General features: G+C 47.3%; 1 protein-coding gene across 2 annotated transcripts; it reads left to right on the forward strand.

Annotated features, from left to right (window-relative positions):
• The first annotated feature begins 24,376 nt into the window (after window positions 1-24,376).
• On the forward strand, window positions 24,377-46,151 carry LOC136366106 (histone deacetylase 11-like). 2 transcript variants are annotated; one of them, XM_066326979.1, is made up of 10 exons: window positions 24,377-24,431; window positions 26,123-26,271; window positions 28,317-28,417; window positions 32,162-32,278; window positions 34,274-34,316; window positions 34,462-34,538; window positions 35,767-35,829; window positions 37,726-37,822; window positions 40,491-40,669; window positions 44,247-46,151. In XM_066326979.1, coding segments are annotated over exons 1-10 (1,071 nt in total). In that variant the 5' UTR covers window positions 24,377-24,429; the 3' UTR covers window positions 44,490-46,151. The 2 variants fall into 2 exon arrangements, with proteins under 2 accessions (XP_066183076.1, XP_066183077.1); XM_066326980.1 differs by having other exon boundaries at window positions 28,352-28,417.
• The last annotated feature ends 24,947 nt before the right edge of the window (window positions 46,152-71,098 follow it).

Raw genomic sequence — 71,098 nt, forward strand, 5'->3', positions numbered from 1 at the left:
CCCACCTGGGACGTGCTGTGTGGGGCTGGGGTCAGCACAACTCTGCCCCCAAAGCCAGAAATCCACCTGGGATGTGCTGCGTGGGGCTGGGGTCAGCACACGGGCACAGCTCTGCCCCCCAAAGCCACCCCAGAAACCCACCTGGCGTGGTCAGCAGGTGGCTTTGGGGAGAGCTGGATGGCAGCAGCTCCTCGAGGACCCCCACGGTAAGCGTGGGCTGAGGATGGGGAACGCCCAAGCTAGAGGAGAGGCAGGCAAGCTCAGCATTCTCTCCACCACGGAATCAAACATTTCCCCCACGGAGCAGGCCAGGGCATTACTGAGTGGAGCCCAGCTCTCCCTTCCACTGTGCTAAAAACATCAAGATAAAGCAACAACAAAACCTGCAGAGTTAGTAAAAACTCAGCTTGCTGAAAGTCCACCTGAGCTAGCAGCAATCCACCTGTGAGAGGTGTACACACACACATCACTCACCGCAGAGGCAGGGAAATGCTCCAGCAGCCAAAGCCCGGCAGAGCACCCCGGGCTGTGCCGCTCCCAGCTGCTCCTCCGGAGCCAGCAGGGACAGACAGAGGCACCCCCAAATACCCCCTGTGCCCGGGACCCGCTCACACGGGCCCTTTGAAGGATTCAAACAATGACAGCAGGCACCGATGGGTGACAAAGCTGCTCCTCTGGGGGATGAGGGCAGTGCTGATGAAAACGCTGCTGCTGTCTGGAACATGCAACCTAAACCGGGCACTGGAGCCCTCCTGGAAAGATGGGGAAGCTGGATGGGTCTGGATTGCTTTTCTGGAGGATGTACAAAAATGCCTACCTGGGATGTGTGGGGAAAATTCTCTAAGCCAGCAAGGAGCAGGATGGGAGCTCCAAACAAACAGCAATGTCATTGAGCCCTGAATCCCCGGGTTTTACCTCCTTCTCTTGCTGCCACAACCAACAAATTCACACCAGCGAAAAACTAAATTTCTCCTTAAAACTGTATCTACTGAAAAATAAATAACACATCATACTCAATTATCAGAGAGTTAACAGAGGCAGCCAAGGTGAACACAGACCTCTCTGCTTGTAGCCACCGCGATAAAATTCCAAATCCCGTTTCTATCCTTAAGCTCCCCAACAGTATTTTGCTTACATAAGGAATAGTTTTAGAGGATTTTGAAACAACAGTACCAACTGCTGACCCAGAATTTCAAAGTATTTTATCTGATCAAGGAAAAAAAAAACAGCCCACAGCAGTAAGCAATGGGCAATTTAAACACCAATTAGAAGCTTAAACCTGAAAATTGTTTGTTTATATCTATTCTACATACCTAAACAGTGTACACAAATATGTACAACTTTTTTATAGTAGGGTTTACACTGTTTCTAAAATAAAATGATTTTCTGTATTAGTAGCACACTTGGCTTTACTCTCAAAATTAAAAGATTTTTAAGAGATTAAAGCAAGTAATTAGTTCTTTTCCTGTTGTTCTCAGGCAACTATCAAACAGTTTTCCAACATTTAGCAAGTTTCTTTAAACAACATTAGCATTCACAACAAGTAAGGCTTTTCCTGGACTTGGCTGGTTAGCTTTTGAAGCTGAGCATGTGCATTTGACTTAGTCTGCATGTAGGTATTTTGAAATAAGTATTATATGTAGGAAATCGACTTTTATTTAGCTCTTTACACTGCTTAATATTCTCTGCCATTAGATTTTTTTTGTTATTAATTTGAGGGTTTTGCATTCTTGCAGTCTGGAATTGATTGTGTTTACAACACAACAGGGGTTTCACTGTGGTTTGTATTTGCTCTTTTAATATCTGCCTATGAATTGTAATACAAAACCACTGTGGTTAGCACTAATAGCAGTGTTGTAAAACTGAATCTAATTACAGGATACTTTTCAGACTAGAAAAAGGGGGGAACAAAGATCAACAAAAACCAAATTTTAACTGTAAACTTACATACACTCCACAATTTTGAAGGGACTTTCAAGCTTTTACAGCTAAAAGCCAGTCACTGCAGCAGAGAAACGCAGATTAGACACTATCTGGCTTCTAGCAATGGTTTAAGAGGTAGAATATCAGCTGAATGTCTTCTTTTAATACCAGTTTTACTCAAGTGGGCCTTTCTGAGGCTTGGCTTCCCATGGATTTATATTTAAAACAATCTGCATGAGTAGTGCTGTTTCAAGCAAAACATATGAAGTATTTGATGACCCCTCTATCATTCAGCAATATCAAAAGTACATTTTCTTCACAGCTACCTGGAGGCAGGGCCAAGGACAGAGAGGCAAAGGCATTGATCAGCCAGGCTGGAGATTACAGCAGCACTACTCTGGGATCACTACTGCGTCCTGGATGGGCAAGGAAAAGAAACTTCAGCCTGAAGCGACAAAAACTGCGATTTACATCCTTTGCCAACTCCAGCAGCTCTTCAGCAGTGTGTGACATTGAGAGCTGGGCTGGTCACGGGGCAAAATTAGATCCTGAGAAGGCAGCAATGGGAAGCATTTCTGGCACCAGCTCTGGATCCCACGCCAGCCCCTGTAAGGAACAGCAAGGCAGGGAGGAAGCTCTTGAAAGGAGAGTGAGGAGGGCAGGGAAAAAAAGCTCAATAAAGTCCCCAATTCCTACTTCCCTCAGAGTGAAATCCTACTTGCTGAGAAACGAATGGCACTGGCAAAGAGGCTGCCAGTCCTCTTGTCCATTTCTGTTTCATTCACCATTTCCATCCCTCTGCACAGCCCAGAGCCATGTGCCAAGATTGTATCCACACATCTACCCAAAGGCAGGCCTGCCTTCCTTATTGACTGCTCTGTACCACCACACATCAATACCCCACTAGATTACACTTCATTTATTTCTCAGTTGGTTCAAAGATCAGGCACCTATTCTTGCTTCTCTCCCTGGCAATCATCTGTTGATTCTTATCGCTCCAATGTTTTATACTCTTCTGCCAGCTGCTCAAACTAAACTCAGCTGACTGAGTCAGCAAAAGTCCACCTCTGTGGAGCTGCACCACGACTGGCAGTTGATCAGATCTTTCAGAATTTTATCTGATCTTTTAGAATTTTATTCTAAAAGTATTCTATTTTTAGAATTTTACCTGCATTTGGGCTGATATGTAGTCACAGAGAAACTGGGTAGTAAAAGTTTCCAAGAGTTCGGGAAGACTGGACTGACCAATACACCAGGGACATTATATAGTCACTCTTGGGAATACAAAATGAGCAAAAGTCTTAAAACATTTATTTCATGGGTGCTCAGCAATGAAATATTGCCCCAAATCAACAAGTCCCTAATCCTCCTGTCTGCCTTAGCAGGTAGGTGATGCTCAGACTGAGAAAATGCTTTTTTCAACGGTGAACTTGCACTGACATTGACACATCAGCTAAGAGAAACAAACATTATTTCTGTGCCTTTGCCACAACACCTCTGCTACACACTCACACCCCAGCCGTGGTTCTGAGCCAGCACTCTCAGGTAACACACACACACCTGAGCCACAGCAGCACAGCCCCTCTCACTTTTCCAGCAGGGACACCCCAGGCCAGCCCTGAGCTCCTGCTGGCACTGGCAGCCGGGCTGGGAAAGCACAGACAGGGGGGTCACACCCTGCTGCCCACCGCAATGCCTGACAAGGGGGAAAGGCAGAGCAGCTGAGCACCAGCGAGGGGGTAACAAACACTCCTTAAGATGTCACTTCAGAATGTGGAAGTTTAGAGCACCTCACACAAAACATTTTTCAGTGAGAGTCAGACAGGTTTTTTTTTAGACCGGTGGTAAAACAGGTGATCCAGTAAACAACACAACTCCCAGATTACCAGGGATGAGACTACTGCTCTTAGAGCAAAGCAGCAGCTCTCAATGAACAACACTGCTGATATGGATCGTTAAAAGCACACACATAACCACATTTATCCTGTGGAGAAGTGACGGATTTCAACTGATGGAGATCCATTTACAACAAAAACGTGACAAGGTAAGGAGCTACAAAATGAGCTTTGCCAGCCAATTACTGCAACAGCAGCACTGTGCAGTGTTTTGGGCTCTCTGGAAGTCCCTGTGCATCCCACAGCTCCAACACCACTGGGCCACTGCATCTCTCTTTAGCACCAGCTCCTCTCCCATGGCAATCACCTCGATACAACCTCCTCAGTCAGGGCTTCATAGCACACACAACCTTTCATCAAGGTGGCAATAAACTCTTCATTTCCACCAGCTCTCACCATGTATCTCAATTCTACACTCCACGAAATAATGAAATACGTGAACATATTTTACACTGCAGATAATTTCTGCTACAAATACATGGTGTGTACCTTGGGGGGAAATGGTTTTTGTGTGTGTGCTCCCCTCCTCCCCCTGAAAATGTTATTATGGTATGGCAGGTTTCAAGGAGAAAATTCTGCTTATGAATGCTTTCTTTCTTTCAGGCGTAATTTCTGGATTAAGGTAATTAGAAGACAAATATAGATGCAATATAAGTGCTAAATATACCTGCACAAACTGTGTTTCATGCCAGAAGATAGCACCACGCACAATATTTACAGAAGGAAACACTGTGTGTTTTGAAAACAAAGCTTTTCCCAAAAAATAACTTTAGCATAAAGGCAACCCAAACTCCAGAAGGCATGAGCATCTTGAAAATCACAAAACACTTCAGAGCCATGCTTATAACTCTACCACTGCTCCCAATCTGCTGGGATGATGATAGAACTTGATCTTTTCCCTCTGAATCGGTGGAATTCTCAAACACCACTACAATCACTTTGAAAGTATCCTACTTTCAGAGGTCAACTTGAAGGCTGAAATGGAAACTGAGGGGGGAAAAGGGCCACTACATCCCTGATCTTTCAGGAAATTGGACACTTGTTTTGAATTCTCAATGTCTGAGATGAGTAATGCAGGCCTTCAAAGGGTGTCATTTGCTCTTAGATGCTGCTGTACAACCAGAACAGCTCTCATAGTCCACCTCTAACCCCACAATCTCCCACATTACAACCCCCAGTCTCCCCTCTAGACACAGAGGGCTGGAATCTGACCATTCCCATTGAAATCCCTCCTTTCATGCACGCAAACACACCCATCATTTCTCCACTGTGAGGAGGAGTCGCTCCTTCTCAAGCCACTGCATTTGCTATTTCCCAACTTGTCCAGTCCAACAGCTCCTTCTGCCAGGAAGCACAGGAAACCTGTCAGCCAGGGGCTGTGGTGCTGCTGCTCCAGATACACTTCTTTTTAAACCCCCAAAAGCTCCAGGCCTGCGGGGATAGGGATGCACAGGGACAGAGCCCCAGATGCAACTGCTCAGTCACTCACACACACACACAGAGCTGCTGCTTCCTCCGGAGGGTTTGCTGAGCACATGTTGGGTTCTGTAACCCACATCCTGCCAGGCCTCGCAAAGCAGAAGTGAATAAACGCCCATTTACAATCCTGCCGCAGAAAATGACGGCACGCACAAGGTCAAGTAGGTGTAGTTTCCTCAATTCGCAACCAAAATTCGTCTCTGCAGGGCAGAGGGAGAGGATGCAAAAGGATGTTGAAGCCAGTCTGCATGAGGGATATGAGTCATTGCATACCGGCAAAAAGCACCCACAGAACGTGCTCTGAAGTGCACAAAAACCACCTCCATGAGAGATATGAATGTGGATCCAATCTGGCATTTCCCTGGAGAACAGTCTTATATCTTTTCATTTCTAGACTTCAGTGAGATTGGCAAAGATCTCCATGCTTCTGACAGATGGACAGCACCCGGCATGTACAGGAATGGCTGCAGCCAGCCCAGCATCACCTAACGGCTCACTGGCAGACCAAAGCCTTTCAAAGACTCAGTAGCCTTCAAAACTTAGAGTAAGGAAAGAGAAAAAACCCACACTTGTCCAATTTTCACTAAAGCGGCCCATTAAAAATTAAATTACGTGACCACAAGCAACTCATCTAGTAACTGTCAATTAGTTATTTCTGGATAAAATTAATTACCGCTCTTCTGCCTAAGCACCCTCAAATATGTAAACTGTCACAGATCAAAGTCTGTACCCAGCCCGGAGATGAGAAATGTACAGCAACCAAGCAAAGGAACTGACAAAGAATTAAAACATAGCCCTTTAGGATGGATTTCAGTAAGTGCCAGATGCAAAAGTGAAAACTGCTACAGACATCCATCTGGCACACACATAAGTATCACCCTGAACACACCTCAACTGCCGCTTCTTCTTCAGGTGGGCACCTCCTGCTCCTTACTGATTAAGTTACCATTCCGCAGCGCCACAGAAAGGACAAGGAGCTGGCAACATTTGACTACTGTGAGCTTCCCAAATTTGCACATGCTGCGGGATTTGCCTCCAGCCCCTGTGCGAGGCAGGAAGGCGGAGCCGAAGTTCCTGGAGTACATCCCACCTGCTCATCACTGAAAAAACCGGGAAAGCTTTCACTTTCGAAACTCGACTTCACTGTGCCTAGATGAAGTATGAAAGATGCTGTTACCTACACTTAGAGCAGCAGTGAGAGGCTCCCGACTTGGCCAGGACTCCTTTATGCCCGTACCCTGAGCTCAGAGCTGTCAGGAGCTTCATTCCTGACTGCAGCAAGGGAAGGGGCATTTCCCCAGCAGGAGTCGTGGGCGCTGTCCCCGCACACGGGGGACCGTGGGGTGGCACTGCGGGGCACCAGGGTGGGCACACGGCAGGCACGGCAGATGGAGACGCAGCTGCAGCATGTGTGTGTGGGGGGTACAAGGAGAAGCAGGTGGAGCATGTGTGTGTGGGGTACAAGGAGAAGCAGGTGGAGCACGTGTGGGTGGGCGCACACGCGGTGTGATGCACATGTCGGGCACGGTGCCAGGGCGGGAAGCTTCTTTCACAAGCCGGGACCTTCTGCTCAGGGCCCGGCCTGCCGGCACTGCCCGTCTCCAGCGGGTTCAACCCCCGCTGCACGGCATAAAGCACCTTTCCCCGCAGGGATTACTGCACGTCTGCTCCCAAACCCACCCGCAGCGAGGTGAAGGCGGCGGGACGGGCCCGGCCGGCCCCGGAGCCGCCGGGCAGGCCGCGGGCCCGGGAGCAGGTGCCGGCGGCGGGGACACACGGACAAAGGGCGGCGGCACCCGCACTCACCATCGGTAGCAACCCTCGCTGGCCTCGAGCGTGAAGTTGACGCGGGTGCCGCGGGTGAAAGGGAGCAGCACCTTGGGGGTGTTGAGCTTGGAGGAGGCGGCGAGGTGCAGCAGCAGGAGGAGCGGCAGCGCCCCGGGCGCGGGGGGAGCCATGCTGCCAGCGGGCGGCACCGTGGGGGCCGCCAAAGTGCGGCCGGGGGGCCGGGCCCGGGGCGGGCTGGCCGGGGAGGGCCGGGGGCCGGGCGGGGAGAGCCGGGGGACGGGCACAGCGGCCCGGGGGGCGGGCGGGGAGAGCCGGGGGCAGGGCAGGGAGAGCCGGGGGCAGGGCACAGCGGCCCGGGGGCAGGGCACGGCCCAGGCACGGCCTCCCCCCGCCCTCCGCCCTGCCCTGCCCCCGGGCCGCCCGCGGGGAACTGCTGCGGCCCTGACCGCCAGGCGCTGGCGGCCTGAGAAAGCTCGTTTTGTCCGCGCCGTAACACCAAGCATCTCATAGGAGCCGTGCTCCAGAGCCTTCCCCGGACAGGCTGCTGCGGCATCTCAGTGTCTGCTGTGCCGCGGGGCAGCCGAGCTGAAGGCAGGATTGGAAGCGTGGCTTCCCCCGAGCGCAGCAGAGGGGACGGTCGCTGCGCTGGTCCTGCTGGAACAAGCCGGGTGCCATTGACCTTCCTGGCCCCCTTCGTGTTCCCCGGGTAAGCTGGTGCCCGCAGCCGAGCTGAGCTACAGTTCATTCGTTATCACAGCATCTCAGAATGCTTTGGGCTGGAAGAGATCTTCAATCACCGACTCCCTGCCCTGGGCAGGGACACCTCCCACTGTCCCAGGCTGCTCCCAGCCCCAGTGTCCAGCCTGGCCTGGGACATTTCCAGGGATCCAGGGGCAGCCCCAGCTGCTCTGGGCACCCTGTGCCAGGGCCTGCCCACCCTGCCAGGGAGGAATTCTCAACATCTAATCTCCAACACCTCTCTTTCAGTTTGAAGCCATTCTCTGCCTTCCTATCACCCCAGGCCCTTGTAAATAGCCTGTTACCATCTTTTTTGTTAGCCCCTTAAGGTACTGGAAAGGCCACAATTAAGTCACCCCAAAGCTTTCCCAGGATGAACAATCCCAGTTGTCCCAGCCTTTCCTTGGATGAGAGATGCTCCATGTGTGGAGGATCTGCCTGTCCTTACCTATGACAGAGGGATAGTACATGCATGCATCAATCCTGAACGGATTTCAGGGAGGATGCAGACATCTTGGAGGATCATTAAATCCTGCCCAGAAGATCAGCTGCTGTCCAGGGACACCACCTAAGAGTTTACCCATATCTAATTTAGGTGGTATTACAGAGGTTAACCAATTCTCATTTATTCTAAGCAAGTAAACTTATACAGGACATTTTCTTTATGCAGAAGCACTTTTTGCACTATTTATTCAGCTCGTGTTTTATTTATCAGTACCCTCAGCAACGCTGTTCCACTTTCTATCCCAGAGGAATGTGTGCTGCTGGACAGCTCTCTTCCCCCTGCAGCTTCTGTGTGTGTATTACTCATTTTCTGATTGCACATCATGAAACTGCGTGGTCTGATTTAGAGAAGAGCTGAACTTTGCAGCTGCAATTTAAGCCAGTAGGAGCTGGGCCTAGAAAGGTGTGTGGTGTTAAAGGTGTTGGCAAATCAAGCCCTTGCACTTTAAATTGCTTCCCAAAACACTGAGAATTGTTTATTTTCTTTACTCTTTCTCTCCATCAAGCTGGAACCTTCCTTTGTAGGCGTTTTAGGAAGATAAGTTCAGTAAAGACTGGGATATTAGGGAGGAATGTGATAGAATCGCCTATGACTAAACAGCACGATGTGTTTACAGCTTATACAATTACAACTGAGTGTAGAATAAGTGGTAGTGAGTATCTTGCATCCTGTGTTGTGAGTGAGGTGAGGAAATGTCTGTATGCCCGTACTTCCTAGCTTTAAACACAGGGTGTGCAATCTCAGCACTTATTTCCTTTCTCTCATCAGCAGTGGTGGTGATGTGTATTCAATGTGAGAACAATCATTTTCCAGTACAAATACTTGTTAGAGTTATTTTCATAAAGACCAGCAAGGTGCAGTTAGGACCTTAAAGCTTATGGATGAAACGTGACAGTGAAGTACTGCAAGTAAACATCCAACGCATCCTTCAGAGCAAACTGAGCGATTTTAAGAGCAGAGTAAGGCAGGGGACACGGACGAGCAAACCTGCAGTTCCCATTTGAGAATGACACAGTGAATTTTGTGCTCACTTGAATTGGAAGCCAGCACTGTGCTGGCATTTCTTTTGGCAAACACCTCCTCTCAGGGTTACCCAGTGTGCTGGAGAACTGGAACAGAGCACACACACCAGGAATTGAGGGAATTTTACACACATATCAATGTATACCCGAGTGAGTAGATAAAGAACAAATGGAAATGTCTTGGTCACCAAGTATGCGATTACAGAGCGATAGAGGGAGTGCTTTAATGAGCTGCTTGAGGAGGGAGATAGGCAAACAATAAATGCTTGTTCCTTAAGAAGCTGAGCCTTTGTGGAAGAATTTCAAGAGATTTTAGAGGCAATCAAAATACATGCAATAAATAACAAAACACCAGGTGCTGATAATGTTTCTGCTGGAATATGAAACTAAAAGGGAGAGAATTACTAAAGATTTTACAAACTCACTCGGTCTGAAGACCTGAAAACACTGCCAAGGAACCAAAGAGACACATACTCAGATCAAATATTTTAAGTCTATCAATTTCTGAGGGGAATATATTTTTCATAAAGCTAGATAAAACATCAATATATTATGAGGTGATCTGTTGGCAGTGAAATACTTTTATTTCCTTGTTCAAGAAAAGAAAGTATTTAAATGGCACAGTGATGAAGGACCATCAGGACACGAAACACCTGGTCTCATTTTCAGGCATTTCATATTTTTAAATGTCTGAGTAATTGAAAATATTTTAAAGACTTGTCTTCAAAACAAAAGAACCCCCTCCCGCCAAGACAACCCAAAACCAAACAACAAAACCAACTCTGAATAAATGCAACTTAGAAGGTGAAATTTCAGCAAAATGCTAAGGCAGTGAGGTGTGGAGGGTTATTTTAAAGTAAATTTTACTGGGTGAGGCTGACTCAAAGCAGCTCCAATCCCAACCCCTGCAGGTATCTCTGCACTTGTGTGTTAACAGTGTAGGGCCAGCTCTGTGCAGCTTCAGCAGCTGAGTGCATTATGGACAATTTACTTGTAAGAACGGTTTCATTAAGCTGAAAGAATCAGGGCTCACCCAGTAGAATGATGAAAAACATTCTTCATTATCACAGTCCCCAACCTCTCAAATAAAATAATATTTGATTTAAAGGCTGAAGAACGACTGACAAGCGCTAGCGATACATTTAATGAAATGCCTGTTCCTGTAGGGATATAGCTCTGGTTGGGAAGAGGATGGGGAGTTGCCCACACCATGCTGAGGAGGAGATGAAAAGGGCAGGTCAATAGACTTGACAAAGAAGGTGGTCTGGGAATAGTAACTTTAGAGCAGAATAACAGTGATGGGCCTCTTTTTTTGACTGATGCTGTCTGTGTTTATGCTGCAGAGCAGAACAGAATCCTGCAAAAATCCCTGGGAAAGATGGTCAGCTGCCTTCCTCCCTGTCAGGCTGCTGGTCCACTTGTCTGTCTTACCCATCACTGAGCTCAAAGTACACGTATTTCCCGACTGATCAGCACAATGGCTTTTACTGCTGGGCCTTTTTCTGCTTAATTCCCTTCCTGGTCCCACCCCTGTAGCTACAGAGCCTTGCAAAGTATCTCCACCAAAGGAACTTCGATCAAAGGAGTAAGTAAAGTATCCAATATATTAAAAGGTACCTAAAAACCAACAACAGAGGAACATCATTTCAGCTGGTGTTCCTGAGCACCAGCAAAAGACTCAGAGAATCCCACAATGGTTTGAGTTGGGAGGGGCCCTCAAGACCATCCCATCCCACCCTATCCCATCCCATTCCATCCCATCCTATCCCCATCTCACCCCTCCCACTATGCCAGGCTGCCCAAGGCCCATCCAACCTGGCGTCTGTGGGTTGGATATTTCTGGGTCTGAGAGATTTTTAACCTGCTAGCAGCTGCTGACTTTTTCCCAAGGAAAAAATTATCAGGAAAGCTTCTTCTCCAAGTAATCTTGGCAAACAACTCTCCTTTCTCAAAACAATCTTTCTCCAGGTGGTGTTTTGCTATTTCTCCAGTCAATGGGATTAGAGAGGTGTCGTTCCTTCACCAGCCATGTTAAGTCTGTACCAGAACACCTCATAAAAGGAAGTACGAATTAGACAATAAAAAGCCTTTTCTCTATGCTCTTTGCCTTCTGAAATATTTGGAGTCTTTCACCTTTCTTTTGTGTCCTGCTGTGACAGGCCACCAGGATCCTGCCACCAGGAGAAGATGGAGAGGTTCTGCCTCAGGGTCTCCTCTCTGCTCAGCTGCTTCTGCTGCCCACAGAAACTGAGCTGTAAGAGGAGGGATTACCCTGTATTACTTCCCCATGGGTACTGGGGACTTACAGAGTACAGAAACAGCCCTTTCCCAGTTATTTCTTGTAGCCCAGGTTCTGTGCCTCAGATGTTTTGGTTTTCTGAAATCCTTTTCCCAGGGAATTTTCTGTAAACAGGAGAAATGTTTTTTAACTTGTACCTTTGTTATTCATTCCTTTCCTAAGAGGGACTTCTTCTTGATGTCTCTCTGGTGCGACCAGTGTGATTGAAGAGGCTTGCCTTTGTTTCACCAATCAAATTGGTCTGTGTAAAATAGTATATAAGGGAGACACTTCCCAAAAATAAAGGAGTCATTTTCAGCCTTCTGAATCTCAGAGTCTGTGTCATTGTGGTGTAAAACAGCATCAATTTCTTTCTCACTTTCTCCACCAGTCATCACGTTCAATTTACTGTATTAAGACTTTTCTATCTTCATACACCTATGGAAGGTTTTATGAGAACATCCTCTCAGCCTTACTGCTGCTTTCCACAGGGGTAATGATGGGCTGGCAGCAACCATAAACCTGAACATTTTGGTAATCCTGCCAGGATTTTCCTTCCACAGTGTTAGGCCAAAGGAAGGCATAAATTCAGAAAATGCCCAAAATTAAGGCAAGCAGTTACTGGTGTCAAGGAAGGAATGTCTAAAATTGATCAAGGTTGAGTTCCTTCAGGTTACTGAGACAAGAGCACTTGTGTTTAGGAAGTGGGTGAAGTAAGAGCCAATCCTGCCTTTCTCTGCACAGCCTCATCTGCCAGGGACGCTGCCGGGAGTTTTCCAATGTGTCCCAGGTCCAAATGAGTCCCCACAGAGAAACGCGGCTCTTTAGATCCCTGCTCCTGTCGGATAAATCCATTCGACATGCAAGACTTTCCCAGATGGTATAAAACCCCAAAACCAGCTAATTTATGCAGCATGAGTCTGATAACATTGAGATTCCGAAATAGCAGCATCAGATAAAAATAAACGGTTTTCACTTCAGAGTTTATCTACCTTTCTAATGTAAATTTATGGTTATTAAAAGAGGTTATTTATAGGTGTCTTTTCAAGCTGTTACATAACAGTGCTTCTGCCCTGTGCCTTTGTACACAGATAGAAATCACATTAATGAGCTATTCACCCAACAACTCAATGAATGCAGGAGTGAGGAGAATTCACAAGATGAGACAAGTAACAAACAAAAAATCCCAACCTTTGTTTCTACTTTAAATACATCAGGGAAATTTAGCAGAACACAGAAGTCTTAAATCCTGAAAATAATGAATACAATTTATGAGCAGGCATGTGAATATGTTTAATGACTTAGTTAATAGTACTAACAAAAGTGAATTTGGTCTTTTCAAGGTTACTTGGTTGCAAATTATGCTATGTACACCTCACAAATCTTAAGTAGGCAGTCAAGCACAATAATTCTGAGTCTGTTTTAAACATTAACACTCTTCTGAATTGGTTTGCTATTTTTTATGCATTAAACATCAACATGGCACAGCACATAAAATCCCATCATCTTCTCTATTTTTCCCATTCTCTTCATGTAGAAGTCTTCTGATCTCATTTATCCCAGCGCTGGCAGTGATCTAGAGGGTTCTGTACCTAAACAACAAGGATCTCTGACTTCTTCATCTAGAGAGACACTACAAAGTGTGCATTTCAACTGGAAAATTGAATTTCTTAATTTAATTTTTTTTTCATTCTAATAGATACAGAAATACTAAAAATTCAACTCCTCCTGCCAACCTTGAAGAAACCTAAATTCTGTTATGTGAACACAGTGAGTCTTTCAAAGGAGGCATCACTTCCTGTAGAATGGCAGTGGAAAAGCAGGAGGTGCTGCAGTACACCACAGGATACAACAGATCATATACACACTGCACTTAGGTGCCCTGATTTCTATTTTGTCACTAAATCCTTTCAGGGTCACTTTTCCAGGTAAACCACCTACCAAGCAAGTTACTGTGGGGAATGGAATATTCAACATTGAAAAATTAGATTAGTTTATGGAGCAAAAATGTTGTCTTTGCTGTGAACTTGCAACTGCAGATTTGTAACAAATAAAAAGGTTAAATACAATGTCCCTGAGACAAATTCATTGCAGATAGTGAGGCACAGGATGGTGATTTTAGAGGTCAGGCATTTTAGAAACTCTTCTAACCTGAGTAAAGAAATCTGCTTTGATTGAACTTATTGAAAATGTTAGTAAAACAGGGCAGATTTCCCAAAGAACTTTATGGTTTCCCATGGAAAAGGCCTCTTAGTTTATTTACACAGGTTTCGTTTAATAAATTTTTAATTAAATGCATTATTACACCTGCACACTTTCTGTGAAGGTTTGTGCTAAGAAAATTTGGTCTCTCAAAACATTCATGCATGGAGGAGGGTCTCTTCAAGAGCATGTGAATATTCATTAACATTTTTTGTATTCTTCTACCTCTTCTTTGGGACAAAGTTCAAACATGATGATTTGTACTTGGAAGACACTAATTAGAGTTTTTAAAGCTGCTGCATAAATGACACACCTTTTAGATGCTGAAGTATTGTAGTTCCAGGAATAACTCTAGACTATCTGCTGAAGTTTAAAACACATCTAAGTTTTAATATATTAGTTGTTATAACAGTGGCAGAACACTAAGAAACTGCCCTTTTTTTACGTGGCTTGGTGATATTTGTTCAAAATGTATTTTTTGCTTTGAGAAATGTCCACTGCTGATACTAGACCAAAGCATCAGAGAAATGTGGGACTTTTTCTGATATCCAGAAAAAATCTAAATGACTTTGACAAGGCAGTGTGTCCTGCCAGCATGATTATAGCTCCAGTAGTCATCAGTTTGGTTCATCTTGTTCATCTTTGACTTCAGGCTTGATTAGCCATAAATGCTTACCTTGTCCCCTCTGGATCAAAAACCTAAACAAGCTTTGATGTTCCAAGGATATTCTGGCCAAAGCACTTTCAGCAGTTTCGTGGGGGGAAAAGGCTTCAGGTACTGTTTTATAGTTCAGTGATTCCATAAACAGCAAGGGAAACAGGAATACAGAGGTGGTTTCCCCTCCTTTTTTTATTAGATTTGGTTTTTCCTCAACATAGCCTGTTTTTTCCCCAAGACCCATAATTAAATTCAGTAAAAATCACAGATACTTGCTCTTGCAAAGTTTTGGGAGGGGTTTTGTTGTTTTTTTTTTTCTTCAGTTTAGGAATAAATCACAAGTCATCCTGATTTTCCCTGTCAACACTGTTGTTCTCATGCAAAGAGTTTTAATTCATTAGGCTGTCAGTTTTCAATTCAGTAGGAGGTTAATATTAGTATGTCCCAAGGATCTGGACTGTAGTTAGCATTTAATACACTCATTCATTATCCAGAAAGGCAGAAATGAGGTGTAGAACAGAAAAATGAGGTCAGCAGGATTTGCAGATGACAAAATTATTTATCTCCCTAAGAGAAGGCTGTGATGAACTTCATAGGAACAGAGCTGGACAAATTGGCAGCAAAATGGTTGGTGAAACTCAGACATTGACAAATGCAGGGGAGAGCATGGGAGACTGGAAAATCTGAACTGCCTGTACCCAGGGCCCTGTTCTAACTTCTCTCTAACTGCTCAGGGAAAAAGAACACCCAGCACAATTACAGACTCCTCTCAGTGCCCAGCAGCACTCAAAAGCTAAACAAGGTGGTGGAATACAAAAAGAAATAGCCTAGAAAAGACCCAAAATACAGAGGGAAAACATTGGTTCCTGTTTTCCTCTGAACTTCACCATAAGCTGGGGTCATTCCCACTCATGTGAGATCTGTCATAGGAGAGGACCATGTCTCCAACAATTCTGAAATCCATTGGCAGGAGTATTTTGTTGCTGAGGCAGGAAGCTGGAAGAACTCTTGGTCAGAACTCTTGCTGGCATGTGTGGAACCTGTGAAGGTCCTTTGCCCCCCTTTGCTTTCCATTCTGGAGATCAGTGCAGAGCTGTTGGGGTGACTGCTCTCACCCAGACCAGAGCTGCTCCCCACAAGGTGTCATCAGTCGGCTTTTATTTATTCCTGTGTGACCTCCCTGTCACATCCACATCCATCTGCCATTTCATTTCTCCTCAGCAGCCCACAGCTTGGCCACACCAGTTTATGTCATTGAGAAATGTTTCCTCTTGGGATCCTGGGAACATATTTGTGTGCTTTCCTTTCTCCTCCGTTTGCCTTTCCCCTTGGTTGTGGGTCCTTCTGAGTAAGTTCTCACCCTCTCAGACCAGTTCCCTGCACAGCACTGCCAAGGAGGTGATGAAGAGACAGGAGGATCTCCTCAGGAGTTCATGAGCACTCCCATGCTGTGCCTGGAGCCAGGCCCAGTCACACTGGAAGCACAGGAATCCTACAGGACTCAAGGTTTTTGTCAGACAAACTCTGCTCCAGCAGAAAACCCCAATTTTAACTTTTCCTCCGGTGGAAGTGCCAAACAGTTCTTTCCAGTTCTGGTAGAAACCCAGACCCATAACCACCGTGTTTGTCAACAGATTTTCATGCCATTTGTAATTTTTTTTTTTTGCTCATTTTAGTTTGCTTTTAGTTTAGAATGTTAAGTTTTTTTCTCATGTTAGAGGTTTGCGAAGAGTTGTGTGAAATACACACACACACACACACACACACACACAAAAAAAAAAAAAAAAAAAAAAAAAAAAAGAAAAAAAAAAAAAAAAAGAGATGATTCTCTATATAGCCCAACATTGGCTAATTTTACCATCAGAGGTCTACTTAAAATTTGTAAATCTTTCAAGCACCTCAGACTGTAAGAGCCCCCAAAGTGCCATTCTGATTTATGTAACTACATAGCTGATATAATTCATAGAAGAGGAAAAAAAGCTTTAAAACAACTCTGCACCATGCTGTTTCTCTCTGTGAATTATTCTCCCCATTTTTTATGTAATAGTGTAAATTAATTACAAGGATGCCAATTTTAGCTCTGTGTTCATCAAATAAAATTACAAAGAGATTCCCAGGAGTATACTGTATGAAAGCTAACATTTTTAGAAATATTTCAGTTGTAGAGAAATTAATTTTTCCTTATTAGTTCTCATTTCACAAACAGAAACTTCTTTGTTCCTAGCTAGCTGCTATAACAGCTTTGAGCCTTTAATTATTACTAATTATTGACTAAAGATTTATTATTATTTGAAAGTCGCAGCCTTTTGCCTCTAACTAATGAATAGGATGGGGCAAAGAAAAAAGGTTCTGAATTATTCACTAACATTTGGTTTAATTACAACCAAGTGACCCTTTCTAAAGTGGAAGGCACTTGGTGAAAAGCAAAAGGCAAATGAGATTTTTTTTCTGTATAAATAATGAATAGCCCTGTTTTTTAAATTTAAACACCAAATTAAAACCAAGGAAGCAAACAAAGAGAGAAACCCACCCTAGGCTCTCCATTCCAGAGCTTTGCAGTAAGATATTATAGTAGTTTCTTGTGAGCTGTTTGACCTTTCTGGAGTTCTCTTTCAGATCTGATGTTGCACCTGCTTGGCTTTAGGTACTGTAATTCTATTCCACAAAAAAAAAAAATTATGCTGAAAACTCCATGAAGGGTTTTTCCTTCCAGCTTATGCCTGATTTTCCTCATGCAGTGAAGAAAACAGATGAGTTACACTGCAGGACTGTGTGCAAGAACAATATTTGTAAGAAACAGTGTTTGCTTCAGATTTCAAATGGAAGCAGCATCTCAGTCACTTAACTATGCTCTTTTTTTAACCCTAGATCTTCTATAAAGGACATATTTTAATTAAAAAAAGCGATTTGGTAAAGCGTAAGATATTCTTTCAGTGCAAAGATCAGCTGTAAGGATTAAACATTTTATTAACTTTCTAAATTCTTTTAAAAAATGCCGTCTTTCCAATTACAGGTGCTCCTCAGCGCATTTATGCATGTCCTTATCCTTGGGCACTGCATGCCCTCCAAATGCCCATAATGAAATTGCATCTTTTGCTGTAAATTCATCCAGATTTGTAAGAGGAGAGTGTCTGAAGTAGATGCATGGCCTGGAGTTCACATAAGCCTGCCTCAGCTTGCATTTAAACAGTAAAGTGTTGGAATTTTGGATATGCTGTCCTGATCCTGCCTCTGGAGAGGGTCGAATTAGTGTGTGTGCTGCCAGGGCCAGCCAGTGCAATCCCTGCCTGCAGCACTGGCAGCAGCCACCTCGTGCCCAGCACTCCAGAAGAGGCAAAGAGGCAAGTGAAAAGCAAAGTGTATTGCACTGCCAGGAGACAGCACCAGTCTCTGGGAAATGTTCCCTTGCAGCTGCTTTCAAACCCAGCCAGGGCAACTCCCAAGCCTCCATTTCTGGGGCCAGGTATTTGCTGGGGGGTTTGTTCCTGATGGTCTGTACCTTCAGGTGTCTGTTAGCTCATCTCAAACCTAAAGCATGCAGGGAGATTTTGTGGGACTCTCTGGAGGACATTGGCATCACACCAAATGAGCAGAACATTTACAGTGGAATAAAAGTAATCTGTGATGACTGATTGTCGCGCCTCTGGCCTTCAGCTGAAACACATTTGAAACTGTGAAGAAGGTGCCTCCCCAAAGGCTTGGTTGTCTTGGTAATTCAGACAAATGAAGCATACTGCAAGTGTTCAGATGGGATTATGTGAAGGTGGCTTCCAATTTGGGTTAATTTGGCACTGTGAACAGGGAAATACTGGATTTTATCTCCTTATAAATCCATTCAGAAGAAAAAAACAAACCCACCAGAACAATATTTGTTTTCTTTTTCACCAAATGCCACTGTTCAGTTCGTGCAAATATTCAAATAAAGCAGTAACAGCTTGCCAGAGGATAGGCTGCTAGAAAACACACAGTTTGTTTTCTCCTCAAATTCCAGAGTGTGCCCTGAAACATTACCTACTGCATGTAATTCAAGCCATAGCCTGTTGAAGAATAATTAACTTCTTTCTCTGTCAGATCCACCCATCCAAGACCCCTCCCTCAGTGAACAGATCTCAACATTTCTGCAAGCCAGAGAAGTTGTACTGGTCGTGGTTGTAGGAGCAATGTTAATACTGCTAAATGTACCAGTGGACAATGGAGCATGTGCTGAATTTAGACTCAGTGTGGAGGGAAAGGCCATTTAAGCCACCTCCTTTCAACAGTGGAGGAAAAAATACTGAGATCATGCACTCCCTGCTCTGCCTGCAACTGCTGGCACTTTGACATTAATCTCTTCATGAGAAAAAAAGAATAAACTGGAGAGAGCAACAAATAGTCTCCTGAATTTTACTGATTGGAATGAAAGGCTGAGTGGGGAAGCAGAAATGGAAGCCTGGAACACTCGGCAGCTGAGCAGGCAGGGAGATGAATTGCTTTTACCTGTAATTTTGGTGATTTTTCTGGTACTGAGAGAAGTAAGAAAAGTCTCTGCTCCCTGCTGCTGCTTTAAATCACCTCCCACCCCAAATCAAGATGGTATAAACTACCCTTAATGCAGCACTAACACAAGAATCGGTGTAATCAAGGTTCCTAAATGAGAAGGATGCTAATTGCTGGTCACTGGCATCCTTCAGCTGATGAGCAGCCTCCTAGCCTGAGAAATGAGAGAGGTTTAGTAGTGCTGTGTGATCAGAACCTCCTTCTCAAAATTACTGCCTGTGGAATAAAACAACAAATGAGCTGCTCCTTACACATTAAGAGGAGTTTTCCTGTGATGCTTGAAAAACATGTTTTCCTTTTGTTTTGATTGCATTTATTAGTCATATGGAAGATGGTGAGAAAAACAGAAGGGATCAGCTTTATCTGAAATTTATGAAGGTCCCTGCCTGTCAAGCATTCTAAAAAGCAAGTATTTCTTCTCATCACCTCTACTATTTTATATTTAAATATACACGTATTTCCATCTATCTCATGGTTCCTCACCAGTAGGAATTTTTATTGCAATGCAACTGTGAAATGTTATCTTGTTCTCTGGAAAATAAAGAAAAATCCCTGTGGGAGTGTGATGCAGCAACATGTGTCACAACCAAATTATGGGTGGATTCTGACAGCTCCTCTGGCCATGCACCCCAATACCCCAAAGCCCTGCTGTAGCTCAGAGCTGCAGGCTCCTCTCTGACACTTCCTTTCTGCTGCTGGGGATTACCTTTGCTGCACAGATCCCTGTGATCCTCCTGAAGAGTTTCCTGGGCACAAAGCAGAGCACTGTGGCAGACTCCTGTCTCTTCCCTCTAATTTTCGTGAGCATTACATCCAGTTTCTGCATCAATAGTAGTAAGGCAATAAATAACGCCAGTTATCTGATAATTTGTATCCTTAATTGTGCTGTGATAGTTGAGGAACAAATAAAACGTCCCATCTGGTTATCACAAGACATTCCTGTCTAAACCTGGAACACCTCATGGCGCCAGTGAGGACATTTTAGCTCAAGGCCTTTGACTCTGAAGGAGTTTCTGAATAGTTCTGAGCTTAGGAAACTCAAAGCTTGGAATAACTCCAGGTTCTTTAGTCCTGGCTCACACTGCCATGGTTCCCTCGCTTTTCTCAGCTGTGCTCAGGTGAACACTGAAATTCCTCCAGGGTATCTCTGGAGGCATTCTGACACTGCAATTTATGAATCTAAAACTACACAGAAATAAGGAAAGAGTGAGAAGCAGTAATGGATTCGGAAATGTCTTGTGTCACGATGATTCTTCCCACAAGCCACAGCTCATTCCCTGCAGCCCTGGACTTCTCTTGGGGCAGCAGAAGTTCCAGAAGTTCCAAGTGATGACTGTGCTGCTGGTAGCAGAAAGTCCCTGCTCCTGGTTATAAGTGATCAATGCCAAGGTGGAGAGGCCCTGAGCCAGCTGATGTAGTGACTGACATCCCTGTTCCATGGCACAGGGCGGAATGAGGTGATCTTTAAGGTCCCTTCCAACCCAAACCAGTCTGGGATTCTGTGAGATCTTTAGAATTGTAAAACTGCATTTCCGTCCCCAGCCCCACTGTGATCCAGTCCAATGCCTCTGTAGCAATGGTAAAAGGGAAAGGTTCTGAAGGCCATCAGAAACAAAAATATCCTGAATTTGAGATTTAACTTTTCCTGGTAGTCTAAGTAGTATAATAGTGCACTTTTAAACCATTATCCCTGTTTATTACACTTTTCCCATCAGCTGAGTGAATGGGTTCTTTTGAAACCATTTGAAAGAAGTGGGGTAGAAATGTGCATTGCACTTCACCACTTTCATATTACAAACACAATATATATCACTCAGATTATCAGAGCACCTAAATCAGAACAGATCAAATATCAGCTAAATGTTCTCAGCTGACCATGCTGATTATTAGATGAAAACAATTTCTGTGTATCCAGTTGTTCTTAGAACTGAAAACTATATGTGTTCTGCACAATCCTTTTGATTCTGATAGACAACAATACCAGAGTTCAGGTTGTGTCTGTAATTGGCAATGAAATCGCAAAAATTATTTACCAGTGCCTACATTTATAAGCATGCTCTGGGAGAATGGTTACAAATTAATTTGGAGATGAATCTGATACATCAGAGAATGTGCTCTTAATTAATCTAATTGTATTTCCCCTCTGTGCTCATGTTCAGCCAGAGAGTAGCAGACTGCACCTCTGAAGGGACCTGCAAATGAATCACTTGTTTGAAAACTCTTTTTGCTTCAGAAAGCATCTTATTGTATTAAATACCATTTCCTCCAGTTTCATACTGACTTGAAGATGTTTACAGTGTATAAGACAAAATCAAGTCTCATGGCTTCCTCAAGGCACTGAGCTGAGCCTCTCCAGTGAATCTGAAATGGATGTTTAAAGACTGTTTTGGAGAAACCCTTGCTGGAGTTGGTATCATCTGAATTCTGTTGCAATAGCCCACATTCTGCATCTTGAAAACTGCACGGAGCTGAAGGCACAGAGCAGTTTGTGGATCATGCCAAATCGTTAAGAAGTGAGGATTTCAGCTAGGTGTAATTCAGAGAGGGAGACGGCCTTAGGCTAATTAGAGTGAAGATAACACTGTGAGGAAAAGAATCTTATCTGTAAGGAATATTCAGGCCTTACATTTCCAGTGGCTCTGAGCAAGGGAAGAAAGCTGTATCAGTTTCTGAGCTATAAAAAGCACAGACCTTTTTCTGCTCTGCTGGATTACAGGAATCAGTAATTTCACATTTTCAACACATCACCAAAGAAAATGTCTGATCTCAGTCATGTCACCCCATGGTAGATCAAAGGCCTCAGGATCAAAGAGATTAAAGGAGCATGGGCTCTCAAATTATTATTTCCTGTTTGAAAAACACCACTTGTATTACTGCAGAAATTAATGTAATGAGATACTATTCAGATTTTTTTAATAGGAAAATCAAGTCCCACTGTAAATAAAATAAACAACTCTTTTCTATGTTTCTTTACAAGTGTTTCCTGATTTTATTGACAGATTTCTTGATGGTACCTGTTTCAAAAGCCTCAACTCAAAGAGGTTTGAAGGCAAACTATTAGTGACGTGGCTTTTAGTCTTGAAGGTGCCTTGCCCTTTAATGTTGAATTGCTAAGTGATATTTAGCATCTCACAGCCAACCAAAAGGAGCTGATTCACACACTGCTTTTTTTTTTCTTTTTCCTTTATGGAGGACAGGCTCTCGTGACAGGAGGGCAGAGGGAATTCAGCAGTAGCTCAGCTGCCTCCGTGCAATGGGAGAAGAGTTGCACATGCCAGGCCTGATCACACCCACTGGGGTTATCCCAATTTCTGCGGGATCCCTTCTCCGGGCACTAAGTGGGAATTTTGAAGGAAGTAACACTGTGAATTCTCATCAACATGTATTTTGGCATCACACTGCTTCATCTGTAGGAGGTGACCCAGAGGTTACAGCAGTGATCCACAGTCCCAACTTTCTTTGTGGCATGAACTTCCTTCCACTGTGTTTAGCCCATAGTTTCACTGGGTTTGATAGGGAAAATCCCTTATCCTGTTTCACCGTTCATCACGTTTAAGGGATTTCACCATCACAGAACTTCACAACTTCTTGCAGCGGGCCTTCAGGACAAGAAAGACCTGGAGGGGCTGGAGCGTGTGCAGGGAAGGGAATGGAGCTGGGAAGGGAATGGAGCCCCAGGAGGGACTGAGGGAGCTGGGAAAGGGGCTCAGCCTGGAGAAAAGGAGGCTCAGGGGGAATTTCTGGCTCGGCACAAGTCCCTGACAGGAGGGGACAGCCAGGAGGGTCGGGCTGTGCTCCCAGGGAACAGGGGCAGAGGGAACGGCCTCAAGCTGTGCAGGGGATGGACATTAGGAAAAATTTCCTCATGGAAAGAATCATCAAGCCTTGGGCTGCCCGGGGCAGCGGCGGAGCCCCCATCCCTGGAAGTATTCCAAAACAATCGATGACATCCAAGAAACGTGGAAACTAGTCTGGCAGTTGATTTTTAATTTAAGTAACAATTGGTAAAAATGAAAATGAAACACGAACGTGGTAGAAGCCTCCCGTGGAGGGCTTAAAATATTAACGAGCTATGCTCGCAGCTCGTTAACCAAACACCTATACTCTAATTAAGTCCCAAGTACTAAGTAGTCAGGAACAAGGAAGAGAAGGTAGATGCGCTGCAGGAATACTGAGGTGAGCACACAAAGGACCAGAACAAAAGAAATGTTAATTAAAAGATAATGTCAAAGCGATGGAATGTTTTCATGGTGTAACAGTCGCCTGCTGCTAAGTAAATACCAAGGTGAAGCCCAGACATCCATCAAAGCTGAATGCCAAGCCAAAGCCAGCATGTTTTAAGAAAAAAGACATTTATCAGGGACTCTCATAAAGAGGCATTACTCCTTCAGAGAAAAGAGTGCTTCTGGGCATTTATCCCGGGCTTCATAGATACTGCTCCTATGGATGGACCGTTTTTCACGGTATTATTGATTCAGCTGTACAACCGTGTAAGAAATATTTGTTGTATATATTTAAGCAGGATTAGTTGACTACGCTTAGAAATTGGCTTTTGACTTGAACCTAGGTTGTTTTTCTTGCGCGCCTGAATTCAGCGATGTTGTCCCCGGGGTGAATCCTGACCTGTCAGAACCACGGGCAGTTCCGCTGCTGTTAGCTGGAGATATCACTGCTTCACCTTGGCTTTCCTCACTTTGCTGCAGACCTGCTAGGACCTGCTGGTATCAACTGTTAATTTTATTTCACAGCGAGGTGCAGGGGGGAGATGGGCCACTGAATAGCCGAATTAATATGATTCTAACAGAAGCTGTTTATTGTAGATTCTAGGGCTGCTGTCCACATGGGCATCTCTAGACTGGCCAAGCTGCTTCTTCATGGGGCAGGCACACATTGCTCAAGCGTCCATCATCACGTCGTGCTTCCCCTGTCCAGGGTTTACAGTTTCTACAGACTTTTTTTTTAGGACTTTCTTTTTATTTTTTGATCCTGTTGCTTTCTCAGTAACCTTGCTGAATCCCTGAGAGCTCTAAGAACAAAGCTGCAGGTGGTTTGGTGGTATTGCTCACCAGCAGTTCGGCTGGGCAATCAGCACGGAGATACATCGCTACAGGGAGGACGGTGTTTTCCCACCCAGAGTCACCGTCAGTGCGGCATCGCCCTGAGCCCAGCCTTGGCTTCTCCAACTCCCCCGACATGAGACCGGCGGTTCCCAGCTCGCCTCACGGCCTCCTTCGGGCTCTGAGGCTGCCCTAGCCGGCCCCGGAGCAGCCCCGCCCCGTGCCGTGCCCAGCCCGGCGTTAGCGACACGCCTTTCCCCGCGGCCCCGCCCGGGTGACCGAGTGCGCCCGCCCCGCGCCGGGCGGAGCGCGGCCGGCCCTTCCCTGCGCGGCCCGGCGGAGGCGGGGATGTGAGTACGGCCATGGCACCGGGGCACCGCGGGCGGCACCGGGGACGGCGGCGGCTCTGGGGGCGGCGGGCGGCACCGGCCCGCACTGCCCCGCCGCGGAGCCGCAGGGCCGGGCTGAGGCTGCGGCAGCGCCCCGAGGGCCCGGCCTGACAGCGGCCCGGCCCCGGCCGGAGGAGTGCCGGGGAACGGGGGGGGTTCCTCTGGGAACGGGCTGTCCCGCCAGGAGCGCCCCGGGCTCCCGGAGAAACACCCTGTGGTGCAGCCCCGCGGGGCCGAGGCTCCAGGCCTCGCTGTCGGAGTTGGGGCTGTCAGAGCATCTTCCCCGCCCTGTACCGCGGGGAGGCCCCAGGGAAGGGCCGGGGACATGGCTGAGGGAAGGGCCGAGGGAAGGGCCGGGGGAATGGCCGAGGGAAGGGCCGGGGGAATGGCCGAGGGAAGGGCCGGGGGAATGGCCGAGGGAAGGGCCGGGGGAATGGCTGGGGGAAGGGCCGGGGGAAGGGCCGAGGGAAGGGCCGGGGGAATGGCTGAGGGAAGGGCCGGGGACATGGCTGAGGGAAGGGCCGGGGGAATGGCTGGGGGAAGGGCCGGGGGAAGGGCCGAGGGAAGGGCCGGGGGAATGGCTGAGGGAAGGGCCGGGGACATGGCTGAGGGAAGGGCCGGGGACATGGCTGAGGGAAGGGCCGGGGACATGGCTGAGGGAAGGGCCGGGGGAATGGCCGGGGGGAGAGACCGGGGGAAGGGCTCGCAGTCCCGGCTCGCAGTGTGGGTGGTGTGTAGGCACCGGGCTGCGCTTTCTGCTGAAAAACCTCCATTGTCCTCGTGTTTTCTTTGGTTTGCTCCTAACGGGGTTGTGAAAGGGGTAGTTTTGAGCGTGTTCAGGCTGGAAATAAGAGTGTTTCTGTTTGTATTGTTCACCTGACAAAAGACTCTTGTGTCTCGCACAGTGTGTCGCAAAGCCCTTTCCGAGGTTTAGCTCTGGGGAGCTGGGGCGGTGGCGGTGGGGTTCGGTGGGGTTCGGGGCACAGAGGACAGCCCGCAGGGTGGGACAGGCTGGCTGTGAAGGCAGGATCCCCGCTCAGCCCTGCTGGCCCACGTGTGCACACCGCTGTCCACAAACAATTGGTGCTTGTGTGTAAACAGAGCGCAGCATTGCCGCCGTGTGAATGGCCTGCCGAGGAGGGCTGTGAGCCGCCTCTGCTGTGCTGAGTGGTGGTGGGAAAACACAAGAATTCGGAGGGAGGAGCTCAGGAAAGTATCGGTTAAGGGTTACAGGTGTGACACCTGGAGTTAAGAGCATGTCCTCTGCTTCTGTGCTCTGCAAATAAAACCTAAGGTTTGTTAGTTCACTCAGATGGTCACGAAATAGTTTGTTGCTTTCTAGGAAAGGAGTGTAGGAATCTTTCCAAGCTTCTGTTGTTAGGAGCATCGCGGTTTGTGTTTTGATACAGAATTTAAAACAGGAGTCTAGTTATGCAGGTATTGAAGGTTATGTTGGCTGGGTGCACCTTTGAAGGCAGAGGTGCTCATTGGCACACCTGGAAAGACAAGGGGAGAGAACCAAATGTTTCCGTTTTTCTGTTGGAAATGCCATCTTTAAGAGTTGTAAAGTGGCGTTAGGTGATGCTGGGCGCTCAGTGCAGAAGTAGTTGGTGTGTTTTTGGGCGGTGACGGGTGTGTGTTTGCCGGGCAAGGCCCCACAGGACGGAGCTGTACGAGGAGCCCCCGCCGGGATGCTGGCCCATCGTGTACTCCCCAGACTACAACATCACCTTCATGGGGCTCGAGAAGCTGCACCCCTTCGATGCCGGGAAATGGGGGAAAGTCATCAATTTCCTCAAAGGTAAAATAACCCGAGGTGCCTCTTAAACCAACACTTGCACAAAACCTGAAGAAAACGATGTGGTTAGTGCAGACTTACGTGTGGCTTACCAGAGCTGAAATGCAGCGTGTGGGTTCCTACAGCCTTGTGCTCCCCTGACTTTACAGCCGGTTTAGCAGGTGCTGGGGCATTCCTGTGCCTGCTGAGACACCCCGTGATGGTTTAATGATGGTTTGCTGCAGGTGTAACGTAGTTACTCAGCCTGGACTGCACGCTGGGCTTCTCAGGCTGAGGGAAAACTGCAGCTGTAGCACTTCAGTCTGTTCTTTAGCAGCCTCATCCTATTGCTCTGATGATGTTTGGAAAGAGCTTTGAGGCCCCTCTGGTACAGGCAGAACTTTTTATGATGCTTCTAGTTATTGCTCTTTAAACCATTTGGAGGATACAGGTTGAAATGGATTAGGGAGGTGCAAATGTCAGAACCAGGGGCAGGATCAGGGCCTGTGAAATCTTGGCATCCCTTCATTTAAAGCACAAGGTCGTTCATCTAGGTTTAAAAAAAAAAAAAAAAGGCGTTTTCTCTTGCCAGGACAAAGGCTGTTGGTTGTCCCAAAGCCAGGCCTCTTTATGTGGGCTTAATGACTCCTTCAGCTGATGATCCTTTGCAGCTCAGGATTGCCCTTCCCACTGCAGCCTGACTTGTATTCTTTTGACTGAGCTCAAATAATTTTAACACTCTTAACATCTTACTAGCTGAGTTTTGGCTTTTTCCTCTAACAACCTTAATTTAATTTAGTCTTCGGTTCCACAATAGTTTTCTTAATTGATCAGAACCTTTGTCTTTGTTTCTTCTGTGTAAAGTCTTTTCCTCCAGCTCTTTTCTGAGTGACATGTCTATTCCAAAGTGTCTCGGGCTTTCACAGAAAATTAGTTTTCCCAGTTGTTTGACTGTCCTTGCTTTGAGAGGAGGAAGAAGCCCCAGGATGCTCCAGAGCACTGGGCTCGCTCTGGCTCTGTAGCAATCCCTGGCACCAGCTGACCTCCCCTGTGCCTTGTCACTGAGCCGATCAGCAGTGAACAGCTTTGCAGAGCACCTTCCCCTCCTGCAGAAGGCAGCTGGCAGCAGTCTGGCTCTGTTTGACACCAGTGCATGAATGAATTGTTCCTCAGGCCTCAGTAAGGAGAGTCAGGAGCTTGCCAAAACAAATGTTGTTGCAGGTGCTGTTCTTGTATAACACTTCACAGCAAAATCTCTCACATTTCCGAGTTGTTTTCTTTCTCCTCCAAGTGTAAAGTTTGAGAAGAGATACAGGCTTAGAAGGCTACAGCTCTGCAGCAATTAAATATCCAAATTTGCCTGGGAAGATTGGTGGGATTCCTTATAATTGTTGTTTGTAGTGGTGATATGCACTCATTCTTAATTCTTGGGAGCATCTTTCTCTTATAAAAGTTACTAAGTTTTAAAATAGTCTTTTGGTCTCTAAGGGAAAGAATTAATAGCTGCTCATTGTTTTTTTCTTTAAATTAGATGGAAATAGGGAGTGATAGGAATACCCTAGTTAAGCGTATTTGCTTCCATGAACACTCAAACCATTACTTTGTTTTGAATTTTGATTTATTACTTAATTCCTCTGTGATTTAAGGGATTAAATCCTAGTATAAACTGTGGGATTTCTCAAAGCATGTTAAAATAACAGTGATTATTTGATGTACAAGCACCAAGCCCTAAACTGTGAGGAGTTGTGTGATTCCAGTGTGTCTCTATCCTCTGTCATTACCTGTCTGTCCTTCCAGTTCAAAGGGGAAATTCCCATGATCTTAGCACGCTCTGAAAACTTTCTGTGCACGATATTTCTCAAATACACACTACCTGAACAGCTTACCTGTCACAGAGGGATTTGTAATTTCTGTATTTGGGAAACTTGCCAACTCTGAGCACCCTCAAGTCGTGCTAGGAATAAACATGACAGAGGAAGTTTCCACACTGAGGTCAGAGCAGAGTGCTGGGGACATGGGGAGCTGAGCACTGCTGTACAATGCCAATTGTTATTTCTCTCCTGTTGCAGAAGAAAAACTAATTGCAGATGACTTGATTGTGCAGGCACGGGAGGCGACTGATGAAGATCTCTTGGTTGTTCACACCAGGCGCTACCTTAATAAATTAAAGGTGCTGTACCTGTTCATGTGTTTTTGCAGCAAACTGCCCAGAGTGAGTGTCTAAGGCAGTGGATGTCTTGTTTTAAATCAGCCTTACAGCTATAGAATGGGATCTGTTGATAACATTGTTACTGAGAACACTGCACGCAAACCACAGAAATATTGGGACCTTCACACTACAGAAGGATGGAGGGGAAAGAGGCTTTGCCATATTAAATAGGTGAACTGAAAGGATATTTCAGGGAAATTAAACACAGGGAAAATTAGAATGTCTGAGATGTCAGTAATAATAATTCTTGTTAGTGCCAGGGTTTTAGTGTTGAGCAGTGTAAGTTTTATTGTACTCTGGTAAATTAGTTCTGAAATTGAAAATACAATAGAAACCACTAACATGGGGTACTTCATTGGATGTTTTCTAAGGCAGGAATTGCTTTCTGGGGTTTGGGGTTATGTAATCTTAGCAGAGCATCTGTGTGGGGGTTCTGTGGTCAGTCTGTTGGGTGGGAAGCTCTGGCTTTATACTCAGACACTGCCCCTATCTGTGGAATATGGAGAGAGCTGCAAGATCAGTGTAAGGGCAGTACCAAGCACATTATCTGTTGTGAAGGTTTCCAGAGCCAGCTCACACAGGACAGCAGGGGCATGAGCAAAGTTCCCTGTATATTTCTAAAGGAAACACCCGTTTGCTTGTTTAACTCCGGTGTAACTCTAAAACATAAACATGTGAGATTTCTCCTTCTGACACTATCCAGTTGTCTGTGGCTGGAATTGGGCAGTAGATGAGTGCAGGTGACATTACTTTTACTTTGCAACTCTGCTTTGGAGGGCAGAGAATGGATTTATAAGAGAAAAGAAATCTTCCATTCCATAATTCAAAAGAAGTTATTTTGAGTCACCCATGCCTTTTCACAGTGGAAGAGTCCTTGGATTGCTATTTCTGGAATGTTTTATTTTTCTGTATCAGTGATCTGTTATTTGTGTGAACTTTTTCACTCCTAACTGCTTTTCTGAGTTCTCTTACGCTCCTTCATTCTGTACTGTGAAGTTACATGCAATTTCATGCATCATTAGATTTGATATTACTGCAGCTATTCTTGATATTGAACTTTTAATTCCATAGAACCACCCACCTCTTTTTACTGAATCACTGCTTTGAAGCAGGGTTTAATGTGCACAGCTCAGATTGGAATGCCATCATAATATTTTTAGTACCTATGGGATGGCTTCACAGGGAATTGTCTGGATAACTGGCGTCTTGTGGTCAACACCAGCACTGTTGTGTGCATCCAGATGGGATTAACTGGGTGTCTCCTCTCCCCCTTTTCTGGAGAGAATATTTCCTGCAAGTGTTGGAACTGGAAGATGTTGTATTGGTCATGCCAGCAGATTCCTGCCAAGCAGCAAAGATAAAAGTGCTTAGTTGCAAAAGCAAAATAACATCCTAGACATGAAAACCCCCTGTAAAAACTCTTACTGCCTTATCCAAAGTCTACTGTGCTATTTTGCTTTTAAATCCAGACAAATACGTATAAATGGTGTAGTTTTATATTATTAGTTCAGCTCTGAAGACTGCAGAGTTGCTTGCCTTTCTCAGAATGGCCAGGTCTCCTAAAAGAATAGATCACTTGAGTGTTCATCTAAAGTCTGAACATGAATTTGGTAAGAAATTGCCTACACTTGCAAGAGTAGGTGGTGATTGGTGTCTTAGCAGCAACTGAGAGGCCAGCTGAGTATTGGGTGAAGAGAAACAAAAAGTGTGCATGAGGTACTTCTGCTGCTGGAGATCAGGTCTATGTTGGCAGGAAGGTCCTTAAAACAAAGTTTGGCCTTTTGAATTGATGTGATTCCTCCTCAGCTATTCCTCTGATGAATATATGTCTCCAAGGTGATGACTGGACTGTCGGTAGTTTGCTTGCAGTACTTTTCCACTTGCTGCCTTTTCCCAGTGTTATGTAAAATAATGAATTTCTTGCGTGTCAGCATTCTGAACCTTGGGAAGGAGGTAGGCAGCGAGGTTACAGCCAGTTTCAGGCTCTGCCTTCCCCTTTTCATTTATGAGAAGTTCTATGGTAACATGAGCTAGCAAACACTGAAATGCAGATGCTGAGGATAAAGCTGGTCTGAGAAATTGTGGGAAATGCAGGTACACAAAACCAGCACACTGAAGAAAGAAGCATAAAGCATTCCACAGATTTTCAGTTACTAAGTGGAGAAGCATTTTCCCTCACCTGTAGCTGCCCTTTGAACTCCCAGACTTTGCTCCCACTTGGTGACTTCCCCCACGTGTTGGGAATTACTAATCCCAGGTGTGGGCAGTGTGTGGCAGCAGGAATGGCCCCAGCTGTGACCAGCCAGCCCGGGAGCCAAAGCTCCACCAGCCCTGGGCTGCTCACCTCCACTTCAAAACCTGCAGCTACATAATTCCTGCTTTGAGTCATCATTGCTCCCACTTCTCCCTGTTGACATTAACTTTACTTTAAACTTCACTAGAGCTTCCTGTGTCATTATTGTTCACATTTGAGGTCAAATTGATTTCTATCCAAATGTGACCTTTTCATATCCATTTTAGAACAACAGAATTGAATATAGTTTTTAATAACGAGCGTCTTCAAAAGCTAAAATGTCTTGCAAAGGAGCTTTATCAAGATTGACTGTACTAAAAAATAATTAAAGCACCTTGTGATCGACAGCTGATAAGATGATAACAGAATAATGTCTTGCAAATATAAAAGTAGACAGATTTTGAAATTAACTGTTGGCAAAATACAGCTAGGGCTTAGGCACTTCATGAACAATGCCAGCCCTTCACCCACCCAGTAGTACCTGATAATTGAAGTCTTGCTAACTGAGGAGTTACTTTGAGCATCAGAGGAGCCTGAGGTGGGGATGTGATTGCCTTTGGTTCAAACTGCCCGCCTGGACGTCCTGTGACCAGCTCAGGAATGGGGCAGCCAGTGCCCTCAGTCCCTTACAGCTCCTAATGCTGCAGGGAGCAGGAGCTGTTCAGACTCTTTGTAAGTGGCAGTGAGTCATAATCCTCAGTCCCTCAGTGTTTCACTACTGGTTGGGCAGGTAAATTCTTGCTTGTGACTTAGGCTTTGAAATATATTTAGCGGTGTTATCACTGGTAGCAGTGTTAGTGGAAGTTCTTTGAAGTAATCAATGTGTTTGCAAAAAAAAATAAATTTGCATTTTGCAAATATTTTGTGTTCTAACCTTGAAGACTTTTGAACAAAATGTTTCCTTGAAACATTTTCCAGAAGTATTTAATATGCTAAATAAATTTTAATCAGTTCTCTATGCTAAAGTTTGCACTGTGTGTTCACTTAAGTGTTTGAACTTCTTAGTTCAGTTGTCTGTTTGTTTGTGTTTGCTTTCTCCTTGGTATATCCTTTTGATTCCACACAGGAATAGATATTTTAGGTTTGAACAATATATCAAGTGTAGCTGAAGGACATTTCACAATTCTTCCTCCCAATCTGAGGGATATTACATTTTCTGAATGTAATACTGCCTTCCTGAAAAATTACTGATTTAATACAGTTTGATACTAAAATCTGGAAGGTGATGATTCTCATAGTTAAAAACGTGAGGGTGGTCACTAATAAAAACTGGTGTGGTCACTTCCATCTAAAAATATTCAAACTCTTCCTAAGGCCTGTGAGCACCTTTTCAGCAAATAACTAGTGAGACAGCTAAGTGTGATCATTAAACCAGACTCCATTAATTGGAACTCTCTTTTTCCCCATTGCAGTGGTCATTTGTTGTGGCTACAATCACAGAAATTCCACCAGTTGCCTTTCTTCCCAATTTTGTTGTTCAGAGAAAAGTTCTGAAGCCTCTACGAACCCAGACAGGAGGAACAATAATGGTAAGGTGCTCTTGATCCACTCTTATATTTAAATTTGTTCATCAAAGATTGTAAACCTGGGAGTTGTGGTGTTTATGTAATTCACATTGTCAGCCTTGGACAGTGCTGCTGTGCCAGGTGCAGGAACAGGGTTTATTGCAGCTCCTAGATATATAACTCAAAGGTGAGTTAGGTTGGGAAATACAAAAGTTAAACCAACTTGTTTTTAAGGACTATTTAAGGATTTGCATTCTAAAAGAACCTGCAGGGTTCTGGCTAAGTCTTCAGATGTATTGGATTATGGTGACAGGCCAGGTAACAAAAGTGCTGCCTCCTTTAGTAGGCATGGACTGCCAAAAGCAGAGACGGGGAGGAGGAGGGAGAAAATTTCACAGAGTTCAAGGTGCTTAAAAAGACACTTGGTTGTCACTCAGAGCAAGTCCTGCTGAGCAGGGATCTGCAGAGTTTCCTCTCATTACAGCCACACTGTCACTGCAGGATTGTCACAGCAATGGAGGGAATGGTCTGAGAGAGGAACCTGGGGAGAGTTTAGGGCTGCCTCATGCTCTGCCTTGGATATTTCTTGACACGAGCTCAGTGTGTGTGAAGCCTCTTTCAGCTTGGTTGCAGCTAGGCAATACTTTTCTCCAGTTTGGGGATGTTTTTCACTGTGCCTGTGTTATCTTTAACTCCCAAGGTGTGTGTTCACCACGTAGAGATGTGACCCACCGGTGGTCTGGTTCTTCTCATGGCTTCTGACACACTGATGCCACTCCTGGGCACTTCGGGATTCCTCTTGAGGCCATGTGCTGTTATTTGTACCTTTTTTTTTTCATTGTGGGGAAATAAGAATGTACTTTAGAAGCAATTTTGACTCATCAGACAATAAAATTTGCACGGTACGAGTCAGAAGTGCAATTTTCTGCTATTCCTGATGGGCCTGTTTATGACAAAAATTCCTGTTGAGTTTCTCCACTTTTTAATGATATTTTAGCAATCTGGGAAGATTGGGTTTTGGTGAGGAATCCCTAGGAAGTGTGATAAATCGCAGATAATGTGTTCTCCCTGGGACTTAATGGGTTTTATAGTTCAGAAACTGCAGTCTTTCCCCAAGATCTAATTTGTGTAAGTTGGCATGATCATAGCAGGATCACATTTGCCATCCCAATAGTTGTCCTAGTACTGAATTAAAACCGTTCAAATGTAAATACTGGTTATAAAGACTGTCCAAACTTCATTTTGGATATGATGTGTAATCTTTTCTTTCCACGACTACGGTGAAAAAATAATCAATTTTTAAATGTTTTCTCTCCCCACATTTGTTTTTTTCACTTGTAACTAGTAATATCTTGAAGTAATATTACTTTTAACAGACAAGTTAAGGAATGCTGCACCTAACACTTGCTCGACTCTTCCTGGCCAAAATAATCAGGGGGTTCAGTTGAAATTCCATAATTTAAACCTTGTATATCTCTTCTCTGTCAATACTTTTCCTTCCCTGAATGTCATTTGAGTTTAAAGGAGAGATACAGGCACAGTTTTCCTGTACTGGAGGGGAAGAGATCAATAATATTCTATACCCTGCATGTTCTATCATATAAAAAATTAAAGAAGTCCCAGGACACTTTACATTGGAACACTTGTCTGGTCCCATCCGCAGCTGGAACTGTGTTTTTTTTTCTGTCTATGCTCCTGGATTTTGAACTTACCTCTGTTTGTGCATGAACAGGAGGGACACCAGGAGCTTCTTCCTCATTTTTCACTCTTCCCAGCACTGCCCTTTCCCTTTTCCAGCTGCCAGAGAAGGAAATACAGATGACACAGCAAATGCTCTTTCTGCTCCTTATGTTGAAACCCTTTTGTTAAGGATTGTACTCAGGGATCTGCTTCAGTGGCAAAAGATCTGAAAACTCCAGGCACGTAGGAATGCCAGGAGTGTTTTGGGGGGGAAGCAGACATTGTGTTGCCTCATTCATTTATGGAATTCTAGCTGCAATTTCTTTGGTTTTTTTTAAGGCAGGAAAACTTGCTATGGATAGAGGCTGGGCCATCAACGTGGGTGAGTACAAATGCAGTGATACCCTTAATAGTGTGTTAAAAGCCTGATTTTCATTTACAGCTCTTTGCAAATCCCAGCAATGTTTTTAGTACCTGGCTTTTGTTTAGTGTGTAGCTTTTCACCCCTTCACCGTTTTTCTGTTCAGGGGGTGGTTTCCATCACTGCTCCAGTGACAAAGGGGGAGGATTTTGTGCATATGCTGACATCACACTGGCCATCAAGGTAAGGACTGCTCTTAAACCACTGTTTTCTGCTCTTTGTTCAAATGGAGGAGAAATCCACATAAATTCCTAGTTTGCATCCCAATAGGAGAAAATGAAGCCATTTCTAGATGGGCAGGAATGTGGAGAGTTTCTAAAGTGGAAGGGAAGAGCTGCAGGGGTCAGAGTTATCAGTGTAAATTGGCACCACTGTCATTGCTTTGATAATGTTGTCTTGCAAAAAACCACTCCAAATCAAACCAGATGGATTTCTAATATGCTCAGTGATCATTCTCCTGGCCTTGCAGGTGAACCTGGGCATTCCACATTGATTTCAGTGGTTACACTCAAGGCAAATGCAGAGACAAAAATCCCCTCTCTGAATCAAGCTGCACCATACAGGGCTCAGACTGGTTCAGATTCATGAATAAAAATGTGACTGACTCCAAAATAGTCACCAAATGGGAGAGAAGGCATTTGGTGTTTAGCTGTTGAATGGCTGAAGTAAGAGCCTTCTCCAAATAGGGCTTATTTTTATCAAATGAACTATGGTATATTTGTATACTAGAATATTTATAAAGTATCAGTTATAATCAAACATTAAAGAGTTCTAATGATTGCAGCACCCCATGTGACATAACATCCTAATTTCTGTACGTGGTAATTTGCAGAAAAGTAACCCACAGTGTTCCTTTTTTCACCTTCCCTTGAAATACAGACTGAGAAATTACAGTGGGTGCCAGTTTGTACCAAATCTTTGGATTTTACCACGTCTACATTAAAGATTGCAAAGTTAAGACTCGAAGTAAAAACCATGTTTTTGTTTTCAGATAGAATAAGAAATGAATTGTCACTAAAAGTGGCTCTAAGGCATGCAGTCCTTAAAGCAGCTTTTCCTAAAACACTGAATTCTGGGCTGTTGCAGTTGGATGTTGTCACTGGTTCCACTCCAGCCTGTGGCAGCACCATCAGCTCTGTGATCCCTGGCTGCGCCTGGCCTCTCCTATATCTGGTGGAAATGTACAGATTTTAGTTTTTTTAAACAAAAATTCTCTTTTTATGTCAATCAATGAGATGTTTTTATTAAATGTGTGACAGTCATGTCTCAGTTCATTTGGTGACTGAAACAAATAGATGTGCCCTACATTCAAATTCCAACAGTTCTTAACTGTGCAATCTTTGAGCCTCCAGTTCAATCTCTCACCTAATTGCATACATTTCTCCATGTTTTTCCTTGCTTGAATATCCAGTTCTTATTTGAGAGAGTACAAGGAGTGTCTAGAGCCACAATCATTGACCTGGATGCCCATCAGGTGAGTGGTTTGCCTGTATTCAGTGCTGCAGATATTTTGCTTGAAATACAAAAGCGTGTGATAAATACCTTTTTTTTACAACATAAAATCACCGAATACAAACTTAACCAAAGATGATGAAAACTGTGAAGAGCTGATTCTTCAATTATTTCATGGTCTAAAAAGCTTTTAAACCAGTTTAATAAAATTAACCTGAGTTGCAGCTCCATCGTGTGGCTGCATGTGAAAATCTGCTGCGTTGCACTCCAGGTCTCCAGGGATAAGGAATTAGGATCTCTCCAGACAATCCCAGCGAGTTCTGAACGCCTGGTCACTGCAGCAGTCTCTGCAGGGGAGGGATTTGACCTTCAGTGATTTAATTTTAAACCTAGCTTGGGGCTAATGAAGTAAAGGATCCATCCTTCTTCACCTGGTGAAGTGATGTACTGTGGTGCTGAGATCAAATCTCAGCTTTGGTGAGATTTGCAAAATAAATCCTGAAAGGAAGGAAATGGTATTTTTAGAAAGGCAGTTAATGCACCAAAGTGATGTCCAGCCTGAGGCATTTCAGGTGATTTATTATGTGTAAAGAAACCATTTTCACACAGTTCCATGGCACTGAGGAAGCCTAATGGCTGCAAGTTTTTAATCTTCTCTCATTTCTCTTCTGTGTCCTACAGTCACCATGATAGCAGATCACAGATTATGCAGTAGAAAGATGTTTTGTGTTCCTGGTTCTCCTCAGCCTCTCTGTCAGGCCGTGGATTTGTTTTGTGCTGTATGGGGATGGTTTGGTTTTGAAAAATTCTGGGAATGTATTTTGCTTTTCAGATGTCCTGGTAGTCCCAGTGTGCACATTAAAACACCTGTTGTTTCCTTTCTTGGGGGAGTGAGAGGTGTCTGAAGTAGCTCAGCAGATCCTGTTTAAGGATATAGATACTCTCATCTTGGGACTATTCCAATTCTTAGTGCAGTGATGAGTTTCACCTCTCACAAGGAAATGGTTCCCCCAGAGATTTTCATGTTCCTAGGCTTGTGTGCATGAACTGTTGGTGGACCAAAGATGCTGAAGAAATAAACAGAGTTGCCATTTGTCAGCATAAAAACTGAATTACAGCAGATACATCTATGGAAATGTCTGTTTCTGTGGTTAAAGTTAAATTCTGGGGATAGGGGCTGTGGTCCTGTATGATGATTTAAACAAAATTATCTTATTATTATCTTACTTAAACAAAGTTATCTTAGTGATTGCTGTGGTAAAATTATTTTTATATTAGTGAAAATAAGTGAGAGCCAAAAGAATAGTATTTAAATTCAGAAACGGGGAGGGGAAATTATTCCAAATCTGAGTTTTCTCTCAAGCATCTGTCTACACCCAGTTCAATTTTTTGTAGGGAGTTTCTGGTGTTAAACTGTTGGGCTAGTGTTTGTAATTTTTCCAGGGAATACTTAACCTCACCAAGGCTCGAGTTACCAGGAGAGCTCTAGTCTTTGTTTATTTATTAATTCTTACATAAGAACACTCAGTATTCCTGCAGCTGTTTAAAAGTGACTTTTTCTTGCACAGTTGCAAGATGACAGATCTGTTTGGTGGTCACAGTTGCTTTTCTGATGCTCTTGAGGACAATTAGCTTCTGATTTTTGCTTATTTTTCTTACATTTTGCTTAATTTTCTTACATAATGAGATCCATGCAAATTACCTTCAGAGAGACAAGGATTTTATTTGTGGTAATATCTGCAGTCTTCAGACTGATACTATCAAGCCCCCCAAAACTCTACACCTCAGAATAACCTCCAGGACAATAAATAAGAGAATGACACAGGAATTTTGAATATTAGAACTTTTGTAGTGCTAATTACTCTAGAGTTTAATTGCGTTGACATGCTAGGAATAGCTAACTGTAAATTTCCTTCAGGGAAATGGCCATGAGAGGGACTTTATGGATGATCCTCGGGTTTATATTATGGATGCATACAATAGATATATTTACCCAGGGGATGGTTTTGCTAAACGTGAGTATAACTGAAATTCACCTTCCCAAATGTACCAGACCTACTGTGTTGTTTCATAACTTTTTTAATTTACTACTAAGCTTCCTTGCAGCACCGTTACCTGGATTTCTTTTTTTTTAATTATGTTTAATTTCCCATCATTTTCACTGCTCACTGTGATACATCACAATAGTGTTGATGCTGTAGCATTTTCCTTCACTTCAGGAATGATTTTCTGGAGTTCAGGGTGTGGGGACGTGTCAGTGGATGTTGGTAGCAGTCCATTCCAGAGCTTGGAGCAGTGAATTGAATAATCCTTTGATTTGAGGAGAGATGATAAAAGTTCATCTTTCTCTCACCTTACATTTATGAGAGAACTCACTGAGGATTAGCTCACACCGAGTGAAAAGGTTTCATGTTCTTTTGAGAGTGAAGTTGCAACACACTCAGGTGTTGCCTTGGTAGTAGAACTTGTTTGATGAGTGTGAGGGAAACGATCTGCATCTGAAGGTGCCACAAGGTGGGAAACAAGGCAAGTCAGTCCCTCTAAGGTTGAGTCCAACCCTTCCTCCAGCACTGCCACCAGTGTCCCCAAATGCCACATTCACACTGTTAGATCCCTGCAGGGATGGGGACTTCCTCCTTTGGTTTGGTTGTGGTTTGTATATCCGTGTGACGTGTCTATTGTGCCTTTGTGACCTGCCACAATTAATTAGTGGGGCTTTGATAGTGGTTAAATTAGAATGCAAAAGCCCCAAGTTTATTTGTCCTTGGTTCTGTTACACTGTCATTTATTACAGGCTTAATTTGCTCACCGAGTCAGGGGTTGCTGGGGGAGTTGTTCTGCTGTTGGATTCCTTCAGTGATGCTTCATTTTCAGAGAAAAATCTGCTTCATTTGGATTCTTGACAAGAGTTAGGTGCAGTGCATTGCACTGCTGTCTTCTGACTGGTGAAGATATTAAGAATTGTAGTATTTTAAGGTTTTAAGCTAAAAAATGACCATCTAAAGCACACCATGTCTAGAGGCAGACAAATTGCAAGCAAATGTGGGTTTTTTTCCCCCCAGGATAAACATCCCCTTATTCATCTCTCACATGGCAGCATTTGAGCAGATGAGGACCAAAGCAGAGTCAGTCCTCGTTAGCAGGTCTGACGCCCTGAGCTGCAGTGGACACTGAACACCAGCACTCCCTGTGAGCAGGTGAAGGGTGAGGTGCACAGGGCTGGGCCAGAGCCAGGCCAATGTGCAGTTCTTGCAGTTTGCATAAGAATGGCTAAATAAGATTTTTGTGGCCAAGCCCCTTCTAAACCCTTTCCAACAAGTGACCAGGCAGAGATGGGATCACAGGGGGAATCTCTTTGAAGAAGGGCAGAGGCTTGAACATGAAATTTTGAATCCTTAGGGTAAACTCCAACTGATCATTGTCTCCTTGGACTTCCTGCCTGGTTTTCCCATGTTTTATTGCAGGAACCTCTTCTACACAATTTTTACCCCATGGAGTTCATTAGGGAAGGGAAAAAAAGGAGCAGCTCACCTTGCCAATGCTAAGCCATAAGCACATTGAGTCCCTGGGGGAAGCAGTGTGGAATTACACAGGTTTAGCAGGAGAAAGGATGGATGAGGAATAAGACTAGGTCACTGAAGGGTAAGCAGGAGGGGCTGAAACTCAGAGAAACCATAAAGAAACAAAAAGCTTTGAAACCCAACATTGATGCAATATAAAATTACAGGATGAAAAAATAAAAGCTTCACTGATGCTGAGCAAGGATGGAAAGCAGAACAAAAGGCAGCAATCACAAAAGTAATTAAGTGTCATTCTGGGTTGAGTGCATTCTTGCACACCTGGTGGAGGCTGAATCCACATTTGAGGTGTGCACATCATTTACTGTGAGGCTGGAGTCATACCTTGGAACAGCTCTGGCAGGGTTTTGATTAATTCAGAGGTAGAGTCACACATTCCCCCATAAGAGCACCCAAAACTCGCCTGCATAACCTTGGGTTTCTTTGCTTTACCTTCTCAGCCTTCATTTTCTACTTCTATTGCTTTATTAGAAGCATTAGAAATAATTTGATATAAATTAAGAATTGGTATTTGCTCTTCTGGTAGGATTACAGAGTAAGAACATTAAATTGAAAATGCTTGGGGCAAAGCTGAGTCTTGTTATACATTCATAAAGCAGTTCACATAAATTCATGATCCCTTGCTGTGAAGTTTTGAGTGTTGTGATAAAAATAAAACATCTTCATAATTTCTCAGTGATATTTATCTTGTTTTTCCCCCAGCTGCTTCCTCTGCAATAGCAGTTCAATGTTTTCTTTGCCTTACGCTTTATTTAGGTTACATTTAAGTTAATAATTTTCTTTATGATTTCTCTGCTGATTGGTAACTGGACTTGCAGATCAGCTGTTTTTCAATAACATTTTCCATTTGCATCTCAGACTATTTTTTTTTGCCCTGCATCTAATTATCTCTCTTCAATGGAATTTTTTCAAGGTCATTGTGCTTTACATTTGCTGAGAAAACAAGCAGTTGAATAATTTTCTTTAATTCATGTGTCTGTGAAAATGCAATGCATTGAGAGAGCTTCCCGAAATGTAATTTTTTTCGCTTGCTTACCTACATTGTGCATTTTCTCTCGAAGCAATGCCTTGTTTATTGAGCAGTGCTTGCTCTGTTGTCCCTCAGGTGCCATAAAACGCAAAGTGGAGCTGGAGTGGGGCACAGAGGACACCGAGTACCTGCAGAAGGTGCACACCCACGTGGAGGGAGCCCTGAATGAATTCAAGCCTGACATCGTGGTTTACAATGCTGGCACGGACATTCTGGATGGGGATCCCCTGGGAGGCCTGGCCATTTCCCCCCAGGTGTGTGACCCTGCAGAGCACAGCCTCCCCAGGCTGCAGGGAGAGACACTGCCCTGGCACAGACACACATCATCTCCCTTGCCTTCTCACCCTCTTCTTCCTTCTTGTCTCTCCCTCACTCTGAATATTTTCCTTTTCACCCTCTTCTTCCTTCTTGTCTCTCCCTCACTCTGAATATTTTTGCTCTTCTGGTGCCTGTTCCAGTATCATTCATCGTCTCTTTAAAAAATACCCTGATTGCCAACACCCAAAACAGTAACCAGAGAGAGAGAGATATTTTCACACTTCACCTCACTTCTATTTTCCCTGCTTGGTTTGTTCTCTCTTCGGTTCTTTTTTCCCCTCACATGCCCCATTTTGCAATGCATTCCTTTTGTCACCTGCCCCCAGTGTGTATCTTACATTTAATTTCCTCTGTAGCACTCCCAGCTGTTTTGAACTACCCTCATGGTTATAACAATTTTGTGCAGCCTGGCTGTATATTCTTAGCAAATGAACAGTTGTTTTCCTTTTCTTTAGATACCATTTACTTTTTCTCCCCAGCTCGGTACCACACTCAAAGTTTGGTTTATTCGGTAAAGCTTCATAGAAGTCTTCAACTTTCTGCTTTTCTTACAATAAGGAATAATTTACAGTCCTCCTATTTCCTCCATAGGTTTTAGTGATTCCATCTCTGACGGTTCCTCTGTGCTATCTCTCCCCTGTTTCACATTTAGGTCTCTTTAATGGCCACCAGATCAATATAGAGACGTGCTGGTTTGATCTGTGAGCTCTCAGATTTCCTTCTTGGAGCCACCACTTGATCTGTTCAGTGTTGATTTTGTTCATTTCTCTTGCATGAAGGGGGAGCTGAGGGGCTTGGACTTGTTGCGGTCTTGGGGAGGAGATGGCCTGAGGTGTGAGATGGGGTTTGGTGAAGCAGAGCCCTCTGGAGAGCAGTGGCCACCAAGGGAACTGGCAGCTTGGTCATAGGGAGATACTTTGAGATTTGCCTTTAAAAATAATCCAGATTTCTGCACTTTGAGAAGGAGCAGTGTTAACTGCCAAGAAAAATGAGTTGCTATAGCTTGCTGTGCAGAGGAGGTAAGGATGGGGTAAGAAAGGTGAAGCAGCTTCCTTGGCCACGAGCAGAGGTGAAAGGCATTCTCTGCACAGCTGGAGGGGCAGAAACAGGCCTGTAGTGTCTGCTCTGAGGGCAGGGTTCTTGTCTCTGCTGTGCAGGCTTGGGATCCCAAGGGCATCCTGCCTGCACAGTCCTTCTCTGCAAAGGTTCTCAGTCCTGGCTTCACTCCTGCTCCTGAAGGTGCCCGTTTGTATTTTAGCTCCTGCTGCAGTGTTAGCTGTGCTCACAATGGGGCTCCTCAGTGCTCTCAGTGATGCTTTCCTGCTTCTTGAGGCTGTAGAAAAGCCTGTGGTGCATCAGCTGAGTGCCTCTTCCCTTTATTTGGAAGTGGCAGCTGTGCCAGGCTGTTGTTTTCCACAGAAATGTGGGAATAAGCCCATGGTTTCCCCTCAGTTCCTGTGGGCTCCCCCTGGAGCACTAAGGCTCCTGTGAGCAGGGGTTGCTTCCAGTTTTGGGGTGGGATAATGGTGCTGCATCTACTGCTAGCTCCCCAGGGCCCTGCAGCTCCTCCTGTAATCCTGTTGCTTCCTTTAAGGATCTGTTTCTAATAGAATTCTTCAGTTTCCTTTGTTTTACTGTTCATCTGTTATTCCTGGTTCTTTCACAGGGCTGTGTCAGACTGTGCAGTGAACAATACTCTTGGATGGTTTTACAAGATACGTCTTTCCTGCTACATTTGTGTTTTATTCTTTCCCTTTGCCATCTGTTTGTGGTCTAATTAATGGCAGGGTGTTATTTCTTGATGTACTTCCACTCTTCCTGTAAGCAGCCTGAGCAGTGCATGTTCATTTTTGAAAGACTTCTGCTGCTGCTTCCTGATTTTTTTTTCTATTTGTATTTGATTGCATTGTGATGTCTTTTCCCTTCTCCAGCTTTGCACTTGTTAAAGTTTTGAGCTGTCCATTTTTGGGGTTTGGGGTGGCTTTTTGGTTTTGTTTTTTGTTGTTTTTTTTTTTTTTTTTTTTTTTTTTTTTTGTGTTTTTTTTTTTTTTTTGTTTTGTTTTGTTTTTTGTTTTTTGTTTTTTTTTTTTTTTTGGAGTTGTAATGAGTTGCATGTATCTGGAACTCTGCTTTTACAAAAGGAAATTTTAATTCTGTTCACCCTCATGTGTTTATCTGAAACCCAGAAGACTCACACTCTGCTCTTGCCTGGGTTCAGTGACAGGAAAGCACCTCTTGGTCAGCAGTCTTTGTTATTTTTCAGTTCCATACCCTCCTCTTAGTAAGAAATTACTTAGTATTAATTTTCTTTTTATTGATTTACCATTGCTTGCATTCTGCAACTTCCCCTTCAGCCATAGATTCTAGCATTAACCACAGGCTCTTATTGCAGAAACTGAGACTTAAGATTCAGCCACTGATTGTGAATGTGTAAAATCTGATTTGAATTTTGGCTTCTTCTGTAGGATTGTGAAATTTTTATCAAGTTACTAAACTTTTGACAGGGGGTGCTGTGCTAGTTGAGCACAAACTGAAGCACTGTGAATCCAGAGTCTTTCCTAATCTCAGTTCCTCACCTGGGAAAGAGGATGAACACTTGTAAAATTTGCAATCAGTTTAGACTTTATGGCCTTTGAGCTGGAATTCTTGTAGAATTCCAATTCTTGTAGGAATTTGTACTGAAGACTTTCTTCTGCTGTGTCCCCTAAAACAAGCCAAATATACTGGATTTGCTGGGGGTTTTGGGGGGTGGTGTGTTTGTTTTGGGGTTTTTTTGATGATTCTGCATGCAAACCAGTTTACAGGACTTCTAAATTAATTTTTCATTGGTACTGTAAACTGTAAGACTTAAACACTTAGCAGGCATTCAGTACTCTAAATCCATAAACCACAGGTTAGAACTGAAGTGTCATGTTGCTACTGATGCCTTGAGAGACTATCTGGGACATATAGTTAAAGGAATAAAGTAGGGATTTATTAAAAGGTCTTCAAAGGATGCACCTTGGGCAATACAAGAGCCTGGCTGAGGTTCCACACAAGATGGACCCAAGATGGACAGTGAGTCACAAGGTTTCACACTTTTCTGAGTTCTGGTCCATTTACACATTGGGGTTAATTGTCCAATTACAGCTTCAGCTTCCTCCCAGTCTGCTCTCCTCAGTTCCCTGTTCTTTGCACTGTTGGGGCCTGAAGCTGCAGTGGTGTCCTTGGGCTGGAAAAGAATTGTTTTGCCTGGCTGAGCTGTGAGGAGAACTGGCTAACACTTTATTGAAGTTCAGAGTTACACACTAGGACGGTACAGAATCTGAGGCATACAAAAGCTAAAACTGAAGGCATCACTCTCACATTTTCCCCTGTGGTGGCATTTCAGGGCATTGTGAAGAGGGACGAGGTGGTGTTCAGGGCTGTGAAGTTCAGAGTTACACACTAATTACACACAGAATCTGAGAAACAGAAAAGCTAGAACTGAAGGCATCACTGTGACTTCCCTTTTCCCCTGTGCTGGTGTTTCAGGGCATTGTGAAGAGGGACGAGGTGGTGTTCAGGGCTGCCCGGAGCCGCGGCGTGCCCGTGCTGATGGTGACCTCGGGCGGGTACCAGAAGAGGACGGCGCGCATCATCGCCGACTCTATCCTCAACCTGCACAGCCTGGGGCTGCTGGGCAGGGACAGACCAGCCTGTGCCCTGGGCACTGCCAGCCTGCACAACGTGGGCACAGACTCTGCCAGGGACTTGAGCAACTTGTCACTGCAGTGACGGGTCACTGAGAGTTAACACATAACCCAGAGGCAATACACAGTAACTCTGTCTAACTCCTGAATTTATCTTCAGCTAAGGCTACACATCCTTTTAAGCTAAATGAGATATGCACTCAAGGGTACTGTCTTCGTGTCTAATATTGCTGTAGAAAGCTTAATTTGTTGCTCTGATTGGGGTGTGTGTGGGGGGGTGGGGTCTGTTACATTGGAAGAACTATGCAGTTGGCATCCAAAGCCTGCCCCAGGCCTGTTTCAGATGCTGCAGCATGGTCTGAGGTGGGAGAAATATGGACTAAAGCTACTGTTCTGTGGGTTTTTTTAAATACTGCATTTTATTTATTGCTTTTTAAATTGAAATACTGTTTTAAAATTAATTCTTTGCAGACTTCAACTGTCAGTTGAACACTAAAGGGAAGTGCAATACTGTAAAAGCCAGGGCAGTTTGTTTATGGCTTTGAAACCAGACAGTTTAGAGAGAATGTTTGTAAATTCATAGTTTATTCCTGTTGTTGATAGTCACTTAAATCTTGCTCATAAACACCTTGTGAAATAGAATATGAAACACCTTTGGCTCCATATGCAAATCAGCCATAAGGGCTCACCATCAGCAGCCTGGTGTTCCAAACAAGCTCTGCATGTGACAGGCAATAGTTCCTGTGCACTCCAACTCACAGATGGAGGAACTGCAGTCCAGTGGAAGCTGATCTTACAGTTCTCAGCAACCCTAGAGAAAAAAACCCCAAATTTTGTGTAGAAATATAGGCTGGCTTATTATTTTTTGCCAGCTTACCATGTATAAAACGGTGAGGAGTACATTGAAATCATTTTTCCCCAACTAGTGCTGTGTTTTTCACTTGCTCAGAGAGTAATGGTACTTCTAGTTACAGTCATAGTTGGTAAGCAAATCCTTCATTATTCTTGTTCATCGAGGGATGCAGTGACATTTCTACATTAAGATCATGTGCTAACTTTATATGGAGCTTTTAGGAGGATTTGGGAACAAAATAGTGTATTCCAAGCAAATTCAGTTGCACTACCTGGGAAGTTTGGCTTTGTTCAAGTTGGTATATTTTGCATTAGGTACTGTGGGTAGCAGTGGGTTGTAAATGTACTAAACTGTATATTTTGCAAGAGCTTTTATAACTTTCACTGATTTGTACTACAAGTTTTACATCGTGTTTAGGTTGGAGCCGTCCTGTGAGGGAGCATCAGGATTTTCCTTGTAGTAGAGTTGTGTAAGCTATTTAAGGAATGTTTAATTCTAATTATAATATTTACCTCATTTAGTGTTCATGTTTAGATCATAGGGTTTGTCAGTTGTAGGAATTGCACAATTGCTATAAATACCTGCTTTAAACCTGATCTGACCTATTGCACTAAGCTTGAGTTGCTACACTGGGATTAAAGAGCACTTTTAAATTTCTTACTAGAAGGACCATCAGAGTATGACTAATGTTGAGATTTATTTTTTTTATGCTGTCTGACATTACTGAAAGATGTTGTTATTCTTTCATATAATTTTTATAAAATTTTAGATTACATTTCTATGAACTAAACCCCCATCATAGCACCATATGGTCTTTCCCTAAACATTTGCTGTTTGTGTTAACATGTTTCTATAATTTTCCCTCAGTGGAGATTAAAATGATGTTGAACAATGCTGACTGACTTCTTGTCACTTCACATGGATCTTGGCTGTCAAAAAGTTTGACTGGAACATTTCTTGGAAGGACAGGAAGATGTATTTTTTATATTTAAAATGCAGCTGAAACTACAGTGAATCTCAAAGGTGAGCAGTACAAGGTTTGTCAACAGCTGCTCTGGGAGGTCAGTGGTGACTCCTTGAAGAGAACTTGCAAGTTTTGTGTCCAAATACTTTCTAAGATGTCTTTGTGAGGGGTTAAAGTCACTTTCTACATTTAAGTTCTACTTCATTACCTACCTTGTAAGTTCTAATCTACGTATTTTAGTATTACAAGTGTGAAACTGGTAACTGAGCTTCTGATAAGGCTGCAGGAGTTTTTAGAGGCTTTTTCTAAACCATTGTCTTTTCAGAGGGCTGAATGTTTGCAGCAGAGCCTGCTGGCTCTCAGCCTCACCTGTGAAATTTCTGATAAGCAGCAGACACACTGCATTTCAGTGTTCATTGTGAAGTTACAATTGGAAAACACACCACTCCATATTTTCAAAAATTTTGGTGCCTTAATACAGAAAAGAACACTGTGTGTGTAATTTTATCTTTAGAAGTGCCTGTATTTTACCATATATATATATTGTATTCTGTGCTTTAAGTGGGTTCCTCTGCTGCAGTAATGTCTGTTAGATGAATAAATCAGTGCACAATGCTTTCAAAAGATGCAATTATTAATCATGAGCTGTTTATAAATGGACTGTAAATATGGCTGGTCATGTAGACTATCCTAAAAATTATGCAGGAGAGAGAGATATGGCAGGGGCTGAGGAGCTGGAGTCTGACAGCTGGAGAGGGTTTGAACTACCAACTCATAGAGGGAGAAGAAAGCTGCAAATCGTAGAATTTTTTTTTTTTTTTTTTTTTTTTTTTTTTTTGCCAGAGGTTGCCAGAGGAAACTTAGTTTGACCTACATAAAAAAGACACACATTTCAGCAAACCATTTTAGTACTAAAAGCCATTTCATCTGTTTGCATTTGCTTTGAGTATTTTCTCCTGAAGTGCAGAGCTGTGCTGCAGATGACCAGGATGCACAATGTCTCAGTGTTCCTTTACAAACACAGGCAGAGACAGTGAAACTCTGGGTTTGCCTGTGGCAGGTAAAGAGGAGACTGCCATTCTGTGTGTGTACATCTCTTCATTCTGCACTGCATGCTGATGGTATAACAGGTTTCTCCTGCCACCAAGGATTGGATTAACTCCTCCTCCTTGCAGAGAGAGGCTGGTGAGGAAATTTCTTGAGCTCTTTTCCACCAAATAGCCTGGACCCAGCATTCCCAGGACAGTTTACAGCTGGAAGTCCCTAAGGTGTAAGCACAGCACTGAATTTAAAGAATAGAGGTTTCATGAGCTTCCCTTGCTTTTTTCCAGTTCAAGGCAAACAATAGCCTTCACAATATACCGAAGATAAAATCTGGGAGAGAATGTGTCTGATAGGAATAAGGCTCCTAATGAAGCATGTGATGGTTGAGTTGTCAGCTAATTATCTTTTCCATCTGTTACCTAATAGGATTCTGCAACGCTGGGATTTAAGGTTTGTCAAGTTTTGCTATCTTTCACTCTAAACCTGGCCATGTCTGCCAAGGCCAACAATGAACTGAGCATGTAAAGACAATAAATCTCCAGTGAGCAGCCTGAGTTATTTATATTGGATGGACAAGGCTGCCAGTAGAACTGGGGTTTCTTTTGGGTTACTAGAGGTGAGAGTGCTCTAAGAGTTGAATACTTTCAGATTCAGCTTTAGCTGTGGGAATGTTTGAGCCCGAGACATGGAAGAATGCAGACCTTTCAAAGTATGGTATGTGAGAAAAATGTGTGATTTAGTGTTTCCATTTCCATCGAGGAAATAGCAGTGCTCTGCTTCAACCAAATGATAAATTTCCTTTAAACTTAGTCATGTGATGATCAGGAAAACAAATTCCCTCTCAAGCCCTGTCAAAGCAGCTTGAGGGCAAAGTTGGGTGTCTTAAAACCACCTGCTACCCACAGGACATGGTTCCATTAGTTACTGAGAGAAGGACTGCACTTTCTCTCTTTTTAAAAGCTTTTTTAACAGGCTTAGAGTAAGAGAAGTGTTTGTCAAATTCATAAAACATTATCAGAATCTGAACTGGGTTTGTGGTTGCCACACTCAGACCAGTTGTAAGCACAACTCAGTCCTGGACAAACCCACAACTTTTCCTTCAGCAGAGAACTTGAGGGACAATATTATCAGTGTTTCTGCTTCTGAGCTGTTTGACACAGTTTGAAATTGCAGAATCCCAGAATGGTTTGGGTTGGAAGGACTTCAGAGCTCATCCAGCCCCAGCCCCAGCTGTGGGCAGGGACACTTCCACTGTCCCAGGGTGCTCCAAGCCCTGTCCAGCCTGGCCTGGAGTGCATGAGGTTCAGCATGTAATAATACACCTTTCCAACCTCACCTTGTACAGAAATGTGGCAGGAAAAGGCCATTTTGGTTCTTCTGTTACTGTGAAATGCTCTCTCTGGGGCACTAAACATGGAAATAACCAGGAAGAGTCTTGGATAGGACAGGGAGAACAGAGCAGAATCATCCCTGGGTGCAATCAGGGCTTGGGATAAACACAGCTAAAGCAATAATTAGCACTGCTGCCTTTACATCTCGTAAGCCTGAGGAAAAAAAAAAGATCTTTGGGTGCTGCTTTGGGGTGCTAGCAGTCAGCAGCACTGGTTTCAGACAGGTTTCCTCCTGGTTTGTACAAGAGATGGTTCAGTCCAGTTGCATTTTGAATTAGGGAGAGTCAGTTACATCTTGTTGAACCAGATGTTTGAGTTCCAGTGACTTAAAACCTGCTCCCACCAAAGTGTTCCGTGTTCCTCAGCTCCATGGGGTGATCTGGGTGCTGGGAGTCAGAAATGCCTTTCTGTGGGCTATGGCAGGAGCGGGCAGAGGTTTCTGAGGATGATCCTGTCAGGAATGTGCAGTCCTGGATTAGCATCACCTCATAACAGTGCAGGTTTATTGAACAGGTCAAGAGATGTGGTATTAAAACAAAGTTGTTCAAATTTTTATTGCATTTACAACAGATTAAGTGCTCTGCCATGAACAACCCACAAGTGCTCAGTTTAACAGCTACTGTGTAAATCCTTCCATGAGCCTTTTCCTGGTCCATCTCATTATGCAACATAATTGTGTGGCCAGGCTTGTTTCCAGGAAATCTCCTCTGGCCCTGTGGCAATCTCACCATCATCAGGCTCTCCCTGCAGGGAGGAGTGGAAAAACATGGCAGTGGGAGAGATGTCCAGTGTTTACAAGCAGCTGATGGGAATCCCAGCTGCCTTGGTGGGGTTGCATAACCTTGGAGTGGGAAATGCAGTGCCCCGAGGAGGAGGCAATGCCAGGGAGCCTCTCCATGGGAGTGCTGTCAGATGAGTGTTGGCACTGTGTGCATGGTCACATTTAAACCCTCCAGCCTTGTCCTTGCTCAGCTCCTTGCTTATGCAGAAGGGCCTAGAGGGTTTGTGTTGTAATTGGAGTAAATATCCCTTGAATGCATGTTGAATTTGGAAATCTGATGTGGCTCAATTAAAATGTGATTAGGTTTTCTGTCTCCACTGTAGAGGCTCTGAGTGCTCTGGGGAAGCGTTTAATGTTGAAGGCTGGCCTGCTGCTTTTGGCTGGAATGCAGCTTGGAATATGCAATGCTCTGAGAAATTCCAGGACTCCCACTAGGTCAAAAATTTTTCTCTCGACTCTAGCATTTCAGAAAGTTCCCTAGTAACATGTCTCCGTGTATCACAATCCTTATTGCCTGGAAAGGCACCAACTTTGCAATGAGCTGAGAGTTTTTGTTACATGTGCTGGACGACATTCTCTAGGTAGAGAGGTCTGATTAAAACAATTTTCATCCCTTCTAATTTCAGACAGCATTTGTGTTACATGCTTTTTTTTCACTGTGGGTTACATGCTTTGGGTGAGATTAATTTAGTTACAGAGTATTTATCTAGTCTATTTCTATTAATTACAGTATTTTTATTTAACTTCACCTGGGACAATATGTCCAGGATCCAGTCACTTAAATCTGGGCTGGAGCAGAAATGAGCTGTACTTTCAGAAGTGTACTTGGCATAAATCAAAACGTTGTGGACAGGACAAGAGATCCTAATAAAATCCCTGAAATAGTCATGTTGTGGTGACCCTGCTGACTGGGGCTCGATAATGTCTCACTTCAGTACAGCAAACCTTTGGGAGAACTGTGTCCAGCTGGTCCTATAATGGACTGTCACTTTCCTGGGGAAAATCCAGGAAGGTTCACTTTGCCCAGGGTAGGACTTGCAGTGCCCCTGTGCTCTGGTCTGGAACTGGCTGACAGCTCGGCTGAGTCTCACTCAGACCTTCCTTGGTTCTGGCACTTTTGGTGAAGTTCAGAGATAATCCAATAAATTGTTTAATGACTCGTTTTCAGCTGGAAGAACTGAAGTGTGATTTGCATGTGGAACCAAAATCCTGTTCCTTTTTTCACCTGCCCAAAGATGCTGATAATACAGTAGTTTTATGGTTAAAAAGGGCAGTAATGTCCCATGGAGTCTCAGTGTACTCACTATTTATGACTCTATGATGTGCTGCACCCCCTAGACCTCATTTGTTCTCAATTTGAGCTGATTTCAGCAGTCCTCAGAGTGAGTGGCATGATGCTCTTTTATTTCAAGAGAATCTTGGGCAGCAGAGTTGGAACATTACATATTCTGGGCCTCCCAGCAGCTTCTCCATAGGGTGAAGATTTATCCCTGCCTGTCCTGTTCCTTCAGCAGAGCTGTGCTGACACGGGGAGGTGTCTCTGTGTCCTCGTGGCTTCTTAAAGAAAGAAAAGGTCCTGACCTTGCAAGTGGGGCATCAGAACGTGTTTGCTGGGAGCCAAATGTCTGAAAATATTTGGGCACTCTGGGCTTGTTTTAGTGCATGTTATGCACCTCTGTGGCTTTCTGGAGCACTCCTGCCCTGAACGGCCAAGGGCTGAGCTGGAGGGGCCTGGGAGCTCCTCACTCCATGCCCAGAGCTGTGACCTCTGGGGGTGTCAGGGTCCGCAAACATCTGCGGGGAACCTGATGGTTCGTTTTAGGATCTCAGAGTGCAAAAGACACAGCAGGGGACAACTCAATACAACAAAAATGCACCTTTATTTAGTGCCACCAAAATGCGATAGTGGGAGAGAAAATAGAGAATAGTAAGAAAGCTAGAAAAGAGGGTAAGGGATTATAGCTACCAACGTGGAGGGCCGAGTCCTCGAGGCCGAGATGCCCATAGACGCGGTTCTTCTCCAGTGGGGTGTACACAAAGGGGAGCAGGGGTCTCCAGGGTTTTATAGGTTGGTCAAGGCAGGGACCAAAGCGAGTGGCACAAAGCCAAAGCAGGGCCACCTGTGTTGAGGCAAAGCGAGGGGCCCAGAGCCAAAGCAGGAGCCACCTGCGTCGAGGTTGGGTGCTCAGGGACAGGCTGCACACCGTACGTGCCATACTCTGGTATGGACAGACCAGTTTGGGCAAGCAGCTTTGGCTCAGTCCACTGTGACCAGTTCCACTGTTCTTGCACTCCGTTCTCATGGAGATGCAGACCAGTCCTCCGAGACTTGGCAAACATTCCGCCTCAGCCAGGCCAGGGCTCCTTTCAGAGTCTGGGGTCTCAGTCCTCAGTCATTGGAGATGGTCGTGAGGCACATCACATCCTTGGACAGGCTCTGACAGGGGGACACTCCCTCCTTATTGCTGCGGAAATGATAACAAAGTGTAAAATGCAAATGATGGGAGCTGCCTTAACTTCATCCTGGAGAAGATGGAGTTTTGTATTTTGCACTGTCACTGTGACGGTGCTGCCATATGCTCAGGTTCTGCTCTGAGCTGAACTGGTGCCCAAAGGCAGCTGTGCTGCCCTGCCCCAGGTGCCAGTGAACACCTGAGCTCCTTGCTCAGTGCCTCCAGGGCAGCAGAGCAACCCCGGAAAACCCTGCAAAATTCAGAGCTGGGCTTTGGCTGGTGGAGGGTCTGGATGGGAAACCATAGCAGGAGGGGCTGAGGACACTCGGGTTGCTCAGCTGGGGAAGGGCAGACTGAGGGCAGAGCTCCCCGGGGGCTGCAGCTCCTCCCGAGGGGCAGCTCCATCTCTGCTCTGGGCCAGGGACAGCGCCCAGGGCACGGCTGGGGCTGGGCAGGGCAGGTCAGCTTCTAGAGGAGTTAAACTGTGATGATTAAATTCCAAGTTAAGATGAGTAAATGAATTGGGATGCTTTAACACTAAATCACAGTGTGTTTGGATGCTGAAAAGATAAACCAAAAATCACTCATTTAATAGTATTTTAGGACTTATTTTAGGTGTCTGCCTTTTAACATCTTTTGACATAAGCTTTTAAAGGATTTTTAAGTGTTTTATCCATGCATTTATAAATTTCTCTTTTGCTTTAAATAAAGCAGAACTAGGTATTTGATATTTAGAATCCTCATAATTGTTCTTGGAATTTTTCTTTGGATGCGGATTTTGGCCGGGATGATACTTTACGAAACAGTCCCAGGTCTGGATCTCATTCATCACAGATCTTGAAAAGAAATGTCCCTTGGCTTTCAGATAGGGCTGTGGAATTTTGCAAAGGATGAATTGGAACTATAAAGTGTATGTACATTTAAATATAGGCTCTTTTAAATATGCAGAGCTTCCATAAGAATCAGGTTTGTACACATTGTATTAATTGTAAGTGTAAATTTAAAATCTGTTAATCACAATACATCGTAGAATAACAGAATCTCAGAATGGTTTGGGTTGGAAGGGACCTTAAATCCCATCCAGTGCCATGGCAGGGACACCTCCCACTGTCCCAGGCTGCTCCAAGCCCCACACAGCCTGGCCTTGGACATACCAGGGATCCAGGGGCAGCCACAGCTGCTCTGGGCACCCTGTGCCAGGGCTTCACCTTTATATTATGCTGGTTTCAAATATGCCACAATTCGCCAAATAAAATGATTTCCTGAATTAATTCTGTTCAGATCAGGCACGAATGGAAACCAAATTTATTCCTGTATGTTTATTTTTTGTAGCTGGCAAAAAAAGGATGTTTGTCCTTGCAGAGTTTGCAGTGGAGTGCTCACCACTGACTCTGCGCTGGGCTTTGGGCAAAGGGGCAGCACCAGGACAAGGGTGAGGGGAGAGCACACAGGGTGCTGGTGTGAGAGGCTTTGTCTGTCTGATCTCGATGCCTCCAGTCCTGAGAAGGTGTTGATGAGCTGTGCTCTGTCCTGCTGCACCTCAGAGCTACTCGTGGTGAGCAGGGTGAAGCTCAGATATCCATCCTGTCACGTTCAGTGCTGGTCACTGGGCTGGAGTGTGGTTACTGCAGCCAGAGTTTGCTTTAGACATTGTGCTGGGATTATAAGGAGCAGTGTTGGGTTGTATTAACGTAACTGAGCTCATATTAGCAAAGCCTGGCAGTTCTGACATGGAGCCTTTAGATTTACACCATCTTTTGCCTTGGGTCTGACCTAAATCCCAGGCATTTAGGGACAAGAGATGAATTAAGTCTTGTCTCTGTTCAGACCAAATTGCTGGCTTGTGCTGAGTGCACCATTAACGGGGCCAGCAGTGGTCATGTCTTTGCCTGAGACACTAATAAATTGCATTTATTAATGGCAGATTATATAAACTTCAGCCAAGTCTTTATCAGCACTTAGGCCAGACACCAGATAAACAGTTGGCTGCAAGTCTGTGCTCTAATAAAACTGCACATGAACCTTGAGCTCAGTGTTGTGGTTTAAACATGTTAAGAATTGAGCTGGTTGTTCAGCAGTGTGAACTGGACCCTGTGTGAAGCCCAGACAAGGCTGATGGGGCACATCTGCTGAGGATCCCACCCTGGGCTCCCCGTGGGACTGTCCTGGCTCCTGCCCCAGTGTCCCTGCAGGATGGGGATGAGTGCAGAGCCCGCACATGTCCCTGCACTTGGTTGTGCCTCACCCTTCATTCCTCGGGATGAGTTTCCCCTCACATCTGGCCTGCCATTCCCCTCAGAAGAGCTGGCCCACTGCTGCCAGTTGCACTCCAGGAAATTCCCTGCTGCTGGGAAGAGATTCCCCGCCCAGGACATGCCGGAGCTCCCAGGGACTGTGCTCCTAAATTAAAGCAAAGTGACAACACATGTATGTCGTGTTTGCTGGGGGGGCTGAAGCAGCTCTGGCAGAGTCAAGGAGAGCAGTGCAGATTTCCTAAGTTTTTTTTTTTTTTAACCAAGTCTTTGAAATCCTTTTTGACATCTGCTCTTTATTACACAACAATATAACTGTTCTTTTAGGAAAAGAAACATTTTTCATTATTAATTTCTAAGTTAACAGGCACATTTCCATGTGTCTACAGTAACTGTGAGGGCTTTGCTTTCAGGTGATTTGGCTGTGCAGCTGAGTCCAACTCCAGCACTGTTTTCTGTTCCATGTCTGCATTTACCTTGGTCACAACTGGAACCAGGTTTTTATCAGAGGGCCAGGGTTTCGTTTTTATTAAATAAATAGTTTGAGTATGTTTGAATGAGTGACATGAAACTCTGGGAGGAAATCTGAACTTTGTGGCCCCTCACATCCCAACTTCAGCAGCAGAAGCCTTGTGTTTGTTCTTTGTAGGGACAACATTGTTGCTTTTCCCTTTCCCATCCCAGGGATCACACTGAGTTTTCTTCTTTTACATCCAAGTCAAAAAGGATGTAAACTTGGTGGGGTTTTGAAAGTACATCTACATCAAACTCATTTTAAAGACACTAGCACAAATGCAGTTTCAAGGGATAGTAAAGCCAGTATTGCACTCTGTTGTTGATGTCATTTAACTAAGTTGCAGCTCATTGTGATGATGATGATGATATGATAGAATATTTACTTATTTTCTTACCTATATGGAGAAAAGAACTGTCAAAGCAGTTGTTTGGAAGTCGTGGAGGGAGAGAGAAAGATATGCCCTTGAGGGCTGCTCTGGTGGGCTCCAGCACTTAAACAAGCTTCTTTGATACATACATTGGGCCATTTTCCATCATAAATGGCTCCATGAAATGGTTTTCCAAGGCCTTATACTGGCCAGAAAGGTTTTAAAGCCCTTGGGAGTTCAGCCTCCATAAGAAAGGGAGGATCAGTTCCTGTGCCAGGTGAAACATATCAGTCAAAAGCTAAACTTGTGTTTAGAGAAGCCAACAGCCTAATGATGTGAACAAGACCATGAAGCTTCTGCAGTGCTGCTGAGGGGGTGTGACAGAGCTATTGTGTTTTCCCGCAGTTCCAAGGCACTGCAGCAGCTGCAGGACAGGGCTCAGCACAGGCTTGGGGCACAGAAGGGCAGCAGAGAGAACTCCCTGCCCTGGCACAGAGGGAGTTCTTCAGAAGCAAAGATGGTGACTTTAAGAGACTCCCACTCTGCTCAAAGTTTGCCTCTGAAGCCTGAGAGCTCCCAGAAATCCCGGAAAATATCTGGGAAAAGGTTTTAGGTAATTTGGTTGTGAATAGGTACCAATCTCCAGCGGGAATAGAGCCTCTGCAATAGGCTGGGTGTCTTAGGGTGTGTTAGTTCTGTCTAGAGTAAAGACCACCAGGTAAATGCAAATTATTTTTATTCTAGAATTTTAAAAGTAGTTCAGAATCCTAAAACTTTTGTCCTAAAGAGTTGTCCAGAACCCTAAAAACCCTAAAAGTTGTCTAGAAACCTACTTTGAAAAACGTAGAAAGATTGTGGGGAAAAAAGAAGAAATACTGGGGATTTCTTTCTATGAAAAATATTCCTAAGTCTTGCAAAATGAAAAATGAACAAAGTAGCTGCTGGTCTCAGGAGCCTGACTGCTGCCTGCCCAGCACTGGCTGTGCCCAGACAAGGAGCTCCACCAGTGCTGGTGGTACCACCCAGACGCCGGAGCTGAAGCCCAAAAATGCCGCTCAAGCCCTTCGTGTGCAGCAGGGATCCACCTTCACTCCTGGCTGGACACCAGGGCCAGCACCTTCTGGTCCTGTCCTGGTTGGTGCTGACATGTCCATGGGAACAATCTGGTAATGCAGTCGTGGCAGGGACGTGGGACGCTGGCTTGGAGTTGCACAATGAGAGGTACAGGTCACTCCAGCTGAAGTCTTTGGCTGCTCTTGTGAAGCTGCAGGGGTGCTCCTGTGGAGAGAGGAGTGTGTGAGGGCCCGGCTGGCGCTGGCACACAGGGAGCCTCCTGCACAGCAGGGCCCAGAGCTGCCAAGGCTCCCCAGCACGGCTGCAGCTGCTGGCACAGCTTGGCCCAGCTGCACAGCTGCCCCTCAGGGCCCCGGCCAGCCGGGGATGGCTCTGGGCAGCTCCCTGGCCAGGAGCGGCCCCAAGCGCCTCTGCCTTTCCAGGGCAATCTGCTCCCTGCTCTTTCTCCTCCCCACCTTGCTCTGCCCCTGCCCGCTGCCCCTGGGGCTGCTCTTGGCCAGGCAGCCTCAGTGGGAGCCAGCACTGGCTGCAGCCCCAGCGGGCTCCCCAGGACAAGGCCCAGCAATTAAGAGGCCAATTAGAGCACTGGGCAGCAGCAGAACCCTCAGCAGAGTTATCTGGACAACAATGACTCAGCACAACTCCACAGCAGCCTCACTGGGAGTGTTCCCTGCCTACAATCGACTTTCAAAAGAAGCCGTTTGATAGAAAGATGAACAAACCCTCACCGTTTTCTCTTGAAGCAACACCAGATTCCAACACAGCATAAAATGAAGACAAGCTCCAGAAGAAGCAGGCCAGCCATTAACACTAGCACACATCGTGGTTGCCAACAGCAGCCACTGCCAGTGCCCTTCTGGGAGTCAGGAACACGTGTTGTGGTGGCAGCTGCATCTGTGGGAGCAATGGGGAGCGTGAGCCCGTGCTGTGCCCCACTGCTGAGCTGGCAGCACGGTGCACACGGCCAGGACGTTCTGTGTTTCCCCCAGAGCTGGGCCTGCAGGCACCTTGGTGCCCCTTGGCACAGCAGGAGGGACCTTGGGGCACCAGTGCCCTTTCCCAGGGGCTGTCACCGAGCTCCAGAGGCCTCCAAGCCCAGGTGCCTGCAGCTTTGGCTGCTGCCGGGCCGTGCAAGGGCAGGAGCTGGGGGAAGAGCTGCTGCCACACAGCCCCAGAGAGGGCTGAGCCTGGCACAGCAATTACCTTCTTTAACGGTGCCCATGTCTTTGTCTGTGTCTGCCATCACCTCCCTTACTGCAGCAGGGGCTGCCACCGAGCCTCTATTTTCTCCGTAATGTTCCTCCTTCAGCGCAGATTTTTGGTCCATCACTTAAGAAAGGAAAATGGACATGTGGATCAGATAGAACCGTTCCCCATTCAGGGAGGTGGCATTTTCAGGACATCATGCTAGTCGAAGTCATGGATAAGATTCAGGAAATGTCTTGGCCTCTAGTCCTGAGCAGAATGTTGTGAGAGGATCGTGCCCAGTGAGGGCACACACGGGCACGGCACTGTCCTGGCACCTGCAGCGATGTCCCACTGTCCGAGCTGTGGGCTCTGAGCTGGCAGCTCTCCCAGGGGAAAGGACGTGACCTACCCTTAGCACCTCCCTGAGACTCAATCCAGAACGTGGGTTCTGAAGCGAGGTAACTTCGAGGAAGAGATTTGTCTGCAAAGAAAGGCAGGACAGAAGAGCTCCCGTGGCAGTGCAGGAGATCCTCAGGCTCCCTGGGGCTGCCAAAGGAGCCACCCAAGGCACAGCCCCGGGCCACAGCCCTGGGCCCGGCCCCTTCCCTCTCTGCTCTTCTCCGTGGCTGCACAGAGCACACGGAAGGACACCCTGGCATTGCACACGGGAAGAGGATTGACAGCTCAATGCTCCTTCCTGCCACTGACAGTGATCCTGTGGGACCACTCAGGGCTCCAGAAGGGAGCAGCTAATAGTTTCCAAAATCCTTTAACATTCAGAGGAACTCTAGGGAAATGGCACATGGGCAAGCTCTTGCCACACTGACTCTGATTATTCTGTCACTGAGAACTTGCCTTCAGCATCCTCCAGAGTGTTCAAAGTGTCACTCGCCAGCAATCCCAAATACTCCATGTCACGTTCCCAATCTAGAAGGGAGCACAGATGAGAAGCATTTCCATGGAGTGCTGGGGTCCCCTTCTGCCTTAGGGAACGGGGCACTGCCAGGGGTCGGGTCAGGCGGTGGGAGGCAGATGTCAGGGGACAGGGCCAAAGCTTCAGAGGGGCCTGGGGAGCTCTGGGCTGGCTCTGGTCACACTCCACAAAATTTCCATGCTCTGGGAAACATCCCTGGAGCAGTCCAGGTTCCCTGGGGTTTCTCTCCCTCCCAGAGGAAACCCTCCCTAAATCCATGGGGAAAACTTCAGCAGGCAGTGCCACAACCACCCCTCCTTGCATCTCTTGTCTATGAGCTGAGACAGCTCAAGGAACAGTCAGGGCCTCTCAGACAGGGCAGGCCCTGGGGGAAGAGCGGCTGCCACACAGCCCCAGCAAGGGCTGAGCCTGGCACATCAATTACCTCCTCTCCCTGTGCCCGTGCCTGGCACAGCCTCCCTTCCTTCAGGAAATGCTGCTGTCCACAGAGCCTTTCTGTCGTTCCCTTGAGAAAGGAAGAGGCACAGCTGGATAAGATGGAACCACTAGACACTGGAGAGGTGGCCTCTTCAGGAGGCAATCCTTGTCAAAGTTTGAGGAAAAGGCCCAGGATATGGGGGCTGTGACCGGGCTGTCTCTGGTCCAACCACCATCTCTCCTGATCTGCCCAGAGCCCTGGAAACTGCAGGGATCTCAGGGTGTGCCCGGCCCCCGGTGCACTTTGGGCTCCCTGTCTGCTGATGCCCAATGCCTTCCTGCAGAGCCTGGGGAGAAGCTGCAGCCAGGCCAGGCTGGGAAACAGCCCTGCAGGCTGTGAAAGCAGCAGTGGGGCAGTGAGGCTGCCGTGGATCCCTTCCCGCTGGGCCGGGCACGGCGTGTCCAGAGGTGCAGAGCAAGGCCCCGACTGGGAGTGTCAGGAGAAGGCTCAGGGACATAAACCCACCTGGTCCTCCCTGCTGCGATTTATTCTGTGTTTGCCTGATGGGTTCAGATGGCTCCTGGGGTTTCTTGGGTCGTGCAGCTTTGTACTTCCCTGTTGGAGGACCTTGGGGCGAAGAATTTCCATTTTCCCAGGAACAGATCCCACGAACCCAGGGCTCAGCCCCTGGGGTCAGCAGGGAAACACGACTCACCCCTGCGATGGGAACTGGGCTTGTGTGCAGTATCCACCAAAGGAGCTGGAAAAGTCCTCCGTGCAGTCACAGCTGTAACTCAAGAGTCACAGAAGCTTCTGTCACCTCTGCTGCTCTGCACGGGCAGCACTGAGCCACAGGAGCAGTGAGAGGATCGTGCCCAGCGAGGGCACACACGGGCACGGCTCTGTCCTGGCACTGCCAGCGATGCCCCCCTGGCCGAGCTGTGGGCTCTGAGCTGGCAGCTCTCCCAGGGGAAAGGACTTGACCTACTTTCAGCATTTTCCTGAGATTTAATCCGGAATGTGGGTTCTGAAGCCAGATCACCTTCTGGAAGTGTTTTGTCTGCAAAGAAAGGCAGGACAGAAGAGCTCCCGTGGCACTGCAGGAGATCCTCAGGCTCCCTGGGGCTGCCAAAGGAGCCACCCAAGGCACAGCCCCGGGCCACAGCCCTGGGCCCGGCCCCTTCCCTCTCTGCTCTTCTCCGTGGCTGCACAGAGCACATGGAAGGACACCCTGGCATTGCACACGGGAAGAGGATTGACAGCTCAATGCTCCTTCCTGCCACTGACAGTGATCCTGTGGGACCACTCAGGTCTCCAGAAGGGAGCAGGGAAAGGTTTTCAGAATCCTGCAACCCTGAGATCATGTTAAGGAAAAGGACACCTGGGCAAGCTCTTGCCACACTGACTCATGTGATTCTCGTATGATTCACAAAAGGTGCATTGCAAACTTGCCTCCAACATCTGGCACGGTCTTCAAACCATCATTCGCCAGCAGCTCCAAATAATCCATGTCCTGGTCCCAACCTAGAAGGGAGCACAGATGAGAAGCATTTCCATGGAGTGCTGGGATCCCCTTCTGCCTTAGGGAAAGGGGCACTGCCAGGGGGTTGGGTCAGGCCGTGGGAGGCAGATGTCAGGGGACAGGGCCAAAGCTGCAGAGGGGCCTGGGGAGCTCTGGGCTGGCTCTGGTCACTCTCCACACTCTTTGTAGGCCCTGGGCAACATCCCTGGAGGGGCAGCTTGAGCAGTCCAGGTTCCCTGGGGGCTCTTGCCTTCCTGCAGAGGAAACTCTCCCTAAAGCCCGGAGAAAATCTACAGCAGGCTGTGCCAAAACCTTCCCTCATTTCACGTCTCCCGGTGATGGTGCAGGTCCCCCAGCCCAAGGGGACATAGCCAGGCCCTGACAGGCCCCAGTGCAGCCCCTGCCCAGTGGGGAGGCAGGGCTGGCTCTGGCCCCGGGCTCAGGGCAGGGCTCCCGCTCGGGGCTGCTCCTGTGCCTTGGGCCTCTGGGCACTCAGGGCCAGCTCCGGGAGCAGCTGCAGCGAGAGGGACCTTGGGGCACCAGTGCCCTTTCCCAGGGGCTGTCACCGAGCTCCAGCGGCCTCCATGCCCAGGTGCCTGCAGCTTTGGCTGCTGCTGGGCTGTGCAAGAGCAGGTGCTGGGGGAAGAGCTGCTGCCACACAGCCCCAGCGAGGGTAAAGCCTGTCACAAAATTACCTTCTTTAACACTGTCCATGTCCGTGTCCGTGTCTGCGTTTGTGTCCGTGTCCGTGTCCGCGTCCGTCCCTGTGTCCGCATCCATGTCCGTGTCTGTGTCTGCCATCACCTCCCTTCCTGTAGCACGAGCTGCCACCAAGCCACTGCTTTCTCCGGGGAGTTCCTCTTTCTGCACAGACTTTTGGTCCATCCCTTGTGAAAGGTAAAGGCACAGCTGGATCAGGTAAAATCGTTCACCATCTGGGATGGGGCATCTTCAGGAGACAATGCTTATCAAAGACATGGATAAGGACCCAGAAAATGGCCAGGTTATTGGGGCTCTTCAGAAGAGCCCGTACACTTGATGTCCCCAGAGCCCAGGAAGCTGTAGGGATCTCAGGGTGTGCCTGGCCCCTGGTGCACTTTGGGCTCGCTGTCTGCTGATGCCCAATGCCCTCCTGCAGGGCTGGGGCGAAGCTGCAGCCAGGCCAGGCTGGGAAACAGCCCTGCAGGGTGTGAAAGCAGCAGTGGGGCTGAGGGCAAGAGGATTGACAACTTCATGGTGCTTCCTGCCACTGACAGTGATCCTGTGGGATCACTCAGGGCTCCAGAAGGGAGCAGGGAAAGGTTTCCAGACTTCCTGCAACCCTGAGATCATGTTAAGGGAAATGGCACAGGGGCAAGCTCTTGCCACACTGACATTTATGATTCTGCCAGGAAATATGCTTTGCAAACTCGCCTTCAGCATCTAGGAAAGTCTTCAAACCATCATTCACCAGCGATTCCAAATAATCCATGTCACGCTCCCAATCTAGAAGGGAGCACAGGTCAGAAGCACTTCCATGGAGTGGTGGGATCCCCCTCTGTTTAGGGAACGGGGCACTGCCATGGGGTTGGGTCAGGCGGTGGGAGGCAGATGTCAGGGGACAGGGCCAAAGCTGCAGAGGGGCCTGGGGAGCTCTGGGCTGGCTCTGGTCACTCTCCACACTCTTTGCACGCCCTGTTCAGCATCCTGGGAGAGGAAACTGGAGCAGCCCAGGCCCCACTGGAGCTCTCTCCCTCCCAGAGGAAACCCTCCCTACAGGCTGGGGAAAACCATCCCCAAGGCTCCCGGGGGAGAAGGGAGCGCTGTCCCGGGAAAGGGCAGCCAGGCCCCGGCTCACCTGCTCCCCGCGCTCGCCACGGAGCAGCCTGGGCAGCCCTGGCAGGCAGGGCCACTGCCAGCAGGAGCAGGAGCAAGAGGCGCAGAGCAAGGGCCATGGTGCCTTGCCCTGAGCCAGTGCCCAGCTCTTGCTGCCACCGCTGTCCTCACAGCAATGTCCCAATGTCAGCACCGCCGCTGCTGCCGCTGCTGCCACAGCAGTTGAGGTCAGGAACTGACTGCTGGGTCCTTGTGGTGCTGTGCAACCACGGGGCTCTGGGGCCTCTGTGACCTCAGAGCCTGCTGTGACCTCAGCCTGGTGTCACCTCAGAGCCTGCTGTGACCTCAGCCTGATGTTACCTCAGAGCCTTCTGTGACCTCAGTCTGATGTCACCTCAGAGCCTGCTGTGACCTCAGCCTGATGTCACCTCAGAGCCTGCTGTGACCTCATGGCCTTGGCTGTAACCACTGTGTTCCCCCCGTCTGTACTAATGGGCTGCCTGGATTGTGAATATTTGGCTTCATCAAAGGGCCATGCCTTAGCCAAACCATTGTTTTTCCTGCTGACATTGCTGGTCAGGCTGTGCCCCTGGAGGTGCTCTTGATGGGTTCCCTCTTTTCCAGGCCAAGCCACTGGAGGAGGTCCATGGCCAGGTGATGCCACTGCAGGAAATGTGCCCCCAGCCCAGGGACGCTCAGCACGGGCTCCCCCAGCCCCTCGGGGCCCCGCCGCTGCTCACAGCAGCCCCTGCCTGCCTCCTGCCTGCCCACACCGTGGGGCATCCACGGCTGCTCCCGGCCATGGAGCTCAGCAGTGCAGCTGCCCTCTGGGCTTTGCTGGTAGTAAACACCCAGACACAGCTGTGACATCTCATTTTCTTTATTTGAACCAAAAACATGGGCCATCCCCTGCCCAGGCAGACAGGGGCTTCCCGCCTTCATTCCTGGCCAGAGAGCTGGGCCAGTCCTTTCAGCAACATGGGGTCTTATTTTGGTGGCAGCATCTGCACAGGAACAAGCTGGTAATGCAGCTGTGACAGGGACAGTTTGCATGGAGATGTGAAATATCTGGTACAGATGTTCCAGACTGAGGTGTTTGGCTGTACTTGTGAAGCTGCAGTGGGGCACCAGTGGATAGAAGAGGTGGTCACGGCTGCAGCTGCAGCTGGCACAGAGGAACCCTTCTGCACTCCAGGAGAGTCCCACTGCTCTCAAAGTTTGCCTCTGAAGACTAAGAACTGAGCTTGTCAGAAATCCCGGAAAATATGTGGGAAAAGGTTTTAAGTAATTTGGTTGTGACTAGGTACCAATCTCCAGCGGGAAAAGAGCCTCTGCAGTAGGCTGTGTGTTTTAGGGTGTTTTAGTTCTATCTAGAGTAAAGACTACCAGGTAAATGCAAATTATTTTTATTCTAGAATTGTAAAAGTAGTTCAGAATCCTAAAGCTTTTGTCCTGAAGAGTTGTCCAGAACCCTAAAACCCTAGAAGTTGTCTAGAAACCTACTTTGAAAAATGTAGATCGATTGTGGGGAAAAAGGAAGAAATACTGGGGATTTCTTTCTATGAAAAATATTCCTAAGCCTTGCAAAATGAAAAATGAACAAAGTAGCTGCTGGTCTCAGGAGCCTGACTGCTGCCTGCCCAGCACTGGCTGTGCCCAGACAAGGAGCTCCACCAGTGCTGGTGGTACCACCCAGACGCCAGAGCTGAAGCCCAAAAATGCTGCTCAAGCCCTTCGTGTGCAGCAGGGATCCACCTTCACTCCTGGCTGGACACCAGGGCCAGCACCTTCTGGTCCTGTCCTGGTTGGTGCTGACGTGTCCATGGGAACAATCTGGTAATGCAGTCGTGGCAGGGACGTGGGACGCTGGCTTGGAGTTGCACAATGAGAGGTACAGGTCACTCCAGCTGAAGTCTTTGGCTGCTCTTGTGAAGCTGCAGGGGTGCTCCTGTGGAGAGAGGAGTGTGTGAGGGCCCAGCTGGCGCTGGCACACAGGGAGCCTCCTGCACAGCAGGGCCCAGAGCTGCCAAGGCTCCCCAGCACGGCTGCAGCTGCTGGCACAGCTTGGCCCAGCTGCACAGCTGCCCCTCAGGGCCCCGGCCAGCCGGGGATGGCTCTGGGCAGCTCCCTGGCCAGGAGCGGCCCCAAGCGCCTCTGCCTTTCCAGGGCAATCTGCTCCCTGCTCTTTCTCCTCCCCACCTTGCTCTGCACCTGCCCGCTGCCCCTGGGGCTGCTCTTGGCCAGGCAGCCTCAGCGGGAGCCAGCACTGACTAGGCACAACTCCACAGCAGCCTCACTGGGAGTGTTCCCTGCCTACAATCGACTTTCAAAAGAAGCCGTTTGATAGAAAGATGAACAAACCCTCACCGTTTTCTCTTGAAGCAACACCAGATTCCAACACAGCATAAAATGAAGACAAGCTCCAGAAGAAGCAGGCCTGCCATTAACACTAGCACACATCGTGGTTGCCAACAGCAGCCACTGCCAGTGCCCTTCTGGGAGTCAGGAACACGTGTTGTGGTGGCAGCTGCATCTGTGGGAGCAATGGGGAGCGTGAGCCCGTGCTGTGCCCCAGTGCTGAGCTGGCAGCACGGTGCACACGGCCAGGACGTTCTGTGTTTCCCCCAGAGCTGGGCCTGCAGGCACCTTGGTGCCCCTTGGCACAGCAGGAGGGACCTTGGGGCACCAGTGCCCTTTCCCAGGGGCTGTCACCGAGCTCCAGAGGCCTCCAAGCCCAGGTGCCTGCAGCTTTGGCTGCTGCCGGGCCGTGCAAGGGCAGGAGCTGGGGGAAGAGCTGCTGCCACACGGCCCCAGCGAGGGCTGAGCCTGGCACAGCAATTACCTTCTTTAACGGTGCCCATGTCTTTGTCTGTGTCTGCCATCACCTCCCTTACTGCAGCAGGGGCTGCCACCGAGCCTCTATTTTCTCCGTAATGTTCCTCCTTCAGCGCAGATTTTTGGTCCATCACTTATGAAAGGAAAATGGACATGTGGATCAGATAGAACCGTTCCCCATTCAGGGAGGTGGCATTTTCAGGACATCATGCTAGTCGAAGTCATGGATAAGGTTCAGGAAATGTCTTGGCCTCTAGTCCTGAGCAAAATGTTGTGAGAGGATCGTGCCCAGCGAGGGCACACACGGGCACGGCACTGTCCTGGCACCTGCAGCGATGTCCCACTGTCCGAGCTGTGGGCTCTGAGCTGGCAGCTCTCCCAGGGGAAAGGACGTGACCTACCCTTAGCACCTCCCTGAGACTCAATCCTGAATGTGGGTTCTGAAGCGAGGTAACTTCGAGGAAGAGATTTGTCTGCAAAGAAAGGCAGGACAGAAGAGCTCCCGTGACACTGCAGGAGATCCTCAGGCTCCCTGGGGCTGCCAAAGGAGCCACCCAAGGCACAGCCCCGGGCCACAGCCCTGGGCCCGGCCCCTTCCCTCTCTGCTCTTCTCCGTGGCTGCACAGAGCACACGGAAGGACACCCTGGCATTGCACACGGGAAGAGGATTGACAGCTCAATGCTCCTTCCTGCCACTGACAGTGATCCTGTGGGACCACTCAGGGCTCCAGAAGGGAGCAGCTAATAGTTTCCAAAATCCTTTAACATTCAGAGGAACTCTAGGGAAATGGCACATGGGCAAGCTCTTGCCACACTGACTCTGATTATTCTGTCACTGAGAACTTGCCTTCAGCATCCTCCAGAGTGTTCAAAGTGTCACTCGCCAGCAATCCCAAATACTCCATGTCACGTTCCCAATCTAGAAGGGAGCACAGATGAGAAGCATTTCCATGGAGTGCTGGGGTCCCCTTCTGCCTTAGGGAACGGGGCACTGCCAGGGGGTCGGGTCAGGCGGTGGGAGGCAGATGTCAGGGGACAGGGCCAAAGCTTCAGAGGGGCCTGGGGAGCTCTGGGCTGGCTCTGGTCACACTCCACAAAATTTCCATGCTCTGGGAAACATCCCTGGAGCAGTCCAGGTTCCCTGGGGTTTCTCTCCCTCCCAGAGGAAACCCTCCCTAAATCCATGGGGAAAACTTCAGCAGGCAGTGCCACAACCACCCCTCCTTGCATCTCTTGTCTATGAGCTGAGACAGCTCAAGGAACAGTCAGGGCCTCTCAGACAGGGCAGGCCCTGGGGGAAGAGCGGCTGCCACACAGCCCCAGCAAGGGCTGAGGCTGGCACATCAATTACCTCCTCTCCCTGTGCCCGTGCCTGGCACAGCCTCCCTTCCTTCAGGAAATGCTGCTGTCCACAGAGCCTTTCTGTCGTTCCCTTGAGAAAGGAAGAGGCACAGCTGGATAAGATGGAACCACTACACACTGGAGAGGTGGCCTCTTCAGGAGGCAATCCTTGTCAAAGTTTGAGGAAAAGGCCCAGGATATGGGGGCTGTGACCGGGCTGTCTCTGGTCCAACCACCATCTCTCCTGATCTGCCCAGAGCCCTGGAAACTGCAGGGATCTCAGGGTGTGCCCGGCCCCCGGTGCACTTTGGGCTCCCTGTCTGCTGATGCCCAATGCCTTCCTGCAGAGCCTGGGGAGAAGCTGCAGCCAGGCCAGGCTGGGAAACAGCCCTGCAGGCTGTGAAAGCAGCAGTGGGGCAGTGAGGCTGCCGTGGATCCCTTCCCGCTGGGCCGGGCACGGCGTGTCCAGAGGTGCAGAGCAAGGCCCCGACTGGGAGTGTCAGGAGAAGGCTCAGGGACATAAACCCACCTGGTCCTCCCTGCTGCGATTTATTCTGTGTTTGCCTGATGGGTTCCGATGGCTCCTGGGGTTTCTTGGGTCGTGCAGCTTTGTACTTCCCTGTTGGAGGACCTTGGGGCGAAGAATTTCCATTTTCCCAGGAACAGATCCCACGAACCCAGGGCTCAGCCCCTGGGGTCAGCAGGGAAACACGACTCACCCCTGCGATGGGAACTGGGCTTGTGTGCAGTATCCACCAAAGGAGCTGGAAAAGTCCTCCGTGCAGTCACAGCTGTAACTCAAGAGTCACAGAAGCTTCTGTCACCTCTGCTGCTCTGCACGGGCAGCACTGAGCCACAGGAGCAGTGAGAGGATCGTGCCCAGCGAGGGCACACACGGGCACGGCTCTGTCCTGGCACTGCCAGCGATGCCCCCCTGGCCGAGCTGTGGGCTCTGAGCTGGCAGCTCTCCCAGGGGAAAGGACTTGACCTACTTTCAGCATTTTCCTGAGATTTAATCCGGAATGTGGGTTCTGAAGCCAGATCACCTTCTGGAAGTGTTTTGTCTGCAAAGAAAGGCAGGACAGAAGAGCTCCCGTGGCACTGCAGGAGATCCTCAGGCTCCCTGGGGCTGCCAAAGGAGCCACCCAAGGCACAGCCCCGGGCCACAGCCCTGGGCCCGGCCCCTTCCCTCTCTGCTCTTCTCCGTGGCTGCACAGAGCACATGGAAGGACACCCTGGCATTGCACACGGGAAGAGGATTGACAGCTCAATGCTCCTTCCTGCCACTGACAGTGATCCTGTGGGACCACTCAGGGCTCCAGGAGGGAGCAGGGAAAGGTTTTCAGAATCCTTTAACCCTGAGATCATGTTAAGGAAAAGGACACCTGGGCAAGCTCTTGCCACACTAACTCATGTGATTCTCGTATGATTCACAAAAGGTGCATTGCAAACTTGCCTCCAACATCTGGCACGGTCTTCAAACCATCATTCGCCAGCAGCTCCAAATAATCCATGTCCTGGTCCCAACCTAGAAGGGAGCACAGATGAGAAGCATTTCCATGGAGTGCTGGGATCCCCTTCTGCCTTAGGGAAAGGGGCACTGCCAGGGGGTTGGGTCAGGCCGTGGGAGGCAGATGTCAGGGGACAGGGCCAAAGCTGCAGAGGGGCCTGGGGAGCTCTGGGCTGGCTCTGGTCACTCTCCACACTCTTTGTAGGCCCTGGGCAACATCCCTGGAGGGGCAGCTTGAGCAGCCCAGGTTCCCTGGGGGCTCTTGCCTTCCTGCAGAGGAAACTCTCCCTAAAGCCCGGAGAAAATCTACAGCAGGCTGTGCCAAAACCTTCCCTCATTTCACGTCTCCCGGTGATGGTGCAGGTCCCCCAGCCCAAGGGGACATAGCCAGGCCCTGACAGGCCCCAGTGCAGCCCCTGCCCAGTGGGGAGGCAGGGCTGGCTCTGGCCCCGGGCTCAGGGCAGGGCTCCCGCTCGGGGCTGCTCCTGTGCCTTGGGCCTCTGGGCACTCAGGGCCAGCTCCGGGAGCAGATGCAGCGAGAGGGACCTTGGGGCACCAGTGCCCTTTCCCAGGGGCTGTCACTGAGCTCCAGCGGCCTCCAAGCCCAGGTGCCTGCAGCTTTGGCTGCTGCTGGGCTGTGCAAGAGCAGGTGCTGGGGGAAGAGCTGCTGCCACACAGCCCCAGCGAGGGTAAAGCCTGTCACCCAATTACCTTCTTTAACACTGTCCATGTCTGTGTCCGTGTCTGCGTTTGTGTCCGTGCCCGTGTCCATGTCCGTGCCTGTGTCCGCATCCATGTCCGTGTCTGTGTCTGCCATCACCTCCCTTCCTGTAGCACGAGCTGCCACCAAGCCACTGCTTTCTCCGGGGAGTTCCTCTTTCTGCACAGACTTTTGGTCCATCCCTTGTGAAAGGTAAAGGCACAGCTGGATCAGGTAAAATCGTTCACCATCTGGGATGGGGCATCTTCAGGAGACAATGCTTATCAAAGACATGGATAAGGACCCAGAAAATGGCCAGGTTATTGGGGCTCTTCAGAAGAGCCCGTACACTTGATGTCCCCAGAGCCCAGGAAGCTGTAGGGATCTCAGGGTGTGCCTGGCCCCTGGTGCACTTTGGGCTCGCTGTCTGCTGATGCCCAATGCCCTCCTGCAGGGCTGGGGCGAAGCTGCAGCCAGGCCAGGCTGGGAAACAGCCCTGCAGGGTGTGGAAGCAGCAGTGGGGCTGAGGGCAAGAGGATTGACAACTTCATGGTGCTTCCTGCCACTGACAGTGATCCTGTGGGATCACTCAGGGCTCCAGAAGGGAGCAGGGAAAGGTTTCCAGACTTCCTGCAACCCTGAGATCATGTTAAGGGAAATGGCACAGGGGCAAGCTCTTGCCACACTGACATTTATGATTCTGCCAGGAAATATGCTTTGCAAACTCGCCTTCAGCATCTAGGAAAGTCTTCAAACCATCATTCACCAGCGATTCCAAATAATCCATGTCACGCTCCCAATCTAGAAGGGAGCACAGGTCAGAAGCACTTCCATGGAGTGGTGGGATCCCCCTCTGTTTAGGGAACGGGGCACTGCCAGGGGGTCGGGTCAGGCGGTGGGAGGCAGATGTCAGGGGACAGGGCCAAAGCTGCAGAGGGGCCTGGGGAGCTCTGGGCTGGCTCTGCTCACTCTCCACACTCTTTGCACGCCCTGTTCAGCATCCTTGGAGAGGACACTGGAGCAGCCCAGGCCCCGTTGGAGCTCTCTCCCTCCCAGAGGAAACCCTCCCTACAGGCTGGGGAAAACCATCCCCAAGGCTCCGCGGGGAGAAGGGAGCGCTGTCCCGGGAAAGGGCAGCCAGGCCCCGGCTCACCTGCTCCCCGCGCTCGCCACGGAGCAGCCTGGGCAGCCCTGGCAGGCAGGGCCACTGCCAGCAGGAGCAGGAGCAAGAGGCGCAGAGCAAGGGCCATGGTGCCTTGCCCTGAGCCAGTGCCCAGCTCTTGCTGCCACCGCTGTCCTCTCAGCAATGTCCCAATGTCAGCACCGCCGCCGCCGCTGCTGCCGCAGCAGTTGTGGGCAGGGACTGACTGCTGGGTCCTTGTGGTGCTGTGCAGCCACGGGTCTCTGGGGCCTCTGTGACCTCAGAGCCTGCTGTGACCTCAGCCTGATGTCACCTCAGAGCCTGCTGTGACCTCATGGCCTTGGCTGTACCCACAGTGTTTCCCCCCGTCTGTACTAATGGACTGCCTTGATTTTAAATGTTTGGGTTCATCACAGGCCCATGGCTTAGAAAAACTCTTTTTCCTGCTGGCAGCACGGTGCACACGGCCAGGACGTTCCGTGCTTCCCCCAGAGCTGGGCCTGCAGACACCTTGGTGCCTCTTGGCACAGGCTGTGCCAGCCAACACAGCCCACCAGTGCGGGAGGAGAGCCCGGGTCCAGTGCAGCTCTTTGGGCAGTGGCTCCTTGGAGGGACCCGGACCAAACCCATCCCTGAGCAGCCACTGCCACCCCTGAGACTCCCTGCCCCGTGACAGCTCCCCCAGCCCAAGGGGACATAGCCAGGCCCTGACAGGACACACTGGAGCCCTGCTCTGCCCCTCTTCCCTTTCCCCACCATGGGAACCCATTGCAGCCGCTCCCAGGTTTGGGGCCGTGTCTCTCACAGCACGAGCCCAGCAGGGCTGCTCAGTGTCCGAGTGCCCTGAGCCTGCTGGGGATAATTCCCCTGGGCTCTGCTGGTCTTGTCCAGGCTGTACAAGAGCAAACATTAGGAATCAAATACAATTTTATTTTCATTGCAGAACTGTGAAAAGAGTGTAGGTTTCAATAACTTGAAAACTAATTATACAAATACAGAACTTTTGTAAAAAGGAGAATAAACTTTTAGGGTTTTTATTCTATGAAAAATATTTCAAATTGCAAAATTTTACAAATGAAAAACATTTCTAAAATGAAAAGAAATACAACATGACGTTGCTGTTGGTCTTAGGAGCCGAGTGTGTGGCTCCTGCCTGGCCACCTCTTGCTGTGGGGAAGGAGCTCCACCAGTGCTGGTGGTAGCACACAAACAGCAGAGCCGAAGCCCAGAGGTATTGCTGGACTCAAGCCCTGTCTTGGCAAGAGGGCTCCACCTCCTGTGCAGGCAGGAGAGCAGGGCCTTAGATGGAGGCTCGTGTTCTGTGTCCTATTGCCAGCCTGTGTGAAGCAGTAAGCTGGTAATACAGCTGTGGCAGCGACAATGGGCATCTGCATGGAGATTTGAGGTTACAGGTCCAGTTGTCCCAGACTGAAGTCTTTGGCTGCTCCTCTGAAGCTGCAGGGGTGCTCCTGTGGAGAGAGGAGTGTGTGAGGGCCCGGCTGGCGCTGGCACACAGGGAGCCTCCTGCACAGCAGGGCCCAGAGCTGCCAAGGCTCCCCAGCACGGCTGCAGCTGCTGGCACAGCTTGGCCCAG

This window comes from Sylvia atricapilla, chromosome 11, assembly GCF_009819655.1.
Source record: "Sylvia atricapilla isolate bSylAtr1 chromosome 11, bSylAtr1.pri, whole genome shotgun sequence".
Lineage (NCBI taxonomy): Eukaryota > Metazoa > Chordata > Aves > Passeriformes > Sylviidae > Sylvia > Sylvia atricapilla.

Coding starts and splice junctions, on each gene's coding strand:
- LOC136366106 (XM_066326979.1), top strand. Junction 28,418..32,161: donor GCTACCTTAATAAATTAAAG/GTGCTGTACCTG, acceptor TCCCCATTGCAG/TGGTCATTTGTTGTGGCTAC. Junction 35,830..37,725: donor TTGACCTGGATGCCCATCAG/GTGAGTGGTTTG, acceptor AATTTCCTTCAG/GGAAATGGCCATGAGAGGGA.